We start from the raw sequence: 71827 nt of genomic DNA on the forward strand, positions 1-71827 counted from the left end.
TAGTGGATCAATTGGGCCCGCATGGCAGCGAGAAAAGACTTGTCGCAAATTTTTGATTAACAATCGTGGCTATCGTCAGCAATAACGTCACCTTGACAGGAGAAAAATTCGGCTTAACAGCTGCACTAAAAGGCGACATGAAAAAGTATTCGAGAGCTTTTGATCAAATACAAAGTTTTTGAACAAATGCTCGGGGGCTACTTTGGAAAAATGAAGAGTTCAATAAAGACAAGATAGAAATGGTGTGAGCCTATGAACAAATACAAATATTTGTTCATAGCCTCGGGGGCTACTCCCATCGGGAGCGCTGTTCGCGCACCCGAGAAAATATAAAGCTTCGGGAGAGAAAAGAAAATATAGCGGCATATAGCGTGGAGCCTACAACCAAGCACAAGTCCTTGGCTGTAGCCTCGGGGGCTACTCCCATCGGGAACGCTGTTCGCGTACCCGATGAAATTATAAAAAAGAAAGAAAGTCGGAATGAGAAGAAGAAACATAGAAAAGCAAGAAAGTATATTTCGAGTTATAAAAAACTCTGCATATACTCCCATCGGGAGAGCAATATAAGTCATCCGTGACTCGATAAAATGTGCCATTCCATCAGCCGAATAAGCACTCGACAATATATTCTCATAACGCCGAAGTTGCGATCAATTTCTGAATGCCGCAAAACTTTGCGAAGGTAAGACCCCAGATCCATTCTGTGAGGCGTGGCGCCGTCTCTCGACGTCGGTTTGCTACTTTTATCCGTATCAACGGATACGAAGAAAAATCCTAACGGACGCGTTAGGTACCCGATAAATATGACCGGGACTCGACGGAATGGTAAGACCTTAAGCGGCACTCGTCGAAGTTTACACCGAGTATCCCGAAATCATGTCCAGGGACGTGATTTTGAAGTAGGTTTTTGCGGATTGCCACTAGAGCAGTTAACTAGTACCTGATCCGTCAGATGAACTAGCCCCAACTACCATTATCCCTGTACAATATAGAAATTTATATGAAGAAATATAGAAAAGTTTAAGTTGTCAAATAAAAATAAACAGTGGAGATTTTCCCTGACACTACGATTCAAGCAAAATCTCGGGGGCTACTGACATAGGCATCCCTAATGGGCCTGCCGAAGATAGTACCCGTGGTTTATTGAAGACCCACTACTCGAAGAATAAGGAGATTCGGAAGCCCAAGATGTTATTAAGGAAAGTTAGAGTTGTAATAGAAAGTCTTATTTGTAATCTTACGGGATGAGTTTGAAACCTTCCCGGACTTTGTAACTTGTACAAGCACGAATCCCTCGGCTCCGCCTCCTATATAAAGGGGAGTCGAGGGACGCAGAGATCATCGAATCATTGTCTACAAACCCTAGTTTTCATAATCGTCGAGTACTTTTCGGCTGAAACCTTCGAGATCTACTTGCCCTCTACTTCCAACTAAACCCTAGCCTACAATCCATAGGCATTGACAAGTTAATACCTTGTCACTTGGTGAAGAAGCGCGCTCCATGTAGCTCGTCCAAGAGCTCATCCACGACGGGGATGGAGAACTTGTCCTTGGACGTCATGGCATTGAGGGCGTGGTAGTTGATGCAAAAGCGCCATGTGCCGTCGGCCTTGCGCACAAGGAGCACCGGGGCGGAGAACGGCGATGTCAAAATCCGGATGATGCCCTGCGCGAGCATGACCACCACCTAGCGCTCGAGCTCGTCCTTCTGCAGCTGGGGGTACCGGTACGGGCGCACGGAGACAGGCGCAGTGGCCGGCAGCAGGTGGATGCGGTGGTCACAGGGCCGCGCGGATGGGAGGCCCTGTGGCTTGTCGAAGATGTCACTGTGTTGCTGCAGGAGGTCGACCAGGAGAGGATGCGCCTTGTCAAGTGCGGCCGCCATCAACTGAAGCTGCGGGGTCACGGCGCCGGAGCCGCCGATGCCCGTCTACTGAATGCGATGGCCACCCTCGCGCCAAAAGATGAGGGACAACACGTCGAGGTCCCAAAGGATGGGGCCTAGTGTGGACAGGAAGTCGAAGCTGAGGATGAAGTCGTAGCAGCCCAGGTCGATGCCGACGCAGTCGATGGAGAAGGGCTCGTCGCCGATGAGGATGGGAACCTGCCGTGCCACGCCCTGGTAAGCAAGGCGGTCCCCGTTGGCGATGGTGATGGTGCCGCTGAACTTCTCCGCGCCCGCCGGCTGGAGGGCGAGGCGGCACATGGCATCCCTGGACAGGAAGTTGTGCGTCGAGCCCGTGTTCACGAGCGTGGTGAGATGCTCCCCGTGGATCGTCACCGGAAGCAGCATCGTCTTCCCCGTCTTGATGCCCGCCATGGCATGAAGGGAGACGACGAAGGCGGTCGCATCGACCGGCCCGGAGGTCATGACGCCGGCCTCGGAGAGTGTGGTGGCGTCGAGCTCCACGGTGAGGGCCTCCACCTCTGCGTCATCGACGGTTTCCAAGTAGAACAGGCTAGCGCACGTATGACCCGGCGCGTACGGCTCGTCGTAGTTGAAGGACAGGCGGCACCGCTCGAGCTGCTCGGCTGACGTCAAGCGCCGAAAGGTATGTGTCGGCGCAGGGGCGGCTGCAGCAGCGGCCGGCAGGGCGGGGTGGCGGTCGCCGGTGCGGGGCGGGTCGGGAGGCGTGCGCCGCGGCCTAGGAACACCTGCTGCATGGCGTTGGCGTGCTGCTCGTACGTGCGCGTGTAGTACATGGCCGTCTGCAGGTCCTGGGGGTCGCACATCTCGACGTCGACGCGGATGTGGTCGGGGAGGCCGCCGACGAAGAGCTCGGCGCGCTGGAGAGCCGTGACGCTAGGCGCATGGCAGGCCAACCTCTGGAAGTGGTCAGCGAAGTCCTGCACTGAGGTGGTGAAGGGGAGGCGACCGAGCTCGGCCAGGCGGCTCCCACGTATGGCGTGTGGGGGGGGGGGCGAACCGGAGGAGGCACATGTCACGAAAGTGCTCCCACGGAGGCATCCCACCCTCGTCCTGCTCGAGGGCGTAGTACCACGTCTGTGCGGCGCCACAGAGGTGGTAAGAGGCGATCCACGTGCGGTCGGATGCCATGGTCCGCTGCGCCCTGAAAAATTGGTCGCACTGATTGAGCCAGTTCAGAGGGTCGACGATGCCGTCGTAGGTGGCGAACTCCAGCTTGGTGAAGCGAGGCGGCTGCTGCACGTGCGGCGAGGCCGTGTAGGCGCCCTCGTGGCGACCCATCGTGGCGGGAGGAGAGTACCGCGGCACCATGGAGCTCCCGGCGTCTGGGTAAGTATACCCGCCGAACCCCCCGAAGGTGGTGGCGGGCGACTGCAGCACCGTCGGCTGTGGCGGCGCCGTCGTGTAGGTCGGCGTGTCGATCCACGTCGGCAGCGGGGATGGCGACGATGGGAAACTGATCTGGGTGATCGGGAGTCCCTGGAGCGCGACGGTGGACGGTGGTGGTGGCGCGAAGGGCGCAGCCGGCGGGGGTGGTGGCGGCGGTGGCGCGTAGAGAGCCTGGAGGAAGGTCCGGAGGTTCGAGACTGCCAGGGTGAGGTCGCGGATCGCTGATGACATCTCCGCCGGAGAGAGGACGGGGGTCGCATCGGCCGTCATGGCCACGGTGCCCGAGGCGGTCGGACCCGAGGTGGCCGGCGGCGGCTGGGGCAGCGGCGGCGGCTGCTGCGAGGTGGCAGTGGCCGCGCCGGTGGAGTCGGCGGCGGTGGTGGGGAGGCCTGAAGAACTCATCGAACCAAAGCAATCTGATACCAAATTGGTAGAAACTACGGTTCTACCAGGTCTTGGGCGTAGATTATAGGGATGGAAGTGAGGGTGGTGAGGCTGAAGACGCGGACGCCGGCCACCGGGCGCCGTCCGCTGCGAGAGGGAGGAGGTGGCGGCTAGGGCAGGGTGCGGCTAGGGCTTGGGGCTCCCGTCTCCTGAGGGAGACGACAACAGTATATGTTTATTGTCTGATTATAATCGAAGGGGTACATGTGTTTATATAGGAGGACAGCTCCTCTAAACCCTAGATAATTTGGGTTAAGCCCCTAATTTGGCCCACTATAGGGCCTCTTTCGTGCATACTGGAGCCCGACCATAACATGTAATATTTCAAAACGGTGGGTGCACCGTCACACTTTGATAGATAGTACCCTCCTCCTTTCTCCGGGCTTGGAACCGGCTATGCAACATAAGTATAACACTTATCATAACATAGGCGGAGTTACCTACCTACCCTAGCTACCAAAGAGGAAAATAATGAAGAGTCTGGATACAAGTCCATACATGTCATTACAAAACGTAACAAAGCATTACAAACTAAATAAAATATGTTTTTATATTTTTATCGTTTTCTCATTTTTGTTGGAAATTTATTTTTCAATTTTTTTCATTTTTCATTTTCCTTTTTTTTTTAAATTTTCCACCCAGAAAAGATGCACCCATGGATCGGTGACCAAATTATAGTTTCACGAGCTGTTGGAATCAAGTAGTACCTACAAAAGAATAAGCTCACAAAATAAGCGTAGTCATGTATATCAAGAAATTTAAGCTATGATCAAATCATATGCAAATATAATAACCAGGTTATAGACTACATTAAAAAAAAGGTAAAAGGCGAAAAGTACACTCGACAAACAGTGCAAATTAAACATAACTGAGATTTATCCATTTGTAAAAAAGATACCATGAAGGATAGAAGTATGCCGTCTTTCAATCTAGTATACAGTGGACAGTGTTTCCCTATCAACCCACCTCTCTACTGTGTGCGTTCAGAATTTCAATTGGGCATACAAAAGCTGAAAACAGGGTGCTACGTGTGCAGACATCCAGCATGAGCAAAGAATTTTAGTTTAGCACTCATCAAGTAGTCTCTGTTTATTGGAGCACCTAGTTGTGTGTACAAGTAGAACAAGTTTAGGTGCAAATGTTATGAACTCCTGAGAGGATAATTAAGAGAAGCTGAACAACAGTGTGGCGTTTGGTTAGTTCAAGGGTGTGGAATAGAGAGGCAACAAGTTGAGTAACAATCTGAAGCTACTAAAGTTTACTCCTTCAACCGCTGCTATCTAAATGGGCATGTACTCAAGATATTTTGGGATATATACAGTTTCTGAAGCACATCAGTGTGGTATGTAATAGCCGGTGTTTCCCCCCTGTGCATTGCTAGTTTAAGAGCGAAAGACCAACTGCGTAGAAACGTTGTCGAGTTCTCTGTTTAACCTAAATAGTGTCATCAAATGCAATCGGAACGGGCTAGATGAGAAAAATGTTACGTGTAGTCGAGCATAGCATTGGATGCACCATCAGACAAGATCAGAGCAGATAACTAAGACAACATAAATAAATAAACAAATAATTATAGGCTAGTTTTCATACCTGGTGTTTTCTCACTTCTAGGCCACATGTATACATCCACGTCTTCACCGTGAAGTTTCCGGTGCTGCTCTTGAATCCCCGGCACCCACAGCTTAGATATGTCCTGCATATCCACATCCAGCCACAACTGCTGCAAACTGCCTAACCCCTCAACGCACCGTAAGTTTGGACAACGAGTTACACGGAGATTCCCCACCTGAGGAAGGTTCGAGACCCTCTCTAGGTCGCCGCATCCCTGGTTTAGAAGCGTCTCAGAGAGGAACGGGAGGTCCTCCACCACCTTCAAGGAGCTTGCTTCTCTTAATTGGAGCTCTTTCAAGCTGGTGGCCTCCTGTCCAAGCTGTCGTGGGAGAGATCCCAGCTTGGGGCAGCCACGAAGTTCCAATCTCGTCAAGCGTTGCAGTAGCTGCATCCTCCGAGACGGGGCTTCCCCCTTTTGTATCTCCGCAGATCCATCCTCTCCCCCTTCCGCTGCCTCTGCATCTCCCTCTTCAACAAAGGACCACTCCTCCCAATTGGGCATATTCCACAAGAGCAATGTTTCGAGCTTGGGGAAAGCAACAACCACATCCGTGGATCTGCAATTATCCCCCCTCCAGCCCACGAATTCGGGTCCAATCTTGGTAACTGTTGCTGCTCCATTAATTTTCAGATATTTCAGGTTGGGCAGCTGCCCGATTGGTGGAAGATGCACACATGAATTGCAGTCTATGAGTACCAAGTGTATAACTGAAGCTAGGTGGGTGGTACCAAGCCATGTGGGATACCTCCAGCCAAAGAATCTAGTGATAAATAGATCTTCCAGGTTCTGTGGAGGGATTAGCTGCTCAAAGATCTTCTCAATGTTGCTAACATCTTCCTCTGAATATTGTTCATCTGTACGTTCGGTGCAGAGCAGGCTCAAAACTTTGAGATGTTTTTTCTCTGTCAGCAATGAATCTGTACTGTAAGGAGTAGCCTTTTCCAATTTAATCATGTCAAGCCGTCTTAGCTGTGAGAGATGTTCCAACTCTTCCAACTTCCATCCATCTTGTGTTTTACCATTATCACCTCCAGCGCCAAGAGGAAATCCTTCCAAATCGTTGAGGAATTCCAATCTCCCTATACCTTTTGGAACCTGATTTATGGGTGTACCAGCCAGACCAAGGCGCCTTAAATTGCACAATTGAATGATTGCCAAAGGAAGGCTATGCAAAGCTTTACACCTTTGCAAGTTCAATATCTGAAGGTTTAGGAGCGAGCTCATCGACTCTGGGAGACACGATATTTGTGTATCATCGAGATCAAGCAATCGTAGATGGATCAAATTTTGAATGCAACCAGGAATGGTTTGTATGGATGAATTAGTCAGATCCAAAACACGAAGGTGCAAAAACTTCTTGAAAACTGAAGTGTCAATTCCTTGGGAGACCTTATACGTGCTTCTGAAAGTTCTCACTTTAAGATGCTCCTTGTCCATGGTAGGGAGCAATACCATATCCTTCTTGGCGACAATTGAAATGCGTCGTAGTCTGGACATATTGTAACCTCCTAATGAATCAGGGTCTCCAATAAAACACTCTTCTTTTGATAAATAACAAGCAAGTTGCCTTAAGAGGTCATGCATTTTGCAGAAGCTATGGTCAAAAGATAAAGCAATTGGCTGGAGTAGATTCCGATGGATTAGCTCATAGTAGTACTCTTCTGCTGTTTCTTCTAGTAGTTGGCCTAGTTGTTCCTCTACAAACCCCTCAGCAACCCATAACCTGACAATATCATGAAGGTAAATGACAAAATCTTCAGGATACATGGCACAATAAAGGAAACATTGCTTCAGATAATGTGGTAACTCATTATAGCTTATATACAAAGCTCCTTCTATATCATCAGGAAGTTTCCTCTCTGGGCCATTCATTTTGCTAAAGATCTTGTTCCACTCATTCTCTGTTTGATCTTTGCCTGCCAAAACACTGGCTATAACTTTGATTGCAAGAGGAAGGCAACCACATTTATGAACAATATCACTCCCTATGCCTTTTAGATTTTGCACTTCTTTCTCTGCACCAATGTTCATGCTCCTCCAAAGTAGCTCCCACCCTACCTCTACTGACATGAGATCAACTCGATGAGTATGTTCTGTACCGATTTCCATTGCAACTGTATCATCTCGTGTTGTAATCAAAATGACCACTGCAGTTGCTGCGTGTAACACACTTCTTAGTAGATTAGTCCATACACTGGACTGCCACACATCATCTAGAACAAGAAAGAAACTCTTGTCTTCAATTTCTTTTGCCAGTTTGCTTTTGAGCTCTGCTACTGTTTCACCCTGCTCTTGATGCACTCCAATATTTCGGAGAACCTCTTTTAGTATGGCAACTTCATTGTAAGTTTGAGAAACACAAATCCATGCGTGTTTGTTGAAGTTCCCTTTTATTTTGTGATCATTATATATTTTTTGAGCTAGTGTTGTCTTACCAATCCCTCCTATTCCAGCAATGGAGAGCTTGTATGCCTTATTTTCCTTATGTGTAAGCACCAAGTCCACCAATTTTCGGCTAGAATATATTATCTCCTTCCCCACAAGATTGGGCTCAATGAGGGGTGATGTTTTTCTCCAATCTGGCACAGAAACTTCTCCAGTTGGTGCTGTGTTCTTAAGTGTTAAAAAAATGTCATCCTTGGAAATCCTCTCTATTCTTTTGTTGAGACTCTTAATATGAACAGCAATCTCTCGACGAGTCTGGATATTAGCAATGCAAAACAAGGGTGAACAGCCACAACATACAGTAGATTTTCTCGAGGGTGAAGAAGGATGATCTGCTACTAGCTTGTTTCCTTTAAACCTTGCCAAATCGATTATGTTGTCAGCATCATACATGGCATCTCTCAACTCACCAAGCCAATTGTTAACTGCTGATTCTTTTATGCTTCTCTGCTCAGCGTCACTAATAAAACATTGTATTTGCTTCATTCTTCTTTGCAGATCTGTAAGCTCTTGTTTGACTCCTAGTATCAGTACTGCCTCCTCAGTAGCAATATCTTGAATCTTTTGGATGCATGACCCAATAAAAGAAAACAATATGGTTGCCATTGGATGAAGCTAGCCGAGCTTCTAGGAGGTGAACCGGCAGTACTAAGGAACTTAACAGAGAGAGAGAGAGTTATCCACCAAATAGGATGTTGTCAATCCATGGTGCTCATGAACCTGAATTAAAAGCAGTGTGCTGTTAGTTTACAACAGTTGATTACACTGTCTGCTGGTGTGCCCTTCTGCAAGATATACATAAGAGACTAAATTGGTGTACCATAGCTAAAGAAAAAAAAGGGTAACCTACTATGTAATCTCAAACCACAGGCTGCATAATTATTGGGAGCAGAAAATGATACTAGAAATAAGCCTGCAAAGGTTAGAAACAAAATGGGAAACTGAAGTACATCTTCACTAGTCACCCGAAGGTGAATGGCTACAACTAGAAAGGTTCAGCTTTGGCAGAGAAGAAGATGAAGAAGTTCCGCTGAATTGGAGCCAAGAAAAGTAGAGATATTACCGAACACGGCCAAGAGAAGTGGATACAATACCTGAATACCGCAGGTATGTTGATTAGAGTACGGCAGGAGAGCGGACCATATTCATACAAATTGTTCCATCCCGATGGGATCTCTTTGTTAAGCAGTCACAAGTAGATAGAATGGGAACACAGACCCCAAAGGTTGAGCTGCATTAATATCGACAGTGCGTGCACATTAGTTATAAAGTACTAAGAAAGTTAAGACAAGAAACATGATGAAATATGTACTCTATTATACTTAAGATTACCGCCTATGAAGGAGAATCGATGCAGAAGCGGGGTGCTACAGAACACTGGAAATTGATGGATGCAGAATCAGAGGAGTCCGTACTGAAGCAACATGTTCTTGCATCTCACCAACCGTGTGCGGGCACCTTGCGAGAAATATGTATACTAGATGGTACGGTCTACAAAGTCACCCTGTTCTGTTGTAGCCACTGACTTCCAAGCTGCGATGCTGCTTGTTGGCACCTATGTGAACTGTCTAGGAGTACATCAGGGCCTGCATGCAGGTCAAACATCTTTGCTAATCATCTATACAAGTTGTACAGCTTAAAATACAAAGGACAGCTCTCATGAGAGCAACAAGCCAGCAACTCCCCTCCGTGGTGTCTTAGAAAAATACAATTGACAGCAATTATTCAGGCATGGGAAAAGAAAGGTTGTTTTATTAAAGATGATTAATCACCAGTATTGACATAGTTATGGCCCTATTTGTTCTTCAAATAAGGATGATGACAAGTGCTAAGACAAAAGAAAACGAGTGAGATGAGACATAGCACTCATGTATCGTGGATAAATATAGCGACCCCTCTTTCCATTCAACCCCTCTGTAGTGCTACACTGCTATGTAATGGTACCCTTGCTTTTTTGTGTAAGCTGCTCATCTTTGAAACAGTCGTGTCTCTGGAAGCGAAAGAATGAATCAACCTGGCAACTAGTCGATCTTATCTAACCCGGGCAAGAAGCAACGACAAACCTGCTGTGAAGTCCCCAGCAATTTTCCCCATCTGAATCCGCTACAGCTTGGCTCCCAAGGGGAAAGCAGATCCCCGGTGAAGGAAGATTCCGTTCTGCCTGGCCTAGGGGCGCGGTTTTGGGACTGTTGGCACAGCACGTAAATATTTACCAACCAAAAGACCGCCAAATTGTTTTTGCGAGATTGAAACGGCCAACTACCTTGAGCGGTTGAACAGAGAGAAATGGTTTAGTTAATATAGAAACGGTGAAGCCCGGCTTGGTCAACCTGTCTCGGCTACCACTGATCAACCTGGTCGCTCAGCCAGGCTCAGCCACTCGCTGCGCTGCAAGTTGTTCTCGCAGCTAGCTACTTGCTCAAGCCGTGTGGAATTTGATTTTTCGATAGCTGTCATGTGGAATAAAATGTCTCTTCGTCTCTGATCCCTTTCAGACCCATAGCTAGTAGTGCTATGAGTCTGAACCTATTCAGCCGGTTGTAAATAACAAATCAATTTGGAAGATGAAGATTCCCTTGAAAACCAAGGTTTTTGCTTGGTACCTTCGGCGGGGTGTGATTCTTACTAAGGATAACCTTGTAAAGCGGAATTGGCATGGTTGTACGAAGTGTGTTTTCTGTCACGAAGAGGAGACAATAAAACACCTTTTTTTCAATTGCCAGTTTGCGAGATCTATATGGTCCATCATTCAGATAGGCTCTAGTCTATACCCACCAAAAAGCATTGCAAATATTTTTGGCAATTGGCTTAATGGAGTGGATTCTAGGTTTAAAGTTCTTATCAGAGTGGGAGCGATTGCCATTATATGGTCGCTTTGGCTATGTAGAAATGATAAGGTTTTTGATAACAAAAATTCGTCTCTTATGCAGGTCATCTATAGGTCTACAGCTTTGCTCCGTTTATGGTCATCGCTTCAGCGCCTGGAGGACCGCGACCTCTTTACGGAGGTGTCTACACGGTTGAAGGAAACGGCCAAGGATTTTACTACCCAACATGGGTGGCTGCATAATCGAAGAATATTACCTCCAAACATCTAGGATTTTGTTTTAGTTCCAGATTAAATCTTTTTTGTATTTTTTGTTTTATCACTGTGTGCGAACTTGAACGGCTGTGTGCATCCCAGTTATGCAGAGGCCGGGTGTATTGCTTAAACTTGAGTAATAAAGCGCCCTTTATCGAAAAAAGCTAGTAGTGCTATAGCACTTTCAGTATACTTAATTATCCTACATGAGGAGAGCGAACAAACTAAATTAAGCAAACAACTAAACTGAATGGGAAATCATCATTCAGCACCAGTGAGAGCTAAAAATTCCTGGGAAACAATCTATTTGGACAATATTTTCATATAAATATCATGACCAAAGGAACAATAACATATACTACTGAAAACAATAATACAAGCCTCAAGCAATTGGATCCATAACTAGATAAATGAAGGTGCTGCTGAAACTGAAACTGTTGGAGTGTATTTGCAGCTTGGTACACTTCTAAGGTAGGACATACTTACTACTCCCTCCTCCTTTCTCCGGGCTAGGGACCGGCTATACCCATAAATGACTTGTCCTGATATAGGCGGAGTTACCTACCCTACCAAACAAAAAGTACAAGTTCATACAAATTTAGGTTTGAAAACATTACAAATGAAGTACATAAAAACTTTATTTTTTCATTTTCATTTTTTCATTTTTTTTGTATTTATCTTATTTTCATTTTTTGGATTTTTCTTTTCCATTTTTTTTGGATTTTCAACTTCCTCCTTTTTTCTGACACAAGATAAATCTGACAGTATTTTTGCGCCAATAGATCAATCACCAGGTTGCAATTTCCAAGCCCTAGCAGTTAACTACCTACAAAATAAACCAGCATACAAGATAAGCATAATCTTTTTAAACATAAGGCTCGAGCAGAGCCCAGCTTTAAATTAATAAAGCCCCAACGGCAGAATTCATACATCATCCACAGATACGAACAAGACACGACAAGACAAGATGGAGGGATGCTCCACACAACCACAAGCACAGGTTACAGGACCTGGACATCACAAGATACAAGGTGAACGACCTAGCTCAACGGATGGCGAGGCGACGCCCCAACGCCAAAGCTCGCCACCAAGATAGACCGGACGCCACCCGACTCCGCTCGGCCCCGGAGGGGAGCACAAGACACTAGACACTATCTCTGATAGAAGCATGAAGAGCTCGGATCCTGCCAATCACCAGCTCCACCGCTTGTCGGTCTCCTCTCCTAGCCAGAAGCTTCCAAGTCTGCAAGTAAACAGTCATTTTGTACAGGCCGTTAGCCGGGTTAGAAGGGAAACTACCCTCAATGGTGAATTTGTTTCTAACGTTCCAAAGAGACCACAGAAGGGCCGCGCACGACAACCAAAGAACTCTCCGAGTCTGGCCAACGTGGACGCGCATGTACCGAAAAATGTCGGCAAAGCACGTGGGGTTCCAAGAGCAACCAAGAAGGTCTCTGACCGCACTCCACATGAAGCGCGCCAGCGGACATCTAAAGAAGATGTGGTTGTTATCCTCCACCTCCAAGCAAAGGGCGCAAGTACCATTGGATGGACCCTTACGATTCCGGATATTGTCGTTGGAGGGGAGTCGGCGTTTCGATAATTGCCAGAGGAAGATGCGGACTTTGAGTGGCACCTTGATCTCCCACACTATCCCATAGTGTTTGTGGGGAATGCCTTGGCATAAGCTCTTATACGGCGATCGCACGGAGAACTTCCCATTTGGCTCCAAGGACCACGAAATCCGGTCTCGTGGAACCGACAGTGGATGGTCTCCACCAGCCGGCGACGTTGGCCAGCTCCACTCGCTCCCCAAAGCCCAGCTCACGGCGGAACGTGAGCCTGCACTGGTTACCCAGGAAGAGCGTGGCCACCGTGGCAAGGGGTTCCGACGCAATGGCAAAGAGACCCGGGAACAGGTCCTTGAGGGGCCCCTTCTCATTCCACCAGTCCACCCAGAATCTAGTAGCGCGTCCATTGTGGATAGCATGCCGGGCCCCCATGCCGAAGACATGTTTGATCTTTTGGATAGCGTTCCAAAATTGAGATCCAGGCCGGTGCTTATCTGCAAGGAGGTCCCTCTCCCCTAGATACTTAGCCCTAAGGATCTGCGCCCAGAGGCCTTGCTCCCCAGCGTACAACCTCCAAATCCATTTGGCCATGAGGCAAATGTTCATAAGTCTCGTGTCCACAATACCTAGCCCCCCCAGGCATTTAGGCTTACACATTGCCGACCATCTGACCCAATGGTATTTACGTTTAGCCCCGTTCGCTTCCCAGTAGAAACGGGACCTGGCCTTGTCAAACAGGCCATGAACCCTCCCCCAAGAGGCAAACCGCCATCGCGTGCAGTAGCAAGCTAGATAGGCAAGCATTGATAAGCGTCAGCCTTGCCGCCGAGGACATCGGCTTTCCCATCCGGGGATCCGCGCGCTTGGCCACTTTGTTAGTCAACGGACCCCAATCCGAGGCTAGAAGGGCACGGTCACTCACCGGTAAACCTAGGTAAGTAAAAGGGAAGGTGCCTCTTTTGCAGTTAAGCATATTGGCAATCCTGGTCCCCTCGGTCTCATCCCCGCCTAAAACCATCACCTCACTCTTGTGGAAATTAATCCTGAGGCCCGACATATTCTCGAAGCAGAGAAGTATGTATTTGAGGTTGGCGATGGCCAGATCATCTGGCTGAAGCATGATGATGGTGTCATCCGCATACTGCAAGTGCGACACCCCCCCAGGTATCAAATGTGGGATCAACCCAGAAATGTGGCCCGCCTCTCTAGCCTTGTCCAGGATGGAAGCCAGAGCTTCCACCACAAAGTCAAAGAGGAGGGGGGACAGAGGATCCCCCTGACGCACCCCGCGCCCATTACGGAAGAAGTTCCCTACTTCCCCGTTGACAGTGATCGCTGTCTGGCCCCCCGAGACCAGACCAATCGCTCTGTGAACCCACCCGGACTCAAAGCCTTTGCGGAGAAGAACCTCCCGCAAGAAGGCCCAGTTCACCCTATCGTAAGCCTTCTCAAAGTCCAATTTTAAGAAAACTCCCCGAAGTTTCTTGGACTTGGTCTCATGAATGATCTCCTGCAGAGCCAGGATCCCTTCATGGATATGACGACCCCGAATAAAAGCCGATTGGGTCAGGCTAATCGTCCTATGTGCAATTGGAGATAACCTAATCGCGTACGCTTTGGCCACAAACTTGAAAATAACGTTGATAAGCGCTATCGGCCTGAACTGCCTAATATCGTTCGCCCCAGGAACCTTGGGAATGAGGGATAAGACCCCCATATTGAGCCTGGCAATGTCAACCCTCCCCAGAGCAAAACCGTTGGCGATCGCCAAAATAAGCGGTTTAGCCAGTTGCCAGAACTCTTTGAAGAAGAACACCGGGAACTCGTCCGGCCCCGGGGCGGTATCCGTCTTCATGCTAGCCAAAACCGTGTCCATCTCCTCCCCAGAGAAGGTGAGCATCAAGCTGTCATTATCGACCTCCGACACCCGCCGAATGGAATGCCAGATGGAGGGAGAAAGAGTCAGGAAACTTGGCGCCGCCTGCGCCCCCATCAGACCTCTGTAGAAGTCATAGATGTGAGCCTGCAGCTCCCTCTCATCAGTAATGATCCCCGAGTCACTGACGAGGCTCGAAATCGCACACTTTCTTCGCCGACCATTGGCGAAAGCGTGGAAGAAGGCCGTGTTCGCATCCCCTGGATGAGCCAATTGGCCCGACTACGCTGCCTCCAGTACTCTTCCTCTACCCTGGATAGGTGGAGGAGTTGGCCCTCAAGGTGATAACGCAGCGCCCAGCCGTCGTCATCCAAGCCCGCACGGTCCGCGATCCCATCAAGATCCCGGATTTGCGCCAAGATGTCAGCTTTGAGGTCCTGTTCCTCCTTCCCAAGGTTGGCCCCCCAACCTCTGAGAAACTGCCTAAGGCCAGCGGCAATACGATGCCAAGTCTCGATCGGGTCCTGAAACCACGCCGCCTCACGCGCCAGGTCCTGCCAACGATGGGAAACCAGCGCATGGAAATCTGGTTTTTCTAGCCATCCCTTTTGGAAGAAAAACCGAGAACTCCTCTTGCCTAACTCCTCCCCGGAGCTAAGGTCAAGAGGGGAGTGGTCCAAACCAATGATGGTGCCTGCCACCAGGGAGCTTAAGGGGAAGAGCCCCTCCCACTCCGGGGTAACTAACACCCTATCAAGGACGCAACGCACGGGGGAGAGCTGTCTGTTGGTCCACGTGTATCTCGCCCCCGTCCGACGAATCTCCCGAAGCGCAAGCGAAGCAATGCAATCATTGAACCTCTGGACCCGCGGCCGATCAATGTTGTCATTGTTCTTATCCTCTCGATCCCCGATCAGGTTGAAATCCCCCCCACCACCAGTGGAAAGGGGCAGGCATTAACCGCCGCCGAGAGCTCCCCCAAGAAGTCAGCGGATCTCCGGTGATCCGCAGGACCATACACCACGAAGATCGACCACCGGGAAGAGGTGTCCAGCTGCAGAACATCTGCCCGGATGAAGAAGGCACCCCCATGCCACTCCAAGACCTCAAAAGCGTCCTCATTCACCCCAAGAAGCATGCCTCCCGAGCTCCCCTGCGCGGGGGTGGATTTCCAAGCAAATCGACCATGCGGATCCAAGCTAAGCAGCTCCGCGGGGGTGAATGAGGCCTTGATGGTTTCCTGCAGGCCAACAAAGTCAAGCCTCTCTCGGGAGATGAAATCCTTAATCTGCGTTCGTCGTCCCGGCCGACCGAACCCACGGATGTTGTAGAAGCCTGCGCGCATCACGCACAGGCACCTTTCCTCCGCCCCCGGCGGGAAGCCAACACGGCCTTAGCGCGCCTCAAGTTGGGCTGGGGCGCAGCCAACACAGGGATATCCACTAGCGTGGACTCCGACTCCCGATCCGTCGCTGTCGTAGTCCCAACTACGACATACGGCGTCGGGGCAGGGGACACTGAGCGTGCCGCCTCCACCTCCTTGCGGAAAACTGCAAGGGCCAGCGCAGCCTGCGCCTCCTCCTTAGCCCTAATCAGGGCGAGGGCTTCCTGGGGCGAGTGTGTCTCTCAAGAAAACGCAAGACCCGAATCGTGTGTAACCCGAAGAAGGTGAGAATCAGAAACCCTAGGAAGAATGGCAAAGTCATCGAGCTTACCTGACGGGTCGAGGTTCCTGGAAGCCGTCCTCTCCTGCGCCCTCTACAAGACCGGGGTCGTCGTACCCGGCCCAGTGAGGCGCGCACTCTTGCGCGCCGGCTCCGCCGGGACCGTCCTCGTGCGCCTCCTCCTCGGAACGCCTGCCCCTGGGCCGTCTGACTGAGCCACCGTCGCCTCATCCAGCTCCGACGCCTCCCTCATCATCTCGTCACTGTCAAGAACACCAATCGAGACGAGAGACTCCGCGCCACCCAGGTCCTTGGGCGAGCCCGATGGCGTGAAGTCCTCCGAGTCCGCGGTGATGAGAGTAGAGGAGGCGACAAGAGGCGAGGCCGGCTACACCGACCCAGGTCCCGACCCGACCGGCGCCTCCACCTCCACCCTGCACGCGCGGGCCTGCTCCAGCACCACCAAGGGGGCCGGCCAGGGGGAGCGAAGGTTGCTCCGCGTCGGTCCGGGCCCGCCTCCGGCCGCACCTCCATCGAGGGCTGCACGACGGACCGCCCAGCCTCGGGGACTCCCGGCTGAGCACGAGTGCGGCCCTTGTCACCCGGGAGGTGGCGTGGCCCTGGGAGCCCCTCGGGACCCCCTCGTCGGGCGGACTGCCACCCTCGCGCGCGCGTGCACGGTCCTCCCTCTCCTCCGACTCCCTGCGCGAGGGAGACAGGTCATCCATGTCGTCATCGTCCTCATCGTCCTCATCCTCATCCCGAGGGTGAGAAGGCTGCGGTGGCGAGCGTGGAGGGGCCGAACCGGACGGGCCGGCGAGAGACTCAACATGAATGCCGATGCTGAATCCCTGCTTCTTGTGGAACACCTGCACCACACCCTTGAGCTTGTCCGGGTTGCGACAAGCAATGCGCATCCGGACGGGCTGGCGGCAGCGGAGAGCACCCTCATCCACCTCCATCGGCCAGCCCAGCATCCTCATCCCCGCCAACAGACGGTTGGCCCTGCGCATCCGCTTGGGGACCCCGGTGAGCTTGACCCACACCTCCTGGAGGACCTCCACTGGGGCCGGGTCAGCGTCCGCAAGACGGATGTCCGCCCCCGTCCCACTGAGCGGCAAGAAGAGGCGGCCGCTGCGGGTACAGAACTGCAGCGACTCGCGGGATGGAAACAGCACCGCAAACTCATTGCGGCCCACCTCCTGGACTTGCCAGTCCCAGTCGGCCTCCACCAGGTGCTGCAGCTCCCGGCTGAGGTCAAGCGCCGTGAACGACACCTGGCGAAAGGAGATGACCGCCCCATTGGTCACCTCCTCATCCTCATCCTCATCGAAGTCGAGGTAGAAGAAACTCTCCCCGGGCACCGCTTGACCGAGGATGCGCAGCTCCGGCTGCTTACCCTTGGACAAGCAAGCGTTCGAGTTGTGCCCCTCCACCCCACAGAGGAGACACACCGGCGGGTAGGTGCAGCTCGCCTGGAAGTGCCCCATTCTGCCGCACTTGAAGCACTCCATGTTGGAGGTAGGGGTTACCTCCCCCTCCGTGGCAGACGCGAGGCTCGGCCCCGAGCTCGCCGCAGGACGACCCTGCGCCACGGGTTGCTTGCCCGCCGCGGTCTCCGAAGCCCGGCTCCTGCCGAGCTCCAGGATGGAAGGGGGTACGGGCGGCGCCGCCACCTCGAGAGCCCGCCGGGCCTCCCTCTTCTTCTCCCTCGCCACCCACCAGGCGGGAGGGGCGTTGTTCTCACCCGCGCCGGCCCTGGAGCCCCCCTGTCCCTGCCGATGCTGACCCTGCTCCGCAAGGGCCCGGTCCCGGAGCGCCGCCTCTTGCTGCAGCGGCTGCTGCAGCTGAGCACGACCCGCCCCCGACGCCCCCTGCGGCCGACCCGCCGCCGCCGCCTGGGAGCGGTCCTCCAAGCGACGCTTGCTGCCGGCCTGGCTCCGTTGGCCGCCGGCCCCTGCGCCCCCGCCCCCACCTGAACCGCCTCCCGCCGGCCGCTCCATGGTGACCTGCGCAAACGAGCGTGCAAGGGGAGGAGGAGGTGTCGCGCGCCAAACCCTGCGTGCCGAACGGTGGTGGCGGCGCATGTCTTGGTCCGAGGCTGGAAACCCTTGCGCAAGATCCGTGCAGGACTTGCGGATCCACAGCCAGGTAAGCTGTGCCGGCTCCCCCGCAGCTGGGCCACGCGAGGCCGGTGTGTGGGCCTGGGCCGAAACGACCGCCGCGGCCCACGGCTCCGCAGCCTTTTGGCACTCATGGGCCTCAGAGGATTGGGACAGGGAGCAGGCCGGCCCAACGTCCGTCAGGCCCAGCCCACCAAGCAGCGGTGGGAAGGGGTCAGTCTCCTCCGACTCGACGCTCCTCTCCGCCGCCGGCATCCCCCGCTTCGACGACGGGCACCGGGCGGACCCCCAGGTCTGTGCCGGGAACATACAACGCCGACGACTCTCAGCGCGAGAGAAGCCCGACGAAAGGCCGCTCCGATCCCGCGCGGAGCCAGCCCCTCCTCCACCACCGGAGGGGAACCTCGACGGCCGACCGCCCGGAGCGAACGCCGACCGCCGGGACGACCGGAGGGAGCCACCCCGCTCCTCCGCCGCCAGAAGAAAAAGGCCAAGAGAAGGGGAGGGGGAAGGCTTACCTGAGCCCGAGCCCGGCGAGGAGGGAAGGTCGTCGCTGGCCTCGCTCACCGCCTCCTCATCCTCCTCCGCCAGCGTGAGCACCCAGAACCGACCGCCCAGTCCACGCCCAACCGGAGACGGCCGGGAGCAGAGGAGCGACGGTGAGGAGCTCGGCTTCGGGGGGGAGCGGACGCCGCCGCCTCCCACGTCGCAGGAGCGCCTATCACTTACCATCCTAATCAGATAAGCATAATCACTTAAAAAGAAAATAGAAGAACCAGATTCAAGAATACACAGAAGGTCAAGATCCAGTAATAGTTTGCCAAATGCTTAACAAAACTAGGGTGTGTGCATCTGTCAAACGACATACGGCCATGAAGATTACGATCATGCATGTTTTGTCATCGATTTTAGTATATCTTGCGCTGCCACTAATATATATAGCAGTTTTTTTCTTCAAATTAAACCACTTTAGTAATTAAAAAGGACAGTTGTACAATACATTCCCTTCAACACATTTCAAATAGATTAAAACTAGTATCATCGCTGTCTATTTACAGAAGCACACAATCTCGATACCCATTCAAATGGGCACACTCAGTTTCAAAAGAAAATAAAGAAGAAATTATCTACTGGAGCTGTTTTAGGAAATGTACAGTCACAATAGATTGAAACATTTTAAGTGCATAAGGTTAACACTATCTAGACAAGGCTGCTACCAAGCATAGGCGGATCCAAGAAAATTTTGAATTATGGACAGACAAGCTTAGTGTGCTAAATTTTTACCAGATACATATGAAATTGGGGCGAAAATAGGCTTGCTAGTCGGCCGAAAGCCTGGGCGGCTGCCCGGGCAAAAGGGATGCTAGATCCGCCTATGCTACCAAGACCTTATTATAAGTGTAAGGGTTTACGCAGTTCGTTGTGCATTGCTAATAGGAGTATAATAAGCTAGTAAAACAGGCAGCTTCTAAAAAATCTTGTCGGTCCAAATTATCTTATTTAGAACACTTATGACTGTAAATTATACAAGGTGAAATATGGATGGCCCCTGACTTGGCATCAATCGACTAAAAGTAGAGGAAATAACAATAGTACAATACCCAATGGAATATACACAAGACTCAGATCAACTCAAATTTGCTTACAGGATGAGGGCGTCAAAATTGTACGTGCCGAACAAACGAACAAGATGAAATGTGCTCTTTTGTCCAAAATGTCAAGCGGCCAGGGTTCTTCCTTTTACGGAAAGAAAAGAGCACAGCCTGCCAATGGACGCAAAACTCGTGTCGTGGATGGATGGATCGGGAGAGCGCCCACCGAACGAACGACATGCAGCCAGGCGGAGGCCGGCGTCGCATGCTTGCAGTGCGGAGGCGCGTGTACGGTATACTTAAAACTCATGTCATATGAGACTCGGTATACGCGGAGGCGCATGTACAGTATACTTAAAACTCGTGTCGTATGAGACTCGGTATACGCGCAAAGCCTGCCCCGGTCTCGTGGAGTCGTTCCCTCAATCCATCCACGGCACGGCACGCACCAAAAGATGTCGATGCGAACAAAACATAAGATAAAGCCGAACGAGCGCCATAACCGGCCTGCACAAGCGGAGGAGGCAGAAAAGAGATAACTAGCCTGAGCAGGTGCGGACGAGTGTGCCAGTGCATAGGGCCACAACCTTGCTAGGGACATGATCGACCGACTAACTACTATGACCATGCTACCGGTACCAAGAAAAATAATGCAAGCAGAATACCCTGCTAATGAATGGTCAGATCTGATTCAATACTACTCCACCAAATAAAAGCACAGCACGGTGTGAACCTAACAAGATAATCTGTAAAACAGAAAATGCCTAGTTCATATCCATACCTCATGCCTTCTCAGTCCGTATGCAGTTAGGCAATACTACCAGTCGTAGACATCAAGGTCTTCACCGTGAAGTTCTTTGTGCTGCTGTTGAAGCCCTGGTATCCACAGCGAGGATAGCTCTTCCATACCCTCGTCCAGCCACAGATGTTGCAGATTACCCGACCCCTCAACACATCTCAAGCTTGGGCAAAGATCTATACGCAGCCTCCCCACCTGAGGAAGGTTCGACACCCTCTCCAGCCCGCCGCACCCCTCGATTACAAGCACCTCGGAGAGGAACGGGAGATCCTCCACCACCTTCAAGCAGCTTGCTCCTCTTAATTGGAGCTCTTTCAAGCTGGTGGCCGCCTGTCCTAGCTGTCGTGGGAGAGATCCCAGCTTGGGGCTGCCCTCAAGTTCCAACTTCTTCAAGCGTGGCAGCAGGTGCATCCCTGGAGACGGGGCTTCCCCCTTTTGTATCTCAGCAGATCCATCCTCTCCCCCTTCCGCTGCCTCTGCATCTCCCTCTTCAACAAAGGACCACTCCTCCCAATTGGGCATATTCCGTAAGAGCAACGTTTCGAGCTTGGGGAAAGCAACAACCACATCCGTGGATCTGTGATTATCCCCCCTGCAGCCCACAAATTCGGGTTCAATCTTGGTAACTGCTGCTGCTCCATCAATTCTCAGATATCTCAGATTAGCCAGCTGCCCGAGTGGTGGAAGATGCACACATGAATTGCAATCTATGAGTTTTAAGTATAAAACTGAAGACAGGTGGGTGGTACCAAGCCATGTGGGATACCTTCGGCCAAAGAAACTATGGATAAATAGATCTTCCAGGTTCTGTGGAGGAATTAGCTGCTCAAAGATCTTCTCAATGTTGCTAACATCTTCCTCTAAATATGGTTCATCTCTACATTCGGTGCAGACCAGATTCAAAACTTTGAGATGCCTTTTGTCTATCAGCAATGAATCTGTACTGTAAGGAGTAGCCCTTTCCAATTTAATCATATCAAGCTGCCTTAGCTGTGAGAGATGTACCAACTCTTCCAACTTCCATCCATCTTGTGTTTTACCATTATCACTTCCACCACCAATAGGAAATCCTTGCAAATCATTGAGAAATTCCATTCTGCCTATTCCTTTTGGCACCTGATTTATTGGTGTACCAGCCAGACCAAGACGCCTTAAATTGGACAACTGAGTGATCGCCAAAGGAAGGCTATGCAGAGCATCACAACATTGCAAGTTCAATATCTGAAGATTTATGAGGTAACCGATGGACTCCGGAAGACAAGATATGAGAGTGCCATCGAGATCAAGTAGTCGTAGATGGATCAAACTTCCAATGCAATCTGGAATGGTTTGTATGGACGAACCAGTCAGATCCAAAACTCGAATGCACGGAAGTATCTTGAAAATTGTATTTCCAACATTTGGTCTCTTAGCAGATGTAAGAAGTAGTGTCCGTACTCTAATCATCTCTTTGTCCATATTGGACAACACTATAAAATCCTTGTCAGTGACAACTGAAACACGTCTTAGTTTGCACAAAGTTTTAGCCCCCAATGAGTGTGGGTCTCCGCAAAAACTTTCTTCTCCAGATATATGTTGAGCAAGTTGTCTTAGAAGGTCATGCATCTTGAACCTACTACGGTCAGCACGTTCAGGGTCTGGTTGCGCGAGATTCCTATATATCAACTCATAGTAGTACTCTTCTGCTATGTCTTCTAGTAGCTGGCCTTGCTGCTCCTCTATAAAACCTTCTGTGACCCAAAGCCTGATAAGATCATCACGTTCAATGTAGCAATCTTCTGGATATAAGGCTAAATAGAGAAAGCATTGCTTCAGATGACTTGGTAAGTCATCATAGCTCAAATACAAAGCACCTCTGAGCTCAGTAGGAAGGTTTCCCACAGACCAAGCATTTCTATCAATAAATTTTCTCCACTCATTCTCTGTTTTCTCTTTATTTGCAAGAACACTGGCAGTAACCTTGATTGCAAGGGGAAGTCCACCACATTTGCGAACAATATCATAACCCATATCCTGAAGTTTTTCCACATCTTTTTCTTCATCAATGTTCATACTCTTCCAAAGCATCTCCCATCCTACATCTGCTGACATCAGATCAACTCGCTGCACATCCTCCATCCCAATTGCATGTGCAATTGTATCGTGTCTAGTGGTAACTAGAATTACTCCGGTTGCAGCAGCATGTAATGGAATTCTCAGCAGATTGGTCCACACCTCAGGCTGCCAAACATCATCTAGCACAAGGAAGAAACTTTTTTCTGTAACTGCAGCTGCAAGCTTGCTGCTGAGCTCTCCAACGGTTTCGCCTTGCTCTTCATGCACCCCAAAATTCCGAAGAACTTCTTTCAAAATAGCAACTTCCGAGTACTTCTGAGAAACACAAATCCATGCTTGGTTACTAAATACTCCTTTTATCTTTTGGTCATTATATATCCTCTGTGCTAGAGTTGTCTTCCCAATCCCTCCTGTTCCAACAATACCAACCTTGTATGCCTTCTTCTCTTTGTTTGCAAGAACCAGCCCAGCCAATCTTTTGCAAGCATGTAAAGTTTCCTTTCCCACAAGATTAGGCTCCACAAGGTTGATACTTTTCTTCACAGTCGAAACTTCTGCTTTAGGCTGCAATTTCTGAAGCTTTAAAAATTCACTCAACTTTGATATCTTCTCAAGTTCAGCATTAAAGTCTCTGATTTGAACAGCAATCTTGCGACGGTTCAAAACATTAGGAATGCAAGTAAAAAACGAAATGCCACAACATTTAGTTGACTCTGTTGATGATGAAGGGTGTTCTGCTAGTAGCTTCCCCCCTTCAGATCTTGCCATGTCGATAATATCATCAGCATAATACATAGCATCTCTAAGCTCACCCAGCCAATTTTTGACTGCTGATTCTTTTGTACTCCTTTCCTCAGCATCATTAAGTACGCATTGTATCTGGGTCATTTTTCGCTGTAGTTCTTTCAGTTCTTCTTTTACCCCTAGAATCTGAACTGCCTCTTCTGTGATCATTTCTTGCAATTTTTTTGCACATGATCCAACAAGAGAATCCAGTATGGCTGCCATCAGAAAAACTTGACGAGGTTGATCCACGTGAAATACAAAGTGGCTCCTCTAAAAGTGGGGCAAACTTGCAGGCTGGTAATGAATGTAGATCATGAGTTAAGATTGGTTAAAAATCTAGAAAGTATTCACTAAATCTGTATGAATGTTAGAGAAATTCTGACTCAAATAGTCTACTGGGGCGAGAAGCTCCAGTTATAGCTTTAGTGTGCTACGTGGGCTTTGGAATTTAGCACACCAAGGTATGCTGGTGGAATTCCAGAATAGTGGGACCAAAAAATGAATTTCCATTTCTGTACTGGAGAGTAAAGTAGGTATGAAGGTTTGTAAATCATGCATAATGCATTTACAGGTGGCTGACGAAGCTAATGCGCTAATACTCGCTTTGCTACTTCTTTGGCTTTAATAAAATTGAGTCCCTAGGCCTTCCGTGTTAAATTTAGGATGAATGCCTAGTGATTACTCATCTTAGTATGCTCGGTGCCTAGTGTCTAGATCACCAATGTAACTGAACACAAGACAGTAGGGGTCGTGGTAACGCAAGTCATGATATTAAAAATAATGTCATGGAAACCAACATGCATGATCTTTAGAATAGTACGATTCTTACCTCAGAAAGGAATCTTTCAGAACGAAATAAACATTGGATAACAAGAGTCAATAGCAATCATCTGGCAGAAGCAGGTTGCTCCATTGATCAACCCATCTCCACTTCACATGTAGATCAACCCATCAGCACTGAAAGATCCCATGAATCGGAGCCCAGGAGGATGAAAAGTAACTGGTTGAATAGGCCGGTGCACAGAAAAGGTAATGGGAGGTTATCAGCCACTCAATAAAAGAAAGCCTCACTACGGGAGAGTGGAAAAGGAGAAGTTGAATTAAGTGTTTCCCTTAAGACAAAGCTAGTTCAGCGGATGCTAGGAGATATCCAACTGAATAGAGCTGTAAGAACTGAAGAAAATACCTGAATAATGGTATGTTGATTAGAGTGCTGCAGGCGAGCGGGATATATTCATACAGATTGTTCCATCCCAGTAGGATCTCTTTGCTAAGCAGCCAAACAAACAGATAGGATTATGACACCGATCACGAAAGCTCAGCTGCATTTGCATCATCAACGGGTGCAAATTAGGTATGAATTAAGAAACGTTAAGACAGGAAAGATGATGAAATATGTACTCTCTATTGATCAAGGGGCACACTTGATATTACCTGTTACGAAGGTTACTGAATGCAGAAGCGGAGTGTTACAGAACGATGGAAACTGATGGATGCAGGATCCAGAGGAATGGTTGGAAGTTAAAGAGTTGGAAGTTAAAGAGCAGTCCCTACTGAAGCAACGTGTTCTTGCATCTCATCAACAGTTTGGGGCCACCTTGCGCAAAATATGTAGTGTAACACGGTCTACAAAGTCACCCTGTTCTGATGTGGCCACTAGCCTGCAAGCTGCAAGGCTGCTTAGTACTATTACTACAATTCACGAAAGAGATAGGACTTGCTAGTCAACCAGCCCGGCATACGCGAATGGTAAAGCTTGGCTTGGTAGTCGCAGCCACCGTGGTCCTTCTCCACACTGTCGCTTCTTAATTTATGTCCACCTAAGACGTAACCAGTCTTTGATAGTACTGTACTGCCGATCAACCGAGCCAAACGGAGGAGACCGGGTCGCTCAGCCAGGCTCATCCACTCGCTGCACTGCAAGTTGTTATCGCATTTAGAGCACGGTGTTTGATTTTTCCGCAGCAACGATAGCTGTCGTGTGGAATAAAATGGCTCTTCGTCTCGGATCCTTTTCAGGAGCTTGGACCGGGTTACAACATGTCGCTGCCTATTTTTCAGATAATAACGCCATAGTAGTAGCGTCTCTTTCAGAGTTTCAGTATCGTTCTGAATATTTCACTACCCCCATATTGATGAGCCGCTCATCAGCGTGCTGCAGAATCACAGCGGCAGGCATGTGCCCACGCAAGTGCAGCGAGCTAGCCAGGCAGGAATAGAGCAGCCGCAGAACTTCGTCTTAACTTAAGCTCTCTTGCACAGAGGCATGTAGACCAAGTAAAAGGAAGAGATAAGCCTGCTATGCACGAATGGTGGAGCCTGACTTGGTTGTAGCCGCCGTCCAGTCGTTCCTTTTGTGCAACCCATGGTTGCTACTGACCGCCCGAGGTAGCTGTCTTCTGGAATAAAATGGTACTATTCCCTCCTACTGTGCTAGGAATGCATGTCTCTGCAACTCTTCAACAAGCCCGGGAGAGATTGCCATGGCGCAATTTGTGAACCGCTCCCCCCATCAAACGGAGGCCAGTCTCTTCCACTCGTTGCACAGAAAATTGTTCTCGCAGCTGGCTTACTAGCTCGAGCAGAGCACTGTGTTTGATTTTTCCCTAGCAGCGATAGCTGTCGCGTGGAATAAAATGTCTCTTCGTCTCGATCTAGGAGCTTGGGCTGGAGCTGCATGTCCCTGCTATTCTTCATATAATGCGCAAATTTGGTGCACATGAGCACCAGTGCTCTCGGTTTTTAAAATATTTTAAAAACTGTATTTTTACTTTCCAAAAAATCATCACATTTATTCCATTAATGCATACACATGTTCTGAATATTCATGCAAAGTTTCGGTAAAAATTACATTGTATTTTGAGCTACAGGAAAAAAATAAATTTGTGGCTACGTATAGGGGTATATATTTGTTAGAAATTTGCCTTTTTTGTATAGCTTAAAATATAATATATTTTTCACCAAATTTTTTACCGTAGCTTCAGAATGTTTGTATGTATGTGGGTATTTAATTTTATATTTTTTGAAATCCAAAAAATATGATTTTTCGAAATCAGGAGCACTGGTGCTCATGTGCCAAATACACTTTTCGCATACTATCTCTTTCAGTATCGGTCTGCATATTTCCCCCCTACATGAGCAGAGACACCGAACTAAATTAAGCAAAACTGAACGGCACAACTGAGCACGGCAGGCGACGCCCCTGGCGGCACGGTAAATTAATTTGGTCATTCAGCACCGGTGAAAGCTAAATATTCCCCGGAAACACTACTTAACAAACTAATGGGCTTCCTAAGTACTTCCAATATCCTTTGCTCTGAACCAACTGAATTGCAATGGAACACCAGTCTATCTTTAGAAACTAGTGTATGAACGCATCAATTTGTTGGTGTGCGAACTGCCAATACATCTCCATGCATGAGGACTGGTATACACAGACAATATTTTCATATAAATATTATGAGCAAAGGAATAATAGCATATGAGTTTCAACAAGCAAACAATAACACAAGCCTCAGGCAATTGGATGGATAACTAGATAACTGAAGGTGCTTCTGAACTGAAACTATTCCAGTGTCTTGGCTGCTTGGTACACTTCTAGGACATGCTTGATACTCCCTCCTCCTTTCTCCGGGCTTGGGACCGGCTATACCCATAAGTATTACACTTGTCATGATATAGGCGGAGTTACCTACCCTACCAAATAAAAATTACAAGTCCATACAAATTTAGGTTTAAAAACATTACAAATTACATAAAACTGTATTTTTTCCTTTTTCATTTTTTCAATTTTTTTTGGAATTTTCTTCTTTTCTTTTTTTGGATTTTTCTTTTCCATTTTTTTTTTGGATTTTCTCCTTCCTCCTTTTCTCTGACACGAGATAAATCTGATAGTATTTGTGCGCCCATAGATCAATCACAAGGTTGCAATTTCCAAGCCCTTGCAGTTAACTACCTACAAAATAAACCAGCATACAAGATAAGCATAATCACTCAAAATTAACATAGAAGAACCAGATTCAAGACTACATAAAAGGTAAGATCCAATTATATATTTGCCAAATACTTAACAAAACTGGGGTGTCTGTATCTGTCAAACGACATATGGCCATGAAGATTACATACATGCAGGTTGTCATCGACTGTAGTAGATCTTGCGTTGTAATTTATATAGTAGCACAATATTTTCCCAGTAAAAAGACTTCAGTAATTAAAAAAAGACAGTGTTGTACAATCCATTCCCTTCGACACATTTCAAAGAGATTGAAACTAGTATCACCGATATCTGTTTATAGAAGCACACAATCCATTCTCATTCAAGGGGACACACGGAATGTCAAAAGAAAGGAAAGCAGAAAGTATCTACTGGAGCTCTTTCGGGAAATATACAATCACAATAGATTTAAACATTTTAGGTGCATGAGGTTAACACTATCTAGACAAGGATGCTACCAAGACATTATAAGAGTTGTACTGCAAGACACTGAGCAGTAGCAGGGCTTATGCAGTTCGTTGTGCATTGCTAATAGGAGTATAAACAGAAAATCTTGTTGGTTCAAATTATCTCATGTAGAACACTTAAGATTATTAGTTATTCAAGGTGAAATGTGGCCTATGACTTGAAATCAACCGACTGAAACTAGAGCAAATAACAATGGTACAGTATCCAATGGAATGTACACAAGTCGCAGATCGATTCAACGTAAGAGGGTCATCGAGTCCTAGCTAGCAATCCAATCAGTATACACTCAGAGAAAATAGAGTACGCGTAAGAGGGTCCAAATTATCTCATGTAGAACACTGATGATTACAAGTTATAAAAGGAGAAATACAGCCCCTGCCTTGAAATCAACTGACCAAAACTAGAGGCAATAACAATAGTACAGTACCCAAAGGAATATAGACAAGTCCCAGATCAGTTATACCTAAGTGGGTCATCAAGTCCTAGCAATACAACCATTATGCACTCAGAGAAAAAAAATAGAATATGCGCAGCAGCATGTGGCCAAACAGAGCATGACAGGAAAAATCAATCAAAGGCAGCTACTCAGACCAGGTAACAGAGACAGAAAAGAAATACTGTAGTTAGTTTTGCTTACAGGATAAGGGTATCGGCGTGAGATTTTGGTCAGAAATGTTTGTACCAAACAAACGAATAAGATTAAATGTGTGTTTTTTTTTGCCTTGATTGAAGTTACACCCTTCAATCAATGCAGCGGCCCAGGGTTCTTCCTTTTACAAAAAAAAGAGAGCACAACCTGTAGTGGACGCAGACACTGGACTAGACTGATCCCTTTGTGCGTGCTGAGAAGAGCAGGCACGGGATGTCAGGGACACACGACGATACAAAGACGTCAAGCAATATGCACGTGAGGGAGGGAGCAGCATCCGATCGGGAGGCAAGTTTGTTCCGGAAGTTTGTTTCGGGGAGTGCCGACATGCTGACAACAGTGACGGCACGCAACAAGAGACGCCGATGCAAAGAAAACATGAGCACCACAGCCTACACAAGCGTTGGAGGCATGCATGACAGGAGCGGACGAGGCGCAGAGGGAGACAACCTTGCTACGAACATGATCGACCGTTTAACTACTATGACCGTGTTACCAGTACCAAGAAAATTAATGCAAGAAGATGATGTCTATAATACCCTGCTAATGAAAGGTCAGATCTGATTCAATACTACTCTAGCAAATAAAAGCAAACTGTACAGTAAAATCCTCAGAAAAAGCAGAGCACATTTGCAAACCTAAAAAGATAATCTGTAAAACAGAAAATGCCTAGTTCATGTCCATACCTCATGCCTTCTCAATCCATATGCAATTGAGCATCACTACCAGACGTAGACATCCATGTCTTCACCATGAAGTTGTTTGTGCTCCTGTTGAAGCCCTGGTATCCACAGCGAGGATAGATCTTTCATATCCTCGCCTAGCCACAGCTGTTGCAAACTACCCAACCCCTCAACCCGCCTCAAGCCTGGGCAACAATTTACACGCAGCCTCCCCACCTGAGGAAGGTTCGACACCCTCTCCAGTCCGCCACATCCGTCGATTACAAGCAGCTCGGAGAGGAACGGGAAATCCTCCACCACCTTCAAGGAGCTTTCTCTAAAACCAAGCAGTTCCAAGCTTGTGGCCTCCTGTCCTAGCTGTCGTGGGAGAGATCCCAGCTTGGGGCAGCCACGAAGCTCCAACACCTTCAAGCGTGGCAGAAGGTGCATCCCTGGAGACTGGGCTTCCCCCTTTTGTATCTCAGCAGATCCATCCTCTCCCCCTTCCGCTGCCTCTTCATCTCCCTCTTCAACAAAGGACCACTCCTCCCAGTTGAGCATATCCCAGAAGACCAACGTTTCGAGCTTGGGGAAAGCAACAACCGCATCCGTGGATCTGCGATTATCCTCCCCGCAGCCCACGAATTCGGGTCCAATCTTGGTAACTGCTGCTGCTCCATCAATTTTCAGATATTTCAGGTTGGGCAGCTGCCCGAGTGGTGGAAGATGCACACATGAATTGCAATCTAGGAGTTGCAAGTGCATAACTGAAGCTAGGTGGGTGGTACCAAGCCATGTGGGATACCTCCGGCCAAAGAATCTGCTAATATATAGATTTTCCAGGTTCTGTGGAGGGATTAGCTGCTCAAAGATCTTCTCAATCTTGCTAACATCTTCCTCTGAATATGGTTCATCTGTACGTTCTGTGCAGAACAGATTCAAAACTTTGAGATGTTTTTTCTCTGTCAGCAATGAATCTGTATTGTAAGGAGTAGCCCTTTCCAATTTAATCATGTGAAGCTGCCTTAGATGTGAGAGATGTTCCAACTCTTCCAACTTCCATCCATCTTGTGTTTTATCATTGTCACCTCCACCACCAAGAGGAAATCCTTCCAAATCGTTGAGGAATTCTAATCTGCCTATACCTTTTGGAACCTGATTTATGGGTGTATTATACAGACCAAGGCGCCTTAAATTGCACAATTGAATGATTGCCAAAGGAAGGCTATGAAGAGCTTTGCACCTTTCCAAGTTCAATATCTGAAGATTTATGAGGGAAACGATGGACTCCGGAAGACAAGATATGAGAGTGCCACCGAGATCAAGTAGTCGTAGATGGATCAAACTTCCAATGCAATCTGGAATGGTTTGTATGGACGAACCAGTCAGATCCAAAACTCGAATGCACGGAAGTATCTTGAAAATTGTATTTCCAACATTTGGTCTCTTAGCAAATGTAAGAAGTAGTGTCCTTACTCTAATCATCTCTTTGTCCATATTGGGAAACACTATAAAATCCTTTTCAGTGACAATTGAAACACGCCTTAGTTTGGACAAAGTTTTAGCCCCCAATGATTGTGGGTCTCCGCAAAAACTTTCTTCTCGAGATATATGTTGAGCAAGCTGTCTTAGAAGATCATGCATCTTGAACCTACTATGGTCAGCACGTGAAGGGTCTGGTTGCAAGAGATTCCTATATATCAACTCATAGCAGTACTCTTCTGCTATCTCTTCTAGTAGTTGGCCTTGCTGCTCCTCTATAAAACCTTCTGCGACCCAAAGCCTGATAAGATCATTACGTTCAATGTACCAATCTTCTGGATATAAGGCTAAATAGAGAAAGCATTGCTTCAGATGACTTGGTAAGTCATCATAGCTCAAATACAAAGCACCTCTGAGCTCGGTAGGAAGATTTCCAACAGACCAAGCACTTCTATCAATAAATTTTCTCCACTCATTCTCTGTTTTCTCTTTAGTTGCTAGAACACTGGCAGTAACCTTGATTGCAAGGGGAAGTCCACCACATTTGCAAACAATATCATAACCCATGTCCTGAAGTTTTTCCACATCTTTTTCTTCATTAACGTTCATACTCTTCCAAAGCATCTCCCATCCTACATCTGCTGACATCAGATCAACTCGATGCAGGTTCTCCATCCCAATTGCATGTGCAACTGTATCGTGTCGAGTGGTAACTAGAATCACTCCGGTTGCAGCAGCATGTAATGGAATTCTCAGCAAATTGGTCCACACCTCAGGCTGCCAAACATCATCTAGCACAAGGAAGAAACTTTTATCTGTAACCGCGGCTGCAAGCTTGCTGCTGAGCTCTCCAACGGTTTCGCCTTGCTCTTGATGCACCCCAAAATTCCGAAGAACTTCTTTCAAAATAGCAACTTCAGAGTACTTCTGAGAAACACAAATCCATGCTTGGTTACTAAAGAGTCCTTTTATCTTTTGGTCATTATATATCTTCTGAGCTAGAGTTGTCTTCCCAATCCCTCCTGTTCCAACAATACCAACCTTGTATGCCTTCTTTTCTTTGTTTGCAAGAACCAGCCCAACCAATCTTTTGCAAGCATGTAAAGTTTCCTTTCCCACAAGATTAGGCTCCACAAGGTTGATACTTTTCTTCACAGTCGAAACTTCTGCTTTAGGCTGCAAATTCTGAAGCTTTAAAAATTCACTCATCTTTGATATCTTCTCAAGTTCAGCATTAAAATTTCTGATTTGAACAGCAATCTTGTGACGCTTCAAAACATTAGGAATGCAAGTGAAAAACGAAATGCCGCCACATTTAATTGACTCTCTTGATGATGAAGGACGGTCTGCTAGTAGCTTCCCCCCTTCAGATCTTGCCATGTCGATAATATCATCAGCATAATACATAGCATCTCTCAGCTCACCAAGCCAATTGTTGACTGCTGATTCTTTTGTACTCCTTTCCTCAGCATCATTAAGAACACACTGTATCTGGGTCATTTTTCGCTGTAGTTCTTTGAGTTCTTCTTTTACCCCTAGAATCAGAACTGCCTCTTCTGTAATAATTTCTTGCAATTTTATTGCACATGATCCAACAAGAGAATCCAGTATGGCTGCCATCAGACAAACTTGACGAGGTTGATCAACGAGACAAGGTTGATCCACAGGAAATACAAAGCGACTCCTCTGGAAGTTGGGCAAACTTGCAGGCTGGTAATGAATGCAGATCATGTGTTAAGATTGGTTAAAAACTAGACAGTTTTCACTATATCTGTATGAATGTTAGAGAAATTCTGGCTCAAATAGTCTGCTGGCGCGAGAAGCTTCAGTTATAGCTTTAGTGCGCTATGTGCGCTTTGGCAAGCACAACAAGGTATGCTGGTGGAATTCCAGAATAGTGGGACCAACAAATTAATTCCCCTTTATGTACTGGAGATTAAAGTAGGTATGAAGGTTTGTAAATCATACATAATGCATTTCCAAGTGGATGACATAGCTAATGCGCTAATACTCGCTTTAGTAATCTGGCTTTAATCAAATTGAGTCCTAGGCCTTCTGTGTTAAATTTTAGCACGGCGGGGTATTGAAATATCAACAAATTTATGATGAATGCCTAGTGATTACTCCTCGTAGTATGCTCCGTGCCTAGTGACTAGATCAGCAATGTAACTGAACACAAGACACTAGGGGCCGTGATAATACAAGTCATGATATTAGTAATAACGTCGTGGAAACCAACATGCAAGATCTTTAGAATAGCATGATTCTTACCTCAGAAACGAACCTTTCAGACCAAAATAAACATTGGATGACAAGAGTCAATAGCAATCATCTCGCAGAAGCAGGTTGCTCCATTGATCAACCCATCGCCACTTAGATCCTGATTAACCCGTCGCCACTTCAAGATCACGATGGACCTAGCCAGGGGGGTGAAAAGTAACTAGCTGGTGCACAGAATAGGTAACAGCCAGTCAACAAAAGAAAGCCTCACTGCAGGAGAGTATAAATGGAGAAGCTGAAGTGAGTGTTTCCCTTAAAACAAGTCTAGATCAGCGAATGCTACAAGATTTCCAACCAAACAGAGCTATAAGCACTAGAGAATATACATGAATAAGTGTATGTTGATTAGAGTGGTGCAGGAGAGCGGGATATATTCATACATATTGTTCCATCCCGATAGGATATCTTTGCCTATCAGTCTAACAAACATATAGGATTATCACACCGATCACGAAAGTTCAACAGCATTTGTATCATCAACGGGTGCAAATTAGGTATGAACTAATAAAGTTTAAGACAAGAATGAGGATGAAATATGTACTCTCTATTGATGAAGGGACACACTTGAGCATACCAGTTACTAAGGAGAACGGATACAGAAGCCGGGTGTTACACAGCGTTGGAAACCAATGGATGCAGATCCAGAGGAATGGTTGGAATTCAAATAGCAGTCCCTACTGAAGCAACATGTTCTTGCATCTCATCAACAGTTCAGGGGCACCTTGCGCAACATAATAGTATTGTGATGTGGCCACCCTGTTCCAAGGATTTGGGTACCGGTTTGAAAAAAATCTCAGAGGGGGCTGAGATAACCGGTCAAATACCAGACGAAATTCTCAAACAAAATTTAAATTTCAAACTGAAAAATGTCTAAATATTTTTGAAAATAAGGTTTTGAGGAGAAGAAAGTGAAAGATTTGGACAATGAGTTGGGGCATGGGGTTATAGTGGAAAGGAAACACGTACGATTTCGGTTGGCTAACCAATCAGCCTAAATTCAAACCAAATTTAAATAGACCGAGATTTTTTGACCGATAAATTCATTTACCAGAGGGGGCTGAGAATTCCGGTTACCGGCTGATAACCGCGCTATTCCAACCGGTAACCAAATCCCTGGCCTGTTACGATGTGGCCACTAACTTGCAAGGTATGCTTCTTGGTACTGAATGCCAACTGCTAAGCTGCTAGGCTGCTTAGTAGCACCGAGTATTCATCAGGACCTGCTTACAGGTCTAATATCTTTATTATGCTAATTAGCTGGCGATGTGATCTGGTTACCTACCTCCTCGAGATTCCATGAGAACACGCCGGACTTGCCGTCCATGTTATTAGTTTAGTCTTGGCTTATCACGTATGCAAGTTGTACATTTTATAAAGTATTCAGGACTTTGTTAATTGATGGACCTGGAATTTTCCCACGAGGGCAGCAGACCATCAACTCCTCTCTGTAGCGCGCTAGACAAAAAAAAAATGTAGTTGGCCAGCAATATTCAGGCATGACAAGAAAAACGGCCATGGCAAAACATAATAATATTCAGGCATGTCCAAAGAAGGTTGTCTTATATGATGTCTTGGTGATCTGTATTTACCCACTCATAAGTCACAATAGTGATGATGATGAGTGAGAAAACAAAAGAAAATCGAGTCAGCTGAGATATCACACTCACGGATCATAGATAAATGTAGCGATGACTCCTTCCATTCCCACCCTTCCGTAGTATGTAATGGCGCCCTTGTGTATGCAAGCTGCCCATTTTGAAAGCAGCCGAGCCAACTAATCAACGTTGTAACTAATCGATCTTATCTAACCCGGGAAAAAGACCTTCTGAAGTCGATGCTACGGTAAAAAGAGGCGACGACGAACCTGCTATGAAGACCCCAGCTATTTTCCCTGAGCAGAGCATGGTTCGCTCCCCAGGCAAAAGGAGGGCCATCCTTCTCGCATCGGAAGAGCCCAGCGGAGGGAGATTCCCTTCCGCCTCCCAGCCGAGCGGCGAGGTCAGGCATCTTCCGGCTGGGCACCACGACGGCGACGAGAGGGGACGGGAGAAAGACAGGGGCGATTTGCCTGGCCTCGGGGAGGGCTTGGGGCCTTTTGCCACAGCACCTAAAAACAGCCCAGATCTTTTGCGAGATTTAAAACGGCCCAGTTACGTTGAGCGGTTGGCGATTAGTCAGCCAATTACTCGTCAGTGTCGTCACGACGAATAGCTTGGGGGATAGTATCTTGCACATTGCATGCATCGACGAACTAATAAACTGTGCCTAAAAAAAATAAACTGTGCCTAAAAAAAAATAAACGGTAACTTTGTTTTCACCTTCTCTTACTAGATGAAAGGGGCAGAGCTCTTGTGAATTATTTTCAAGACAAAAAATTGGTTATAAATTTCAGACTTCCAGTTCCAGTAGCTGTTTAAAGTCTGAACTCTAAAATATTTGACTGCAGAACTGCGTTTAGTCCTGATGGTTCTAACCTGGAAGAGGGCGGCCTCACCAACAAAACAACGGCGCAACATCCTCGAACGCCTTGGTTAACTCCTCGGGGGTGTGTTCCCGTATATGCAATGCAACTGTTGTCAGCTATGTCCTACAGTTCAGGCACTTGCAAATCGCACGACAAGTGTTGAAAGGGCGAAAGACCAAATATATGCATCGAGAAGAAACTTTTGCTCTCTTGTTGCCGCTGAGTCGCTGCTGCTTCCCTCCCACTAGTTCGCCGCCCAGCTCGCCTAGGTCACAACACGATCTCTCATCCCTCTCTCTCGGGGGATCCTACTGCAGTCGATGGTACGGTAAAAAGAGGCGACGACGAACCTACTATGAAGACCCCAGCAATTTTCCCCCATCCTGACACCTGCCCTGAGCAGAGCATGGTTCGCTCCCAAGGCAAAAGCAGGGCCATCCTTCTCGCATCGGAAGAGCCCAGCGGAGGGAGATTCCCTTCCGCCTCCCAGGCGAGCGGCCAGGTCAGGCATCTTCCGGCTGGGCACCACGACGGCTACGAGAGGGGACGGGAGACAGGGGATCCGCCTGGCCTCGGGGAGGGCTTGGGGCCTTTTGCAAACACCAAACAGTACCAACCGAAAAACAGCCCAGAAGTTTTTCCGATATTTATAAAACGGCCCAGTTACATTGAGCGGTTGAACAGATAGAAAACGGGTACCCTCAAAAAAAAAAAAGATAGAAAACGGGTTCGCCACTTCCATTTTTTTTTGAGAAACACAGTACAAACGCAGGCGCTCATATACACGCGCATACACTCACCCCTATGAACGCACACACGCACACCCTACCCCTATGAGCACCTTCAGAAGACTGAGCTGGCGGATTGGATCTTGAAATTGACGAAGTCACCACAGCGCCTCATCGTCGACGGGAACGTCGCCTCCCACTGAATGAATATTCCGCCTTTATGAGACACACAGATGTCAAACCTGGGGTTTGAACTCTGGTGGGCTGGGGGTACACCACCCTTCTAACCATCCAACCTCAGGTTGGTTCTCGTTCGCCACTTCCACTTAAACAGCACGCCGGCAACAAATGTAGATCAAACTTCTTTTCCCCCTGTCTTAGCACAACTAGGATAAGGCTTTGTAAATAGTTTTCTTTTTGTTTGCGTGTACATTGCCTGGGATGTGTGGGTTCACAAATGAAATTTCCATCTTGCCGAAAAGTACAACTTAAACAGCGACATGGAAGTCGCTGGTTTGACTGCCCAACGGACCGAAGGAATTGGCCGTGCTTGCTGTTCATCTCAAGTCTCAGTCGTGAAGTGTACCGAATGGTACTGTAGAATGATAGAGAGTGAGAGATATATGCGGAATATGATGTATGTTGTATTGAGCCTCTCGGTCGAGTATATATAGACATATAGTGGTATAGTTTTGGAGGCTAAGATAGCTCTCCTGTAGATATGGTAGATAGAGATTACAAATTATAGACTACCTAATATACCTATACCAAATATATCTCTAACACTCCCCCGCAGTCGTAGCGGTAGTGACGTGAACAACAGTAGCGTCGCGGACGGTCAGACTGGAGAGAAACCGAAGGTATGAACCAACGGGCTGACACTCCCCCGCAGTCGTAGCGGGAGCGTCGTGGACGATGTCGCGTCGCGGATGCTTGGACTGTAGAGGAAGCCGAGGTGCTCGTGCGAGGTGGTAGCCCTTGTGCCGATGTCGAGGTAGCCGAGAGCGTGGGTGCTGCAACCTTGATCGAGGGAGCCGCGCGAGGGATTGCCGTGGTCGATGTCGTGGCCGGGTGCCGGTGTCGATGTAGCCGCAGGCGAGGTGGTGTGCGAGGAGAGTGACGGAGACGCGCCGAGGCAGTCGTGGAGATGGTCGATGCCGAAGTCGATGCGGTCCGGGCCGTCGAGGACGAAGTGCAACCATGGTTTTGCCGTAACCAGGTGCACGTCGGGGACGAAGGCATACTCTGGTTTTGCCAGAACCGAGTACGCATAGAAGAACTCGGCGGTGACGCGTCGAAGCAGTCGTAGAGGCGATGCCGATGAAGACGTCGTCGAAGCCGATGAAGACGAGGCGCCGGTCCAAGCTTGTCAGGCCCGGGGACGCGTCGGGGACGAAGGCACGTATCGGTGTTGCAAGTACCGGGCGTGCGGGGGTAGGGAACATTACAAAGTGCGCGCCATGTCGGAGTAGACTAGTAGAGGAGGTCTCGACGACGGGTGTCGGAGTAGAGGAGCAGGTGGTGTAGTCGGGGATGAGGCGAGTCTCGGCGACGGGTGTCGGAGTAGTGAAGCAGGTGACGTAGTCGGGGAAGAGGCGAGGACGCTGGCGGAAAAGCTGTAGTGTACGAAGACGTAGAAGGCGGCTAACCCAGCGGTGACCAGGGCTGGTCATGCTGGACGCCTAGACGGGCGTTGCGGTGATCGGCGAGCCCAGCGCGACCTGAAGTGGTTGGCGAGCCCAGCGGCGACCTAAGGTGGAGGTGCGGCGGCGGTACACGAAGTAGGCGAGGAAGACCCGGCGGCGTGACGAAGACCATGCACGGACGGAGGCGACCCGCGCCGAAGGGGCGGCGCTGTGGTGGCCTCGAACGTCGATGCGCGGGGGACGGCGAAGGTGACCGCGTGCGGCGACGCCACGGCCTGAGGGGCCGGCGTAGCTGCAGGGCGCGAGTCGGTGCAGCGGCGGGACGCCACCAGCGACATACGCGCCTCAGAAGGCGCGTCGTTGGCTAGCAGCGTGGACCAAAGGCGGCGGCGCTGCGACCCGAAGGGGCGACGCAGCGGCAACCCGATGCTCAATCGGTGGTATGCGCGTGCTCGAGGACGTGCTTGGCGGAGACATGTGCGGGGTCGGTTGATTAGACCGACGGCGGCGCTACACGTGCCATGGCGTGGACTACGCGCCGCAGATCGGAGTCGTTGGCGACGTTGTCGTTGATGTCCTGGGCGATGGCGGCGAAGACGAACCGGTGATGGAGACCGTGCAGACGAAGGCGGCCGGCTGCGATGCAAACGGCGTCCCATGTGCATCGCGCGCAGTCGTGCCCCACGGTAGATGGAGGCGGTGCTAGGCCCGGTCAACCGGCTCTACGACCGGCCCGGTCGGCCCAGGTACCGGTCGAACCGGCTGCTGGACCGGACCAGCCGGCCACAGTCCCGGTCAAACCGGCTGCTGGGTCGGACCAGCCGGCCACAGTCCCAGTCGTCCAGGGGGCTCCGCTCATCCGCCCGGTCGGGCGCCCGGTCAGACCGGCTGCTGGACCGGACCAGCCGGCCACAGTCCCGGTCAAACTGGCTGCTGGGCCAGACCGGCCGAGGCGGAGACGACGCGGGCTAGCCGGCCGCGGCAGCCTACCAAGGCAGGCGCTACAGCCAGCCAGCGAGTCGACCGCGGTGGCCAGCGTAGGGCGGATGATGGAGGAGAGCCGGTGCAGAGTCAACGCCGAGGTTGGAGTAGAGGCGCGTGATGACGGCGGCGGTGGGCGACTCAATCCTATCTATGATCGGTAAAATCAAAAAGGAAACGCCGGTCGAGCGACCGGCGAAGCAAAAAGAAAACCAATCTATAAATTGGAAAAAAAAACTCGAGGGCAGCGGATCAACAGATCGGCGAACGAACCCTCATACGGGTTGCGCGGCCCCCGGAGTAGGCCATGGAGATTGACCTCCCCAGGGGCGGCGCGGGCGGAAGCGCGTGCGGTGGCTAGGTAGAAGGATAGAGGGGGATATGCGGAATATGATGGATGTATTATTGAGCCTCATGAGCGAGTATATATAGACGTACAGGGATCATCTTGGTGTGCAAGACAAGACACAAGATCTATCTCTATCCTAAACTACCTAAATCGTACGTATACTCTAACACTCCCCCGCAGTCGTAGCGAGAGCATCGTGAACAACATGAACGATCAGATGGGAGATATGGTAGGTAGAGATTACAAATCCTAGACTACCTAATATACCTATACCAAATATATCTCTAACAGGTACTATTGTGGCCTACGCTACAATAAAACATTGAAGGAATGATATTACACTCCACGATGACAATCTATTATAACGGGATATTACTGGCTGTGGTATAATGACACAACTTCCCGTGCCATCCCATGGCATGGATTGGCCGCAACTGTTCTCATTTCTCAACACACCACTTAAAGCATCTCTACTCGCATTTCTAAAGGCCTCCAAACAGGTAATGGGAGCGTCGGCGCTAAAAATCGCACCTAGCTATGTTCTACAAATTATTTTTTGGTGTCGGCACGTATTGACCATTCATCCGACAACGCCATCAGGACGAACTCAATCCGGAGGGACACTAGCGAGGCATCGAAGGGAGCTCAAAACGTGGGCGGGCCGACCGGGCAGCCAATGGGTCGCTGCAAACATGTCGCTTCGTTTTCGCCAGGCGCTGGGCTGGGTTTTCCCTGTCCAACTATCCGCGTGGAACAAAACGGACAGCGTCAGTCCGTTTGCATATGGGGTGCCCCTACGGCACCAACGCCTAAAGGGAGTCTCTAGTCTTCTTCTTCCCCATCATTGTTACCATCGAGACTCCTTCGTCCCCCCGCCGTTGTCGCTGGCATGTGGCCGGGGGCGCTACCTCCCCGCCTCCCGCCCGTTCCTGCTCGAACCACAACCTCCGCCGGTCATCTTCCACCCAAGGCACCCCTCTAAACCGCCCTCTAGCCGGCGTATCCTTCCAAAATCCCAAAGATCTCGTCGCTGATGAGTTCCGTTAACTAGCACCCGCATCCCCATTCCGAAGTTTTCTTCCTCACCTTTGCCGGCGACGCCGTGGAGAGCCGGGTCGTTCCCGTCTCTAGCGAGGTCCATTCCTCGTCTAGCCAGTGACGCCGGGGCCATCCGTGTCATCCCCATCAGCGGCGAGGCCTGTCTCGCCGTTGTCCTAGTCTCCGACATGTATTCCATGTCGTCTCCGGTGATAACCGTCCATGTGACAGGCCTCAGCTCACCAACCTCCGCGCGCAACCATTTGTGAGTTAACGGACGTAACGTGTCAAACAGGGATTGCTTGCATCTGACCACAGGAGATGTCCTAAGAGCATCTCCACCGGCGGCCCCGATAGCGTTTCGGTGGCCGAGAACGAAAATGGGATCGCACCGGTGCGCCCCAAACGGCGCCGGCTAGTTTTCGAACTCAATAGAATCGCCGACAACCCCATGTCGGCCCCTTCAATTTGAGAATATGATTGGGGTTTCGTGGGTCTAAGCCCTCACGGTCTCACTTTATATATGCATGATCAGGTTACAATACGTATACAATACGACTCATACAACACGTACGACTAGGGGCTAAATACAACTCTAACATACCCCCTCAATCTTAACCACTATACAAGGTTTAGATTGGACTTAAATCTATCTAGCATGAGTCGTGTCGCTGGTTTAGCAAACACATCAGCCACCTGATCGTTAGTGGAAATAAATCTGACATCCAGTTCACCTGCAGCTACTCGTTCCCGCTCAAAATGGAAATCGATTTCAATGTGCTTTGTTCGAGCGTGGAAGACTGGATTCTTGGTCAGATATGTTGCCCCAAGATTATCACACCATAATATAGGTGTCCGCTGCTTAGTCACACCAAGTTCCTTGACTAGTGAGTCTACCCATTTGGCTTCAGCAGCGCCATTAGCCAAAGCTTTATACTCAGCTTCGGTGCTCGATCTAGAGACTGTCGGCTGTTTCTTCGAACTCCAAGAGATGAGATTTGGACCGACAAACACAGCAAACCCGCTGGTTGAGCGCCTATCATCAACATCACCTGCCCAGTCTGCATCTGTAAATATACTAATGCCAGTCAGTGGAGACTTGTGTATTTGCAAGCCAGTCTGTATTGTCCCTTTAATATACCGTAGTATACGCTTCACTGCCTCCCAATGCACATCAGTGGGATGCGAAAAGAACTGACACACCTTGTTAACTGCAAAGGAGATGTCGGGACTGATACGTCCAAAACGTATCTACTTTCCCGAACACTTTTGCTATTGTTTTGCCTCTAATTTGTGTATTTTGGATACAACTAACACGGACTAACGCTATTTTCAGCAGAATTGTTCTGGTGTCTTGTTTTTGTGCAGAAATCCAACTTTCAGGAAAAACCTCGGAATTTATGCGGAAGGTCCTATTTTCCCAGAATACTTACGGAGCCAGAAGGGCAAGCCAGGTGGGGGCCCGAGGGCCCCACACACTAGGCCGGCGCGGCCCAGGAGGGGCCCGCGCGGCCCTAGTGTGTGGCGGCCTCGGTCGGCCCCCGACGCCCTCCTTCGGACTACTTATTTCCTTCGACCTAAAAACGCACGGGAGGAAGTTGAAGTCGCCAGAAACCCTCCAGAACGCCGCCACATCGTGCAACTCCGTCTCGGGAGCCAGAAGTCTCCGTTCTGGCACTCCGCCGGGACGGGGAATTGGAGGAGATCATCGCCACCATCACCACCGACACCTCTCCATCGACCAGCCATGTTTCCCCCATCCATGTGTGAGTAATTCCCCCGCTGTAGGCTGAAGGGGATGGTAGGGATTGGATGAGATTGGTCATGTAATAGTATAAGATTGTTAGGGCATAGTGCCTAGTGTCCGTAATTGGTACTTTGATGATATTGTTGCAACTTGTTATGCTTAATGCTTGTTACTAGGGCCCGAGTGCCATGATCTCAGATCTGAACATGTTATTATTTCATCATGATATTCATTGTTTATGGTCTTATCTGCAAGTTGTATACACATGTCGCTGTCCGGAACCAATGGCCCCGAAATGACAGAAATCGGGACAACCGGAGGGGATGGTAGTGATGTGAGGATCACATGTGTTCACGGAGTGTTAATGCTTTGCTCCGGTACTCTATTAAAAGGAGTACCTTAATATCCAAGAGATTCCCTTGAGGCCCGGCTGCCACCGGCTGGTAGGACAAAAGATGTTGTGCAAGTTTCTCATTGCGAGCACGTACGACTATAATTGGAACACATGCCTATTGATTGCTTTGTACTTGGACACCGTTTTATTATTATCTCGCAAATGCCCCGCTTGATTGTTACATGAGTTTCTCTCATCCATGTAACGCCCGTTATCCGTCCCCGTGCCTACAGTATTTTAATCCTGCTGTTTACTATAATCACTACTGCTGTCTCTCGTTACTTCTGCTCTGTTATTTCACTATTGCTACTGCTATAAAACTATTACTACTGATAAACTCTTGCGAGCAAGTCTGTTTCCAGGTGCAGCTGAATTGACAACTCCGCTGTTAAGGCTTTCAAGTATTCTTTGTCTCCCCTTGTGTCGAATCAATAAATTGGGTTTCACTACCTGCGAAGATTGCTGCGATCCCCTATACTTGTGGGTTATCAAGACTGTTTTCTGGCGCCGTTGCCGGGGAGCATAGCTTTATTTGGAAGTTCACTTGGATTGATATTGTTCGCTGCAAATTCTCCATCATGGGTAAAACTCGCGATCCTAAAGTCGCCATATTACCATCCACTACAAGAAAAGGTACAACTATGAGTACCTCTGCTACTCTTGATTCACCATCTGTGATAAGTCGACTTGTTTCACCGCCACAAGCTTCACTTGCTGGTACTTCGCTGAATCTGAAAACTCTCATAATATTGATAATGTTTCGCTGTGCTTGATGATAGTGGTTCACTGGGATCCTTTCTAGATGCTACAATTGCTAGGTCTAGACAAATTGAAAATACCGAAACTCCTAATGCTACTACACCCGTTAATTCACCTGAACTTGATTATTCTAGTGATGATCCTGATGAAGATTATGTGGAGCTTAATGATGATTTTATTAATAGATGCAATGCTACTGCTGATGCAAGTAAAATTAAAAAGTTTCTCACACAATATACTATTAGACATAAGTTATCTCCTGATCCTAAATTTGCCACATCTCCTATATGCATTAAGGATAAAGATTATGATTTTTCTCTTGATCTATCTCATATAGCTATTGTAGAGAAAGCACCCTTTTGTGGTACTGAAAAAGAAAGTGCCTGTAGAACACATGATTGAACTTTCTTCTATGAGTAGCTTGTTTTCTCGATGATGTCAAGATGCGTACTTATTTTGTCGCTAAATTTTTTCCTTTCTCATTAAAGGATGATGCTAAAACTTGGTATAATAATTTGCCTCCTGGTTCTATTAAAAGTCCAACTGATTTGCATGATGTTTTCTTTCGAAAATACTTTCCTGCTAGTGCTCAACATGTTGCTTTACAGAAAATTTATAGATTTGACCAGGGAGATGAAGAGAAATTGCCTGAGGCTTGGGCAAGATTTTGTTCTCTTACCAGAGCTCGACTCGGACATGATTTAGAAAAGAATGATCTACTTGATATATTTTATAGTGGACTAACCATTGAGTCTAGGGCATATTTGGATAGTTGTGCTGGTTGTGTTTTCAGGAAAAGAACTCCAGACGAAGTCTGAAGAATTATTGGCTAAAATAGGCCGGAATCATGATGATTGGACTACGCCCGAACCAATTCCAACGCCAATATTGAAGAAGAGGGGTTTAATTAAATTGAATGATGAAGATATGAGGGAAGCCAAGAAGTCTCTCAAGGAGAAAGGTATTAAATCTGAAGATGTGAAGAATCTACCTCCCATAGAAGATATATGTGAGATAATTCCCCCTTCATCCATGATTGAGGTAAACTCCCTTCAGCGCTTTACTAGGGAAGATATTCCGTATTCAAAACCTCCTGTGCAATGCTTAGATGAGTTTGATAATTATATTTTTAAGCAAGAAAATTTTAATATGAGAGTAGAGAATCATCTAATGGAAAATTCTCAAGCTATTAGCAATTTGCATGATATTGTGGAGAGAACCTCCAATGATGTTAAGATGCTTGTTAAACATTTTCAAATGGTTCAAACTCAAATTGATCAGCTTACTAAAGTGCAAAATGACTTATTAAAAAATAATTCTAAAGAGAAACATGCTTATGAAGTAACAACTAGAGGTGGTGTCTCTACCCAGGATCCTCTATATCCCGAAGGGGATCCCAAAAGAATTGAACAAGATTCTCAACGCATTGAACCTAGTGCTCCTTCTAAGAAAAAGAAGAAGAAACATAAAAATGTTGTAGAATCCTCTGAACCTGTTAATGATCATAATAGTATTTCTATTTCCGATGCTGAAACTGAAAGTGGTAATGAACATGATAATAATAATGGTAATGATAAGAATGATGTTTCTGATGAAGAAGAAGTTGAAGATGAACCTGAAAAGCAAGATAAAAATAAAAAGTATACTAAAGAAGATTTTATTGCTAAGAAACATGGTAATGAAAGGGAACCTTGGGTGCAAAAGCAAATGCCTTTTCCTGCTAAGAAACTAAAATCAAAGGAAGAAGAACACTATAATAAATTTTGTGATTGGTTGAAACCTTTATTCTTGCAAATCCCTTTGACTGATGCTATTAAATTGCCTCCTTATTCAAAGTATATGAAAGATATTGTTACTAACAAAAGGAAAATCCCCAATGAGGAAATTTCCACTATGCTTGCTAATTACTCTTTCAATGACAAAGTTCCAAAGAAGTTGGGCGACCTAGGTATACCTACTATTCCTTGTTCTATTAAGAATAATTATGTTAAAACTGATCTATGTGACTTGGGAGCCGGTGTTAGTGTTATGCCTTTTTCTCTTTATAAGAGACTTTACTTAGATAAGTTGATACCTACTGATATATCTTTGCAAATAGCTGATAAATCTACTGCTATTCCTGTTGGTATATGTGAGGATGTTCCTGTTCAAGTTACTAATAACTGCTTGATATTAACTGATTTTGTTGTGTTGGAAATGCCTGAAGATGATAATATGTCTATTATTCTTGGGAGACCTTTTCTTAACACCGCGGGCTGTTATTGATTGCAATAAAGGAAAGGTTACTTTCAGTGTTGATGATAGGGAGCACACCGTCTATTTCCCCAAGAGGATTGATAAAGTATGTGGAGTTAATACTATTTCTAATGTGAGAACTATCAAAGTTGGAACTATCGATTGTCCTATATATGAGCCTAAAGAAGGATATCAAAATATTATGATTGGATCCATATCAATACAATTCAAGGTAACATGATTGATTTGAGGTTTATTTCTTCTTATGCTATGTAAAATTTATTTGGTGGCAAGACTTGATCAACCTTGTTAACAAATACTTTTTATATGCATAGAGGAGGTAAAACAACATCTCTTTCTCCCTCCACTTGATCTACTTGCTGTAGCACTTTTATTTTGCAAAGTTCTTTAGTTAATTAGAGATTTCAAAAAAATTCCTGGCCAGTAATAATAAACTTAATACCCAGAAATGTGCATTTTTCAAAGTTTTCAAAAATTCACAAAAATTATACCGTTGGTCCTATTTTTCGAAAATGCACCTGGGAGCACCTGGGATGACCAGTGGGGCACCCCAGGGTGGCACCCCACAGGCCGGCGCGGCCAGCAAGGGGGGCGCGCCACCCTGGTGTGTGGGTCCCCCTTTGCCCCACTTCATCATCTCTTCCTCCCACTCTCTTCTCTCTCAAGAAAAAACTCGCACCAGGTTCCTCTCACTCGCGTTTTTGCTCAAGAGCTCCAGATTTCTCGATCTATTTGCTCAGCCCAGATTTCTGTCTGAAATTTGGCACATTTGCTCTCCGGTATGTGACTCCTCCGATTATCCAAGTAGAATTTTGTTTGGTGGAGTATATCTTGAATATTTTGCTGCTGTAGGTAACATGTTTAGTGAGCTTGCATGCTTGTTCTAAGTGGTAGAAACTAGTTTTGATGCATGATTAGTACTCTAGCAAGTTCCTATGGTAGTTTCCCTCAATTATATGTCACCAAATCAAACTTTATATTGTTTGTTGAAAAATTTCAGAAAATGGAAGGGAGTAGGCACCAACTCAACCAACAAGAATTGGAGGTGCAACCGGTCATGAGAGTTCACCGAGAAGAAGGAGTATACCCCGCTTACTACCCGTGCGTGGATTTTATGAGTAGTGCAGGAATCTTGCAAGATGTTCGAAGTTTAATTTCTCGTGCAGGGTTGGATGATTTTGTTGATGGTGAACCATGCCAATATGCAAAACTGACTATGTCTGTAGTGCAGGATTTTAAATTCAATTGGCCGCGATCTAACCCCATGGTTCAGTACAAAATTTATAGTAAAATTGTCAACTTGCCATTCAATGATTTTTGTGCAGCAATCAGAGTGCCGCAATGGGGATCATGCGAAAAGATAAGGGGATCGCCGCAAGAGTTCTTGGAAGAAGCTTCTCAGAGGATGGTGGTAAAATCAGTAGCATTCAACTTCCAACTATTCGTTACTTTGCTTATTTCATCACCAAGTGTGTTCTTGCTAGAAAGAATGGAAGTAAGTTATCTATCCAGGATCTAGCCTTTCTAGCTGCTGCATTACAAAGTGATAGGACTTACAACTTGGGTGCTTTGATAGCCAACAGACTTGCTACTAACCGTGAGAAGGGAGGAATTTGTGGAGGTCTCATCGCCTCTCATTTATTAGCTATGCATGGTGTAGAACCTCACCATCTTCATATTCAACTTCCCATAGATAAACTTGACATAGTCTCCATGATTAAGCATGAATTTGTTTCTGATTCGTCCAATTTGAGCAACATGTCTTATAGAATAACATTTTACAAGAAAGCTTGGAGAATAACTAAGAAAACTGAAAAATTAGTAGGATTGCCTGCACCTGCTCTGTTTAACCTTGATTCCAGGGAGGATTGGTCTGTCACGGAAAGTGCACTTAATGCATACATAGAGGGAGGAGGCTATCGTGCAAGAGACAACACGGAGGAGGACAAGGAACACCTCGACTCGTCATCCGATGCAGCAAGTTCTTCGCATCAACAAGTTGGGCATGAGGAGCCTCCACGCTCTTCTTCTGCATCGGGACCTTATTATGACTATGCCATGTATGATCCACCGGCATGGAACCCAGACCCTCGTTGGGGTTGATCTCCACTTAGGCCAAAAGCCTAAGCTTGGGGGGAGGTATACCGGCATTACTCATTCTTTGCATATTATGGTTGCTGGGTATTTGTACATACTTGTTTAGTTTCTTTGAGTGGTTTTCTAATGAGAGGGAGATGATATTTGGGGAAGTGCTGCCTGAAAACAGATTCTGGATTGTTACTAAAAAAATTCGTGCGCACAGCCAGAATGTTATTTTGAGCTGACAATTTTTGTGCATGTTCCCCAGGTTGTTATCTAACTTTCATTAGTTGAACACTTTTCGAGCTGAGCAGCTTAAGAATTTCTTTAAAATCGATTACTGTACTGCTGTTAAGTTTTGGCAGATTTCTGCCATCTTGCTTTTCTGTGTTTCTTTTAGTTTTCATTTTCTTATTCTTACTTTGTTTCTTTCCTAAAACACAAAAAGACCAAAAATATTTCTGTTGTTTCTCTTCACCACTTGTTTATTTTAGTTTCTTGCTTTTATCTTGCTTTATTTTCTATCGTTGGTTTGCTATAAGAAAATCCGAAAAGATTTTGCTTTGTTTGCTTGTTTCCTTTTGTTCTTGCTTCCAAATTCGAAAACACCAAAAATATTTGCTGTTCTTCTTTGGTTTTGTAAAGTTCATTATGAGTTCAATGGTCTTCGGTGGCTGGAGCGTGGTTTTCATTTCATATTATCCAAGCTACACAAGTGAAAGGCAATAATGACGATATTCGATGATCTGATTGTGGTGAGAGGCTGGTATGAACTCTATTTGTTTTCATTTTTGTACATATACTCATCCATGTGAGCATGCTTAGTTGGTTCATGTGAGGTATATGTCATTTAAGAAAGTCTAGTATTTCATGATCTCTCATGTTTAGCTCCAATTTATTAATATGAGTAGCATGTCATGGATGTTTGCTTGCATTGTTTTATTCATAAATAGGTACGATATTGTGGTATCCTCCTCTGAATAATTCGTTTGAATTAACTTGGCACATGCTCACGCATGCATATGACTGAACAAAAGTCAATTAAGCCTCGATGATTTTACATTGCTTCAGAATTCTTGTATCACTTTTATGCCTCAGTTAATTTATTTTGTCACAAGCATGATTATGACGATTCATCGCTCTCTTGATTGTCGCTTCCCAGTCTATTGCTAGCCTTCACTTGTACTGAGCGGGAACGCTGCTCGTGCTTCCAGACACATGAAAACCAAGTTATTCCAAAGTGTCCACCATAAATACCTATGCATGGCATTTCAAACCATTCCAAGTAAATTCTCATGCGCTACCTTTAAACTTTAAAATGCTTCTCAATTTGTGTTAATGTTTCATAGCTCATGAGGAAGTATGTGGTGTTTAACTTTCAACCTTGTCATTTACTCTTGACGGACTTTCATATGGACTAGTGGCACATCCGCTTATCCGATTAATCAAACTTTACTAATAATTCTCTTCACATGTTTTGCTCTGATTCATCAGTAAGCAACTTAATTTCGCAAATAGATACTCCTCCATGGTATGTGATTGATGGAAGGCACCCGAGGATTCGGTTAGCCATGGCTTGTGTAAGCAAAGGTTGGGGGGAGTGTCACCCATAATAAAACTAAAATATGTGTGTAAACAAAAGAGAAGAGGGATGATCTACCTTGCTCGGTAGAGATAACGTCCTTCATGGGAGCCGCTCTTGAAAGTCCGGTTGGCGAGGTAGTTGGTGTACCCATTACCATTCGTTGACAACAACAAACACCTCTCAAAACAATTTTACTCCTGTTTTAAAAATGAAAAGCTCTAGCGCATGTTAATCCCTGCTTCCCTCTGCGAAGGGTCAATCCTTTACTTTTATGTTGTGTCTCCATCCTTTCTTTGAGAACTTTCTTGAGAGCACAACTGTTATTCTTAGTGTAATATGCTTGTCTCAAAATATGATTGATTGTGGTATAACTTTGATGCTTTTATCTTTGACAATCACTATTTCTAGTCTTTCTATGAACTTCAGAGGTGCCTGAGCATTTATGTTTTGCTGATCAAATATGGGCAAGCAAGATACCACTCTATCATACTCTTTTATGAACATTGCAATCCTGCTTATATACATGATTGATGATGCTTATTATTAATTGTTGGTACCTTTCCATGATTGATATAGCTATTAGATGATCTTATTTGCATGTATCTTATTATGAACTGCCTAAGTGTTAGCCATAGCATGAGAATATTTACATCATATGAACAAATGTGTTCGTGAAAGTTCTTTTATCGCTCAGTTGTTAACTGAATTGCTTGAGGATAAGCAATAAGCTAAGCTTGGGGGGAGTTGATACGTCCAAAACGTATCTACTTTCCCGAACACTTTTGCTATTGTTTTGCCTCTAATTTGTGTATTTTGGATACAACTAACACGGACTAACACTGTTTTCAGCAGAATTGTTCTGGTGTCTTGTTTTTGTGCAGAAATCCAACTTTTAGGAAAAACCACGGAATTTATGCGGAAGGTCGTATTTTCCCAGAATACTTACGGAGCCAGAAGGGCAAGCCAGGTGGGGGCCCGAGGGCCCCACACACTAGGCTGGCGCGGCCCAGGAGGGGCCCGCGCGGCCCTAGTGTGTGGCGGCCTCGGTCGGCCCCCGACGCCCTCCTTCGGACTACTTATTGCCTTCGACCTCAAAACGCACGGGAGGAAGTCGAAGTCGCCAGAAACCCTCCAGAGCGCCGCCACATCGCGAAACTCCGTCTCGCGAGCCAGAAGTCTCCGTTCTGGCACTCCGCCGGGACGGGGAATTGGAGGAGATCATCGCCACCATCACCACCGACACCTCTCCATCGACCAGCCATGTTTCCCCCATCCATGTATGAGTAATTCTCCCGCTGTAGGCTAAAGGGGATGGTAGGGATTGGATGAGATTGGTCATGTAATAGTATAAGATTGTTAGGGCATAGTGCCTAGTGTCCGTAATTGGTACTTTGATGATATTGTTGCAACTCGTTATGCTTAATGCTTGTCACTAGGGCCCGAGTGCCATGATCTCAGATCTGAACATGTTATTATTTCATCATGATATTCATTGTTTATGGTCTTACCTGCAAGTTGTATACACATGTCGCTGTCCGGAACCAATGGCCCCGAAGTGACGAAATCGGGACAACCGGAGGGGATGGTAGTGATGTGAGGATCACATGTGTTCACAGAGTGTTAATGCTTTGCTCCGGTACTCTATTAAAAGGAGTACCTTAATATCCGATAGATTCCCTTGAGGCCCGGCTGCCACCGGCTGGTAGGACAAAAGATGTTGTGCAAGTTTCTCATTGCGAGCACGTACGACTATAATTGGAACACATGCCTATTGATTGCTTTGTACTTGGACACCGTTTTATTATTATCCGCAAATGCCCCGCTTGATTGTTACATGAGTTTCTCTCATCCATGCAACGCCCGTTATCTCGTCCCCGTGCCTACAGAATTTTAATCCTGCTGTTTACTATAATCACTACTCGTTGTCTCTGTTACTCTGCTGCTCGTTATTTCACTACTGCTACTGCTATAAAACTGTTACTACTGATAAACTCTTGCGAGCAAGTCTGTTTCCAAGTGCAGCTGAATTGACAACTCCGTTGTTAAGGCTTTCAAGTATTCTTTGTCTCCCCTTGTGTCGAATCAATAAATTGGGTTTCACTACCCACGAAGACTGCTGCGATCCCCTATACTTGTGGGTTATCAGGGACGTGTAAGTGTCAGGTATTGTAATGCACCAACAACACTTCGATATCTGAAAGAATCGTCCGCACCAAGAGGTGTTCCTTCATCCCGCGGCAATTTCTCTGATGGAACAAGCGGTGTAGGAGTAGCATTACAATTCTCCATATTGACTCGATGCAGGAGATCAAGAGCATACTTACGCTGAGTCAATGACATACCCCCTGAATTGTAAGATGCCTCCAATCCAAGGAAATATTCAAGCGCACCCAAATCCTTAATGGGGAAGCTGGTTGACAGAGAGCGAACCAAAACATCAATAGCACCTGCCGAGGATCCAGCAATGACTATATCATCCACATACACAAGCATAAAGATGTGAACTCCACGACACCGGAAAATGAACAACGAAGTGTCTGACTTAGATGGGATAAAGCCCAAGTGATATAGGAGGTGACTCAAACGAGCATACCACGCGCGAGGCGACTGTTTCAGACCATAGATAGATCGTTGGAGCTTGCACACATGGGAGGGAAACCGAGCATCCTCAAAACCTGGCGGCTGCTGCCTATACACATCTTCATTCAGAAATCCATGAAGGAATGCATTGCTGACATCAACTTGCCAGAGAGTCCAGCCACGCGAAACAGCAAGCGAGAGAACCAGACGGACAGTAGCAGGCTTCACAACCGGACTAAAAGTATCACCATAGTCAATGCCTTGCTGCTGAGTGAATCCTCGGGAAACTAACCGAGCTTTGTGTTTATCAACGGTGCCATCGGGACGATGTTTAGTCTTGAATATCCATTTGCTGCCAATGACATTAACTCCAGGTGGTCGAGGTACCAAAACCCAGGTCTGATTCTGACAGAGTGCAGCAAACTCATCACTCATGGCAGCATGCCATGCTGGTTCTTGCAGAGCATCCCGGTGTGAGTGCGGTGCGGCGAAGAAAGCACGTCGACGTGGATCATATCGGACCGTGCCATCGGTATACACCTTTTCCTTCCGAGTGTGGTCTTGGTTGCCCGTGACCATTCGATGCTCGGGCGCAGCAGGTGCAGGTGAGGTGGGGGGAGCCGGTGGTGTCGCGATTGGTACAGAACCAGCGTCTGGCGACACGGGCAGCCCCGGAGACACAGTGACTGATGGCGCAAGTGCCTCCGCTGACGGGCCGGGGGCAGCCCAGGCATAGGCGTGCATGCGCCATGCACGTCGATCGGGCGGGCTGGCTCGACGTCAGGCGCGTGAACAGGTGGCGCGACGACAGGTCCTTCTCCTGCGGTTTCCTGTGAGGACAACATAGCACTAGGAAGAGGGTCAGTAGACAAATAGGTCAGGTCATATTTGTGCATATGCTCACTCGTAACCGGTTCATCTGCAGGAAAAGAAAGGGACTCTGCAAGATCAGACACTTGAACCGTTACGCCAGGAGTAGAGAAGGGAAATACTGTTTCATCGAATACGACATCACGAGATATATATATACGTCCCGTGGATCGGTCTAGACATTTGTACCCCTTATGCATTGGACTATAACCAAGGAAGACGCAAGTTTTGGAGCGAAACTCAAGTTTATGTGTATTGTACTTGCGAAGGCTAGGCCAACAGGCGCATCCGAAAATGCGAAGGAAAGAATAGTTGGGCTGAACTCCAAGAAGGCGAAACAGGTGTGTTTCTTTGTTGATGACCGGTGACGGCATGCGATTGATCAAATAGCACGTCGTAAGGAACGCCTCATCCCAAAAATGAAGTGGGAGAGAGGAATGGGCAAGAAGGGCAAGCCCTGTTTCTACCAGATGCCGGTGCTTGCGCTCGGCAATCCTATTCTGCTGGGAAGTATGGGGACATGACACACGGTGAGACACCCCCGTGCGCTGAAAATAGCGAGACAAGCGCTGATACTCGCCACCTCCATCAGACTGAACTGCTTTAATCTTAGCGTTCAGGAGGCGCTCGACATGAGCCTGGAAAGCATAAAAGACCTGCTCAACATCAGACTTATGTTTTAGAAGATAGATCCAGCAGAAACGAGAATAGTCATCCACAAAACTAACATATTACGTGTACCCACCGGAGGAGGTACGTGTTGGGCCCCAAACATCAGTATGAACCAACTCAAGGGGAGCAACCGAAACACGAGATGACACATGATATGGTAATCGATGACTTTTGGTGCGTTGACACGCATCACAAACCAAAGATGTATTGTCTGACTGAGAACACGAAAGATTATTTGTTCTAACAATAGATTGAACTACATTATTCGATAGATGACCAAAACGCTGATGCCATTGCACGGGGGAGACCTTGCTACTTGAACATGCGCCACACAAGGAGGAAGACGCTCTGCAGAGGTACGGGATAGAGTCTGTCTTGACTTCTACCGAGAAGAAGGACCCTCCTCGTGGCCTTGTCCTTGACACAGAAAAAATGTCGGTGAAATTCAACAAAGACATAGTTATCAGAAACAAGGCGATAGACGGAAAGAAGGTACTTGCGAATATTTGGAACATGGAGAACATCTTGCAAACGAAGAGATGAACGGGTAATATAGAGTGACCAATATGGGCAATAGGCAAACCTGTTCCATTTTCTACGTGCACCTGATCCTTGCCAGTGTAGCGTTCGGCGAGCTGAAGGCGTTCAAGCTCACTTGTGAAGTGATCCAAGGCTCCCGTGTCCATGATCCGTGGGTTGTTCTCGTTGGAGCTGGTCGAGGCAGAGTTGCCGGAGCGCTGGAAGTCATGGTTGAAGCGATTGCAGCAATCGTATGCATCATGACCCCAGATACCGCAGAGTTGGCACTGGGGGCGGTTGCGGCGCCCGTTGCGCCCGTTCCCACCACCGCTTCTGCCGTTGTTGCGGTTGCCGTTGCCACGGCCACGGCCACCACCACCATCGTTGCGAGGGTTTCCATAACCCACGCCGTTGCCGTAGCCTCCATTGCCATGGCCTTGACCATCGCCGCCGTTACCGTAGCCACTACGGTTACCTCCTCCTTGGTAGTTACCGCCCCCTCCTTGGTACTGATCGGGGACACGAGGACGTGCGCCATTGCCCGAACCCGGGCGAGCTGCAGCGTTGGCTGAGGAAGACCAGCCCTCGGCCTGGGCTTAGTGCGCCTGCATGGCCTGAACTGGAGGACGCTTACGTAGAAGTCGGCATAGGTGATGGGCTCCGTGCGGAAGTTGAGGGTGGCCGCGGCGGCGCTATAGGAGGACCCGAGCCCGATGACGATGTAGTCGATGAGATCCTCGTCCGGAACGACCGTCCCGGCGGTGGCCATAGCATCGCTCAGCGCCTTCATCTTGTGCATGTAGGCAGTGGCGGTCATGTCATCCTTACAGAGAGACTGAAGTTGTCGACGCAGGTGGCGAATATTCGCCCGGCTCTGCGCGCCGAACATGGCGTGGACGGAGTCCCACACCTCTGCAGCCGTCTTGCAGCCGATGAGCTGCGCGGCGATGTCCTCCCCCATGGATCCGAGGAGGAGTCCCATGACCCGCTGATCTTGAGTCCACCAATGATGGTACTCCGGGTTGGTGACGGCGATGGCCTTGTCGCCGGTACCCTGCTGCACGGTCTTTGCAGGGACGACCATGGCCTTGTCGAGGTGCTGATGGAGGTTCGCGCTTGCCAGATTGGGCAGCGCAAGGCCTCTCCACAGGCTGAAGTTGTTGACGTCGAGTCGGACCAGTATCGAGGTGCTGATTAGGCCGGTCGAGACGGAGGAAGAGGAAGACGAAACCAAGGCGCCCGAGGTCCCAGAGAGCTGGAGGGATCCAGACATCGCGGCGGCTAGGGCGAGCTAGCGACGGCGGAAGAGAGATCTCGCGGCGGCGGGCTAGGGTTTGCGCGGCGGGCTAGGGTTAGCTAGCTGCGGCTCTGATACCAAATTTGAGAATATGATTGGGGTTTCGTGGGGTCTAAGCCCTCACGGTCTCACTTTATATATGCATGATCAGGTAACAATACGAATCATACAATACGTACGACTAGGGGCTAAATACAACTCTAACACCTTCGCTAAGGGCGCGAATCGGGCGCGCCGGCGCCTTGCGGAACGACGGTTTTCGTGGGTGGGGGCGCCTTGTCAGTGAGAGGACGAGGAGGTTCGCATCGAAAACAACGCGGGGAGGTTGGTCATCAGCGTTAATGGCCTCTCGCGCGGAAACCCAAACGGCGAGGGCGGCGACTGGCCACGCGGCGTCCACCTACCTTACCCACGCGCCTTCAATCTGCGTCCGCCGCCTCCCTTAAAACCCCACCGGCGCGCATTTCTCGCTTTTCCACGCCATCGAACCCTCGCCACCGCCGTCCAGCCACCACGCGAACCTCCCACGCACCCCGCCGACGATGGCGAACAACGGCCAGGCCGGCGGCAGCGGCGGCGTGCTCCGCTCGTTGCAGCTTAGCCTCGACGAGGCCGATGTACTGTACTGTACTGGAACCGCATCCCCGTGCCAGTAGAATACAAGTTGCCGCACGGCTGGCACGTCTGCAACAGCGGCTTCGCCGTGCCGCCGCCGGCACCGCCAGGAGCATAGACGCGGGCCCTCGCCAGGGATTGGCGGAGCGAGATGACGCCAGAGGAGAGGAGCCTGCCGGGCAATGCTCTCGACAGCCCGGCCTGGGCACGACGTTTCGAAGACGAGCGCGTCGTCGAGCTCGCACGGACGGACAACCGCTCGGGCGGCCGCTTCAACGTCGGCCGCTGTGCCTGGTGGTACGGCCGCGACATCAATGACACGCTCCGCCAGTACGGCTTTCGTCCGCGCGTCCGCGGGCAACGGGAGCCGGTGTGCTTCCTGCAGGCGGTGGGCATGGCGCCGGCGCCGACTCTGCAGAGGGCGACGGAAAGGACCGCGGCGTCCGGAAGCTCGCGCACCGGCTCATGTAGTTATCTCTGATATTGACAAACTCATGGATTCTTCCAGCAGGGCAGATGGGTGAAGTGTTTACTTTGCATGAAGAAGCCGAGGATAGCCTCCTCGATGCTATCTCTATTTTGGAGCTAAATGGCGACTTGGCGCACACCAATATTTCCAATGCTCGCACTGCATTTACACGCCTCTTCCCCCATTTCTTTCCTAAGGAGACGCATCCGGAGATTTTCTCTGAGCTTGTTCATCATTTCTTGGGTAAGGAAGATCTTGCCTTGGCCTATCGTCGGGATATCCTGAAGATTGGCGTTGAGTGAACCGTCGCCTTGGTTACTGCCAGCGAACAAAACGTTGACTAGGCAAAGGTTGGCAGTCCCAAGGGGATGAACAAGGAGAAGTGGAAAGCTTTGATGAAGGACGTCAAGCCCCACTCGAAGAAAATCCTCGCCTTCCTAAACCCGAAGTCTGCTGGTCCTTCCGATGCTTCACCTACCTTGTCTCGCTCTACGAGAACACCTGCCGACGTTTTCTTAGATGATTCTTCGTGTGCTGATTCAGTCCAACAAGAGCTAGCAGAACTTCGACAACAACTTCAATCTATGAAGAAGCAGACTTTAATTGTTATGGATTGGTCTTGGAAATCTTTGGATCGTGAACAGGCTGCGCTTCGACAAGTACAAGAGGCTCTGGAGTTAAAGGAATCTGCTGCTGCCGATGTTTCTCGGGCTATTAAGCGCAAGAATTATATGCTTGATCTAATGACTGATGCAAGTCAAGATATGGCGGGTATATTGTGTTGTAGATTTCCTCTTCTTTCTATATTTTTCATGTCTCTTATCAGGCCGTGACGCTTCTTCTGTACTGCTTGAAGGTTCTTTTCTTGACACAGTCGCCGAAGAACAACGTGTGAGCTTTCGATTCGAGGTTCTCCTTGAGCTCGCCAAAAGGAATAATATTGACTTCTGGGTGGACGAGGATCGTACCCGTCGAATTGTTCAGTTCCAGGATCGCGTTGCTCAAGTTCGGAAGTTCCAAGATTTCTTCAGCAGTACTCTGACCATGGTGTATAACGCCATGTTTCCTCGAAACCCGCAGCCTGCGAATCTTACTGAACTTATGGATAAGTTCAGGGATGTGGAGAGTATCCACGACTTTGTAAAGGCCCAGATGGTGGCTGGTGTAAAGTTTGCTCTGATTTGGCTGAAGGTCTGTCACTCAAAATTGGACTTCAACAATCTCTTCGACCTTTTTACCACAAAACGTCGAAGAGGAGGGTGAACGTTGACAAACACAATGAAGTTGCGTCACCTGTGGCCGAGAAATTGATCGACGAGCTTCTTCGGTATGACGCCGCTTTTTTCACGGATCTTCGGTATGATGACTCGATGCAGAATATCCGTGCTGCCAAGGAGAACATAGCCATAGATAGATTGATATGAAAGCTATTCTTTTTTCCTTTCTTGAGATGTGTAGCCTGATTCGAATATATTTGTAACTCGTATATATTGTAATTATTGTGAGACTTAAGTACAGTCAAGGAAAATTTGCATGTTCTTGTTTTCCTTTTCAAGCCCCCGAGTGTCCTCGTTGGCGTATCTATGTTTGTTAGTCGCGAGGTTTTTTGTTAACCAAGGCGAATAATTCTGAGCTATGTTTTGAGAGTCGAATATATTTTGTGAATTCTTCGGGCATGAGCCCCCGAGCCTTGAGAGAAAAATATATACCATCACTATTTTTATTATATTGCAGCATCGCAAGCCCGTCTCATTAAAAACCTTCCAGCCCCACTCGGTGCCCTGAAAGGAAAAGAGTGCGTCTGAAAACTTGCGAGCTCTTCATTACAATGTATGCTTACATAGTCGACTATATTGTTCTCTAAGCGTAGAATCGCCGAAGCTGCGCCACGTTCCATGGGTTTGGCTAATCCTTCCCTGTCTTCTTGTCCTTTAATCTGTAAGCTCCCCCTGGAATTACTTCGGTGACGATGTATGGCCCCACCTATGGAGACTCGATTTTTTCATGGATATCTTGTGTGAGCCGAAGTACTAGGTCACCAACTTGGAAAGACCTGGGTCGCAAATGTCAACTGTGATAATTTTTGAGGTTCTGCTGGTACGTGGTTACTCTTGACAATACTTCATCCCTTGCTTCGTCGAGTGCGTCGACATCATCTTCCATCGCCTTTCTCGAAGTTCCTTCGTCATATTCTGCGACTCTTGGAGAATTATGCTCTATTTCTATCGGGAGTACCGCCTCAGCTCCATAGACCAAAAAGAACGGAGTTTCCTGAGTTGCTGTATTGAGTGTTGTTCGTATTCTCCATAACACGCTAGGTAACTCAACAATCCAAGTGTGCCGCGCTTTTTCTAGTGGTGTTAGCAGTCGCTTGTTGATGCGATTGCAGATAATACCCTTTTCTTTCTCGACTTGGCCATTGGTTTGCGGGTGCGCCACCGATGCAAAATGTACTTTAATGCCTACTTCTGCGCAGTACTCCTTGAATTCTCGTGAGGTAAAGTTGTTGCCATTGTCCGTAACTATGCTGTTAGGGATGCCAAATCGAAAAACTATCCCCTTGACGAAGTTTACCGCTGATGTTGCGTCTGCCGAAGTTACTGGTACTGCCTTTATCCACTTGGTAAATTTGTCGACAGCTACGAGTAAATACACGTGTCCTCCTGGCCAGGACTTGTCTAATTTCCCCACCATATCAAGCGCCCATTGCACGAAAGGCCACGCCAATGGTATTGGCATCGGCTATGCTGCCGGTGAGTGAGGTTTAGTGGCAAATCTCTGAGACGCATTGCACGTGCGTACTATATCTTTTGCATCTTCTACTATTTTCAGCCAATAAAATCCTACCCGAAAAGCTTTGGCTGCTATTGCTCGACTGGTTGTGTGGTGGCCGCATACTCCCTCATGTATATATAACTCGCCCTTCTTCGGGTGTGACGCACCTCTACAATACTCTTGAGATGCTCCGTTTGTATAATTCTCCCTTCACCACGGTGAACGTCTTGGATCGTCGGAAAACTCGACGTGCTTCTACCGGATCTTCGGGTATCTCTTTCCTTGTGATGTATGCCACGTAAACCTGCATCCAGGGAACTTTTATCTTCATAACTTCTTATGGCTCCTCTTCATCTTCCGATGTATTTGTTTCTTGAGCTGCTGGAGCCCCAAAGGCTTCCTTGGCCTTTTCTTTTTTTCTTTGGCTGATTTGGTGCTTTCTTCGTCTTGGTTGATCTTTCACTTATCTCCTCCCAGAAAACGCCAGGATGTATCGGCAAGCATTGCGAGCTGATGTTTGCCAAAACATCGGCATCATCGTTGCTAAGCCTGCTGATGTGATTGACTTCACAGCCATCAAAGAGTTTTTCGAGTTCATTGTACACCTCCTTGTATGCTATCATGCTGTCATTGATTGCATTGCACTTGTTCATCACTTGCTGAGCCACCAACTGTGAGTCGCCGAAGATTTTTAACCGAGTTGCGCCACACGTCTTTGCCATCTTCATCCTGTGTATGAGAGCTTCATATTCTGCCTTATTATTGGACGCGTTGGGGAATGTCATCCGCAATATATATTTCATTTTGTCGCCTTGGGGTGATACAAGTATCACTCCTGCTCTAGCTCCTTCCAATCTCTTGGACTCATCAAAGTTCATATGCCAGGTACTCGACAAATCTGGGGTCCCGTATTTTGCAGTTCCATCCACTCTGCGACAAAGTCCGGTAGAATCTGCGACTTGCTCACCTTTCTTTTTGCGTACGTGATGTCCCGAGGGGAAAGCTCAATTCCCCAAAGGGAGACATGCCCTGTGGCTTCTGGATTGTTTAGGATGTGCGAGAGAGGTGCCTCATTGACTACTATTATCGGATGTGCCGAAAAATAGTGTCATAGCTTTCTTGCTGTTGTGAATACTCCATACGCGAGTTTCTGATAATGCGGGTAACGTTGCTTGGATGGTGATAGTACCTCGCTGATGAAGTATACTGGCCGCTGAACTCCATGGATCTTCCCTTCTTCTTCTCGTTCTACCACGAGGACTGTGCTGACCACCTGAGGTGTGGCCGCGATGTATAGCAGGAGGGGTTCTTTTTCTTTCAGAGCCACCAATACTGGAGGTGTCGAGATTGCGCGCTTGAGATGCTCAAAAGCTTTGTCTGCTTCTTCATTCCACTCGAACTTTTCTCCTTGCTTGATGAGCGCGTAGAAGGGCAGCGCTTTTTCTCCTAACCTAGCGATGAACCTGCTCAAAGCTGCGACACGGCCTGTCAGTTGCTGTATCTCCTTGAGCTTGGTTGGTTTCCTCATTGTCACGATAGCCTGCATTTTCTCGGGGTTTGCTTCGATTCCTTTGGCTGACACCAAGTATCCGAGAAGTTCTCCCGCAGGAACACTGATGTCTACGGGTGCTTCTATTCTTGTAGACAGTGTTGGGCCTCCAAGAGCAGAGGTTTGTAGAACAGCAACAAGTTTCCCTTAAGTGGATCACCCAAGGTTTATCGATCTCAGGGAGGAAGAGGTCAAAGATATCCCTCTCAAGCAACCCTGCAACCACAAAGCAAGAAGTCTCTTGTGTCCCCAACACACCTAATAGGTGCACTAGTTCGGCGAAGAGATAGTGAAATACAGGTGGTATGAATAAATGTAAGTAGTAGCAACGGCACCAGAAAAGTGCTTGCTGGCGTGTAGTTGATGGTGGTAATATTGCGGACAGTTGAGATGCAGTAAAACAGTAAACAAGCAGCGATAGCAGTATTTAGGAACAAGGCCTAGGGATCATACTTTCACTAGTGGACACTCTCAACATTGATCACATAACAGAATAAATAAATAGATGCTAGACTCTACACTCTCTTGTTGGATGATGAACACCACTAACTGTGTAGGATTACACGAACCCTCAATGCCGGAGTTAACAAGCTCCACAATATTCAATGTTCATATTTAAATAACCTTAGAGTGCATGACAGATCAACATAACTAAACCAAGTACTAACATAGCATGCACATCGTCACCTTCACGCTACGAAAGGAGGCATAGATCACATCAATACCATCATAGCAATAGTTGACTTCATAATCTACAAGAGATCACAATCATAGCCTACGCCAAGTACTACACGATGCACACACTCGTCACCATTACACCGTGCAGGAGGAATAAACTACTTTAATAACATCACTAGAGTAGCACACAGATAAATTGTGATACAAAACACATTGCAATCATAAAGAGATATAAATATGCACTTCACTATGCCATTCATAACAGTGAATAAGTATTCTGTGAAATATAGCCTAAGAGACCCACACGGTGCACACACTGTCACCTTTACACACGTGGGACAAGGAGTCTCCGGAGATCACATAAGTAAAACCCACTTGACTAGCATAATGACATCTAGATTACAAGCATCATCATATGAATCTCAATCATGTAAGGCAGCTCATGAGATTATTGTATTGAAGTACATAGGAGAGAGATTAACGACATAGCTACCGGTACAGCCCCGAGCCTCGATGGAGAACTACTCCCTCCTCATGGGAGACAACAGCGTTGATGAAGATGGCGGTGGTGTCAATGGAGGAGCCTTCCGGGGGCACTTCCCCGTCCCGGCGGCGTGCCGGAACAGAGACTCATGTCCCCCAGATCTTGGCTTCGCGATGGCGGCGGCTCTGGAAGGTTTCTCGTACCGTGGCTTTTTCGTCTCGAGGTTTTAGGTCAGGGACCTTTAAATAGGCGAAGAGGCGGAGTCGGAAGGTCGACGAGGCGGTGACACAATAGGGCGGCGCGGCCCACACCCTGGCCGCGCCAACCTGGTGTGTGGTGGGCCTGTGGCCCCCCTCTGGCGGCTCTCGGGTGTTCTGGAAGCTTCGTCCAATTCTAAGACTCTGGGCGTTGATTTCGTCCAATTCCGAGAATATTTCCTTACCAGGATTTCTGAAACCAAAAACAGCAGAAAACGACAAGCGGCTCTTCGGCATCTCGTTAATAGGTTAGTGCCGGAAAATGCATAAATACGACATATAATGTGTATAAAAGATGTAGATATCATCAATAATGTGGCATGGAAGATAAGAAATTATCGATACGTCGGAGACGTATCAGCATCCCCAAGCTTAGTTCCTGCTCTTCCCGAGCAGGTAAACGATAACAAAGATAATTTCTGGAGTGACATGCCATCATAACCTTGATCATACTATTGTAAGCATATGTAATGAATGCAGCGATCAAAACAATGGTAATGACATGAGTAAACAAATGAATCATAAAGCAAAGACTTTTCATGAATAGTACTTTCAAGACAAGCATCAATAAGTCTTGCATAAGAGTTAACTCATAAAGCAATAAATCAAAGTAAAGGTATTGAAGCAACACAAAGGAAGATTAAGTTTCAGCGGTTGCTTTCAACTTATAACATGTGTATCTCATGGATAGTTGTCAATGCAAAGTAATATAACAAGTGCAATATCCAAGTATGTAGGAATCAATGCACAGTTAACACAAGTGTTTGCTTCTTGAGATGGGAGAGAAATAGGTGAACTGACTCAACATAAAAGTAAATGAATGGCCCTTCGCAGAGGGAAGCAGGGATTAAATCATGTGCTAGAGCTTTTTAAGTTTTGAAATCATAAAGAGAGCATAAAAGTAAAATTTTGAGAGGTGTTTGTTGTTGTCAACGAATGGTAGTGGGCACTCTAACTACCTTATCAAACAGACTTTCAAAGAGCGGCTCCCATGAAGGACGTTATCTCTACCAGCAAGGTAGATCATCCCTCTTCTCTTTTGTTTACACATGTATTTTAGTTTTATTTATGGTTGACACTCCTCCCAACCTTTTGCTTACACAAGCCATGATTAACCGAATCATCGGGTGCCTTCCAACATTCACATACCATGGAGGAGTGTCTATTTGCAAAATTAAGTTGCTTACTGATGAATCAGAGCAAAACATGTGAAGAGAATTATTAATGAAGGTTGATTAATTGGGGGCTGGGAACCCCGCGCCAGCTCTTTTTGCAAATTTTTTGGATAAGCGGATGAAGCCACTAGTCCATTGGTGAAAGCTGCCCAACAAGATTGAAAGATAAAACACCACATACTTTCTCATGAGCTATAAAACATTGACACAAATAAGGAGTAATAAAGTTTTGAATTGTTTAAAGGTAGCACATGAAGTAATTTACTTTGGAATGGTGGAGAAATACCATGTGGTAGATAGGTATGGTGGACACAAATGGCATGGTTATTGGCTCAAGGATTTGGATGCATGAGAAGTATTCCCTCTCGATACAAGGTTTAGGCTAGCAAGGTTATTTGAAACAAACACAAGGATGAACCGGTGCAGCAAAACTCACATAAAAGACATATTGTAAACATTATAAGACTTTACACCGTCTTCCTTGTTGTTCAAACTCTTTACTAGAAATTATCTAGACCTTAGAGAGACCAATTATGCAAACCAAATTTTAGCAAGCTCTATGTATTTCTTCATTAATGGGTGCAAAGTATATGATGCAAGAGCTTAAACATGAGCACAACAATTGCCAAGTATCAAATTATCCAAGACATTTTACCATTTACCACATGTAGCATTTCTCGTTTCCAACCATATAACAATTAACGAAGCAGTTTCAACCTTCGCCATGAACATTATGAGCTAAGAACACATGTGTTCATATGAACCAGCGGAGCGTGTCTCTCTCCCACACAAGCATGATGAATCATATTTTATTCAAACAAAAACAAAAACAAACAGACGCTCCAAGTAAAGTACATAAGATGTGACCGAATAAAAATATAGTTTCAAGAGAAGTGACTCGATAAGTTGTCGATGAAGAAGGGGATGCCTTGGGCATCCCCAAGCTTAGATGCTTGAGTCTTCTTGAAATATGCAGGGATGAACCACGGGGGCATCCCCAAGCTTAGACTTTTCACTCTTCTTGATCATAGTATATCATCCTCCTCTCTTGACCCTTGAAAACTTCCTCCACACCAAACTCAAAGCAAACTCATTAGAGGGTTAGTGCATAATCAAAAACTCACATGTTCAGAGGTGACACAATCATTCTTAACACTTCGGACATTGCTCAAAGCTACTGGAAGTTAATGGAACAAAGAAATCCATCCAACATAGCAACAGAAGCAATGCGAAATAAAAGGCAGAATCTGTCAAAACAGAACAGTCCGTAAAGACGAATTTTAAAGAGGCACCATACTTGCTCAAATGAAAATGCTCAAATTGAATGAAAGTTGCGTACATATCGGAGGATCACTCACGTAAATTGGCATAATTTTCTGAGTTACCTACAGAGAATTAGGCCCAGATTCGTGACAGCAAGAAATCTGTTTCTGCGCGATAATCCAAATCTAGTATGAACCTTACTATCAAAGACTTTACTTGGCACAACAATGCAATAAAACTAAGATAAGGAGAGGTTGCTACAGTAGTAACAACTTCCAAGACTCAAATACAAAATAAAAGTACTGTAGCAAAATAAACACATGGGTTATCTCCCAAGAAGTTCTTTCTTTATAGCCATTAAGATGGGCTCAGCAGACTTTAATGATGCACTCGCAAGAAATAAGAGTTGAAGCAAAAGAGAGCATCAAGAGGCAAATTCAAAACAAATTTAAGTCTAACATGCTTCCTATGCATAGGAATCTTGTAAATAAACAAGTTCATGAAGAGCAAAGTAACAAGCATAGGAAGATAGAACAAGTGTAACTTCAAAAATTTCAGCACATAGAGAGGTGTTTTAGTAACATGAAAAATTTTTACAACCATATTTTCCTCTCTCATAATAACTTTCAGTAGCATCATGAGCAAACTCAACAATATAACTATCACATAGAGCACTCTTATCATGAGTCTCATGCATAAAATTATTACTACTCCCAACATAAGCATAGTTATTCTTATTAATTGTAGTAGGAGCAAATTCAACAAAGTAGCTATCATTATTATTCTCATCATCAAATATAGAAGGCATATTGTAATCATAATCAAATTTATCCTCCATAACAGGCGGTAACAAAAGACTACTATCATTATAATCATCATATATGGGAGGCAAAGTATCATCAAAGAAAATTTTCTCCTCAATGCTTGGGTGACTAAAAAGATCATGAAAACCAGCTTCCCCAAGCTTAGAACTTTCTATATCATTATCAACAATGGTGTTCAAAGCGTTCATACTAATATTACTACCAGCATGCAAATAAGATTCCATAGGTTTTTTAATTTTCGCATCAAACCATCCATGTCTTAAATCAGGAAATAGAATAAGAAGCTCATTGTTGTCCATTATGCCAAACTAGTGTAAACAAGAAACAAAAAGATGCAATTGCAGGATCTAAAGGAAATAGCTTCGAACACTCACACAATGGCGCCAGAAAAGTACTTTACCTGGGACCGGAGTATGAGAGCCTTTTACCTTTCCTCCCCGGCAACGGCGCCAGAAAAGTGGCTAGTTGCCGGGGTTGCCGGTGTGTGAGTGCCGTTTACCTTTCCTCCCCGGCAACGGTGCCAGAAAAGTGCTTGATGTCTACGGGTGCTTTTATTCTTGTACACAGTGTTGGGCCTCCAAGAGCAGAGGTTTGTAGAACAGCAGCAAGTTTCCCTTAAGTGGATCACCCAAGGTTTATCGATCTCAGGAAGGAAGAGGTCAAAGATATCCCTCTCAAGCAACCCTGCAACCACAAAGCAAGAAGTCTCTTGTGTCCCCAACACACCTAATAGGTGCACTAGTTCGGCGAAGAGATAGTGAAATACAGGTGGTATGAATAAATGTAAGTAGTAGCAACGGCACCGGAAAAGTGCTTGCCGGCGTGTAGTTGATGGTGGTAATATTGCGGACGAGTTGAGATGCGAGTAAAACGAGTAAACAAGCAGCGATAGCGATATTTAGGAACAAGGCCTAGGGATCATACTTTCACTAGTGGACACTCTCAACATTGATCACATAACAGAATAAATAAATAGATGCTAGACTCTACACTCTCTTGTTGGATGATGAACACCACTAACTGTGTAGGATTACACGAACCCTCAATGCCGGAGTTAACAAGCTCCACAATATTCAATGTTCATATTTAAATAACCTTAGAGTGCATGACAGATCAACATAACTAAACCAAGTACTAACATAGCATGCACACTGTCACCTTCACGCTACGAAAGGAGGCATAGATCACATCAATACCATCATAGCAATAGTTGACTTCATAATCTACAAGAGATCACAATCATAGCCTACGCCAAGTACTACACGATGCACACACTTGTCACCATTACACCGTGCGGGAGGAATAAACTACTTTAATAACATCACTAGAGTAGCACACGAGATAAATTGTGATACAAAACACATTGCAATCATAAAGAGATATAAATATGCACTTCACTATGCCATTCATAACGAGTGAATAAGTATTCCGTGAAATATAGCCTAAGAGACCCACACGGTGCACACACTCGTCACCTTTACACACGTGGGACAAGGAGTCTCCGGAGATCACATAAGTAAAACCCACTTGACTAGCATAATGACATCTAGATTACAAGCATCATCATATGAATCTCAGTCATGTAAGGCAGCTCATGAGATTATTGTATTGAAGTACATAGGAGAGAGATTAACCACATAGCTACCGGTACAGCCCCGAGCCTCGATGGAGAACTACTCCCTCATCATGGGAGACATCAGCGTTGATGAAGATGGCGGTGGTGTCGATGGAGGAGCCTTCCGGGGGCACTTCCCCGTCCCGGCGGCGTGCCGGAACAGAGACTCCTGTCCCCCAAATCTTGGCTTCGCGATGGCGGCGGCTCTGGAAGGTTTCTCGTACCGTGGCTTTTTCGTCTCGAGGTTTTAGGTCAGGGACCTTTAAATAGGCGAAGAGGCGGAGTCGGAAGGTCGACGAGGCGGTGACACAATAGGGCGGCGCGGCCCACACCCTGGCCGCGCCAGCCTGGTGTGTGGTGGGCCTGTGGCCCCCCTCTGGCGGCTCTCGGGTGTTCTGGAAGCTTCGTCCAATTCTAAGACTTTGGGCGTTGATTTCGTCCAATTCCGAGAATATTTCCTTACCAGGATTTCTGAAACCAAAAACAGTAGAAAACAGCAACTGGCTCTTCGGCATCTCGTTAATAGGTTAGTGCTAGAAAATGCATAAATACGACATATAATGTGTATAAAACATGTAGATATCATCAATAATGTGGCATGGAACATAAGAAATTATCGATACGTCGGAGACGTATCAAACACCAAAGGAGCATTTCGTCGGGTTCAGCTTGAGGCGAAATTTGTCGAGGTTGTTGAAGGTTTCTCTAAGATCGTCGATCAAAGATGATCCTTGCTTTGTTTTTATGACGACGTCGTCAATGTATACTTGGACGTTCTTGCCAATTTGTGTTGCGAGACACTTATGCATCATCCTCTGATAAGTAGCTCCCGCGTTTTTCAACCTGAAGGGCATTGTTCTATAGCAAAACACGCCATAAGGGGTTATAAAAGCTGTTTTGACTTCATCTTCTTGTTTTAAGAGGATCGGGTTGTAACCAGAATACGCGTCCAGGAAGGAAACACGTTCGCATCCCGCTGTGGAGTCGATGATTTGATCGATCCTCGGGAGGGGAAAGTGATCCTTTGGACAATGTTTATTGAGACACATGAAGTCGACGCACATGCGAAGGATATCCGTGTTTTTCTTTGGGACCAAAACTGGGTTAGCGACTTATGTGTCCTCTGTATGTAGTTCCTTGATGAAATTTGCTTCTCGAAGTCGATTAATCTCTAATAGCATAGCTTTGCGGTTTTGCTCGGAGAAACACCGCAAAGGTTGTCGGATTGGCCTGGCTCTTGGATCTAGATTAAGGGGGTGCTCGGTGAGTTCCCTGGGTACTCCTGGCATGTCAGCTGGACACCATGCGAAGATTTCCCAGCGCTCACGGAGGAACTCGATGAGGGCGCTTTCCTATGCGCTATCCATATTTGTTGCGATAGCTGTCGTCTTCTTAGGATCTGTCGGGTGAATATGCACTTCCGTTGAATTCTTGGAGGTGTCGAAGGTTTGCTCCTTGAGTGGCCTTCCTCCGTCGGGTAGCATGTCGTAGTTGGTGGTGAGCTTAGAAGCTTCATACTCAGCCTGCATCCCGAAGGTTTTGGAAAGCTTATGAAAGTCCTTGTCACATTTATCTGCTAGAGCAAAACTTACCTTCACTATGATTGGGCCGTTAGGACTAGGAATCCTCCATAACAGGTATGTGTAATGTGGTACAACCATGAATCTGGCATACGCAGGTCGTCCTAATATAGCGTGATACTGCGATGGAAAGTTGATAACCACAAACTCCAACTTCTCCCTCCTAAAATTCTCTCGGGTTCCGAACTGTACATCGAGTAAGATCTTTCCCAGGGGATAGTTCGGCTTCTCTGGTGTGATAACATGAAAGCGCGTATCTGTTGGTGTCAGATTTGCTAGAGAGATATTCATCTTCCTCAAGGTGTCTGTGTACATGAGGTTCAGACTACTTCCTCCATCTATGGATATATGCGAGACCTCAAATCCTGCGATCACTGCTGGTAAAATCATAGCTGATTGTCCTGGTCCTGGAACTTGAGATGGGTGATCCGCTTGAGTGAATCCTATGTCCTGTGCTGACTGATACGTCTCCGACGTATCGATAATTTCTTATGTTCTATGCCATATTATTGATGATACCTACATGTTTTATGCACACTTTATGTCATATTCGTGCATTTTCTGGAACTAACCTATTAACAAGATGCCGAAGTGCCGGTTCTCGTTTTCTGCTGTTTTTGGTTTCAGAAATCCTAGTAACAAAATATTCTCGGAATTGGACGAAACGAAGACCCAGGGGCCTATTTTGCCACGAACCTTCCAGAAGACCGAAGAGCATACGAAGTGGGGCCACGAGGTGGCCAAACCACATGGCGGCGCGGGCAAGGGGGGGCCCGCGCCGCCCTGTGGTGTGGGCCCCTCGTTAGCCCCCGACTCGCCCTTCCGCCTACTTAAAGCCTCCGTCGCGAAACCCCCGATGCGAAAAACCACGATACGGAAAACCTTGCGAGACGCCGCCGCCGCCGATCCCATCTCGGGGGATTCGGAGATCTCCTCCGGCACCCTGCCGGAGAGGGGATTCATCTCCCGGAGGACTCTACACCGCCATGGTCGCCTCCGGAGTGATGAGTGAGTAGTTCACCCTGGACTATGGGTCCATAGCAGTAGCTAGATGGTTGTCTTCTCCTCATTGTGCTTCATTGTTGGATCTTGTGAGCTGCCTAACATGATCAAGATCATCTATCTGTAATACTCTATGTTGTGTTTGTCGGGATCCGATGGATAGAGAATACCATGTTATGTTAATTATCAAGTTATTACATATGTGTTGTTTATGATCTTGCATGCTCTCCGTTACTAGTAGAGGCTCTGGCCAAGTTTTTGCTTTTAACTCCAAGAGGGAGTATTTATGCTCGATAGTGGGTTCATGCCGGCATTGACACCTGGGACGGTGACATAAAGTTCTAAGGTTGTGTTGTGCTTGTTGCCACTAGGGATAAAACATTGGCGCTATGTCCGAGGATGTAGTTGTTGATTACATTACGCACCATACTTAATGCAATTGTCCGTTGCTTTGCAACTTAATACTGGAAGGGGTTCGGACGATAACCTCGAAGGTGGACTTTTTAGGCATAGATGCGGTTGGATGGCGGTCTATGTACTTTGTCGTAATGCCCAATTAAATCTCACTATACTTATCATGCCATGTATGTGCATTGTTATGCCCTCTCTATTTGTCAATTGCCCGACTGTAATTTGTTCACCCAACATGCTTTTATCTTATGGGAGAGACACCACTAGTGAACTGTGGACCCCGGTCCATTCTTTTAATACTGAAATACAAATCTGCTGCAATACTTGTTTTCTTGTTTTCTCTGCAAACAATCATCTTCCACACAATACGGTTAATCCTTTGTTACAGCAAGCCGGTGAGATTGACAACCTCACTGTTTCGTTGGGGCAAAGTACTTTGGTTGTGTTGTGCAGGTTCCACGTTGGCGCCGGAATCCCTGGTGTTGCGCCGCACTACATCCCGCCGCCATCAACCTTCAACGTGCTTCTTGGCTCCTCCTGGTTCGATAAACCTAGGTTTCTTTCTGAGGGAAAACTTGCTGCTGTGCGCATCATACCTTCCTCTTGGGGTTGCCCAACGAACGTGAGAAATACACGCCATCAAGCATATTTTCTGGCGCCGTTGCCGGGGAGATCAAGACACGCTGCAAGGGGAGTCTCCACTTCCCAACCTCTTTACTTTGTTTTTGTCTTGCTTTATTTTATTTACTACTTTGTTTGCTGCATTATATCAAAAACACAAAAAAATTAGTTACTTGTTTTACTTTACTTAATATCATGCATGTTTTTATTTCACTAGTTAAGCATAATGGAAAACAACAAAAATATGAGATATCTTTATGAACTTTATCTTGAATTAGGACATGATGTGTTTGAAGAGAGAATTAAAAAACCCATGGAACTTTATATGCATGCTAATGGGAATGTTATTACTATGGATGCTTTGAACACCATTGTTGCTAATGCTATGGAAAATTCTAAGCTTGGGGAAGCTGGCTCGATGAGCATGATCTTTTTAGTCCCCCAAGCATTGAGGAGAAAATTTTCTTTTACGATTACAATATGCCTCCTATATATGATGATAGCCACTTTGTTGAATTTGCTCCCACTACAACTAATAAAATTGATTATGCTTACGTGGAGAGTAATAATTTTATGCATGAGACTCATGATAAGAATGCTTTATGTGATAGTTACATTGTTGAGTTTGCTCATGATGCTACTGAAAATTATTATGAGAGAGGAAAATATGGTTGTAGAAATTTTCATGTTACTAAAACATCTCTCTATGTGCTGAAATTTTTGAAGCTACACTTGTTTTATCTTCCTATGCTTGTTACTTTGCTCTTCATGAACTTGTTTATTTACAAGATTCCTATGCATAGGAAGCATTTTAGACTTAAATGTGTTTTGAATTTGCCTCTTGATGCTCTCTTTTGCTTCAAATACTATTTCTTGCGGGTGCATCATTAAAATTGTTGAGCCCATCTTAATGGCTATAAAGAAAGAACTTCTTGGGAGATAACCCATGTGTTATTTTGCTACAGTATTTTACTTTATATTTGAGTCTTGGAAGTTGTTTACTACTGTAGCAACCTCTCCTTATCTTAGTTTTGAGTTTTTTTGTGCCAAGTAAAGTCTTTGATAGTAAAGTAAGTACTAGATTTGGATTACTGCGCAGTTCCAGATTTCTTTGCTGTCACGAATCTGGGTCTACCTCGCTGTAGGTAGCTCAGAAAATTAAGCCAATTTACGTGCATGATCCTCATATAGGTACGCAACTTTCATTCAATTTGAGAATTTTCATTTGAGCAAGTCTGGTGGCCTAATAAAATCCATCTTTACGGACTGTTCTGTTTTGACAGATTCTGCCTTTTATTTCGCATTGCCTCTTTTGCTATGTTGGATGAATTTCTTTGATCCATTAATGTCCAGTAGCTTTATGCAATGTCCAGAAGTGTTAAGAATGATTGTGTCACCTCTGAACATGTGAATTTTTATTGTGCACTAACCCTCTAATGAGTTGTTTCGAGTTTGGTGTGGAGGAAGTTTTCAAGGATCAAGAGAGGAGTATGATGCAATATGATCAAGGAGAGTGAAAGCTCTAAGCTTGGGGATGCCCCGGTGGTTCACCCCTGCATATTCTAAGAAGACTCAAGCGTCTAAGCTTGGGGATGCCCAAGGCATCCCCTTCTTCATCGACAACATTATCGAGTTCCTCCCCTGA

General features: G+C 47.0%; 3 protein-coding genes across 5 annotated transcripts; all 3 read right to left on the reverse strand.

The window, feature by feature from the left end:
• Nucleotides 1–4368: 4368 nt before the first annotated feature.
• On the reverse strand, nucleotides 4369–10137 carry LOC124703116 (putative disease resistance protein RGA4). Of its 2 annotated transcripts, XM_047235326.1 has the most exons (6): nucleotides 10081–10137; nucleotides 9881–10003; nucleotides 9150–9403; nucleotides 8912–9048; nucleotides 5351–8537; nucleotides 4369–4467 (listed from the first exon to the last, which is right to left on the reverse strand). In XM_047235326.1, exons 5-6 carry the CDS (start codon nucleotides 8421–8423, stop codon nucleotides 4457–4459), a joined length of 3084 nt encoding a protein of 1027 aa, XP_047091282.1. In that variant the 5' UTR covers nucleotides 8424–8537; nucleotides 8912–9048; nucleotides 9150–9403; nucleotides 9881–10003; nucleotides 10081–10137; the 3' UTR covers nucleotides 4369–4456. The 2 variants fall into 2 exon arrangements, with proteins under 2 accessions (XP_047091282.1, XP_047091283.1); XM_047235327.1 differs by lacking the exons at nucleotides 9881–10003; nucleotides 10081–10137 and having other exon boundaries at nucleotides 9140–9165.
• Nucleotides 10138–11617: 1480 nt separating this feature from the next.
• On the reverse strand, nucleotides 11618–25059 carry LOC124703117 (putative disease resistance protein RGA4). Its single transcript, XM_047235328.1, has 5 exons — nucleotides 24800–25059; nucleotides 24552–24687; nucleotides 24195–24435; nucleotides 20507–23659; nucleotides 11618–11725 (listed from the first exon to the last, which is right to left on the reverse strand). Exon 4 carries the CDS (start codon nucleotides 23585–23587, stop codon nucleotides 20543–20545), a length of 3045 nt encoding a protein of 1014 aa, XP_047091284.1. The 5' UTR covers nucleotides 23588–23659; nucleotides 24195–24435; nucleotides 24552–24687; nucleotides 24800–25059; the 3' UTR covers nucleotides 11618–11725; nucleotides 20507–20542.
• A 1724-nt stretch (nucleotides 25060–26783) lies between these two features.
• LOC124703118 (putative disease resistance protein RGA4) lies at nucleotides 26784–33584 on the reverse strand. 2 transcript variants are annotated; one of them, XM_047235329.1, is made up of 4 exons: nucleotides 33475–33584; nucleotides 32892–33110; nucleotides 29163–32330; nucleotides 26784–27320 (listed from the first exon to the last, which is right to left on the reverse strand). In XM_047235329.1, the coding sequence occupies exon 3, from the start codon at nucleotides 32238–32240 to the stop codon at nucleotides 29199–29201; it is 3042 nt and encodes a 1013-aa protein (XP_047091285.1). In that variant the 5' UTR covers nucleotides 32241–32330; nucleotides 32892–33110; nucleotides 33475–33584; the 3' UTR covers nucleotides 26784–27320; nucleotides 29163–29198. The 2 variants fall into 2 exon arrangements, with proteins under 2 accessions (XP_047091285.1, XP_047091287.1); XM_047235331.1 differs by having other exon boundaries at nucleotides 32892–33064; nucleotides 33475–33559.
• Nucleotides 33585–71827: the final 38243 nt, after the last annotated feature.

The sequence above is a fragment of the Lolium rigidum genome, chromosome 3 (genome assembly GCF_022539505.1).
Source record: "Lolium rigidum isolate FL_2022 chromosome 3, APGP_CSIRO_Lrig_0.1, whole genome shotgun sequence".
In the NCBI taxonomy this organism is placed as follows: domain Eukaryota; kingdom Viridiplantae; phylum Streptophyta; class Magnoliopsida; order Poales; family Poaceae; genus Lolium; species Lolium rigidum.

Bases quoted from the DNA above. Each gene is read 5' to 3' on its own strand.
- LOC124703118 (XM_047235329.1), bottom strand. From the start codon at position 32,240: ATGGCAGCCATACTGGATTCTCTTGTTGGATCATGTGCAATAAAATTG.
- LOC124703116 (XM_047235326.1), bottom strand. From the start codon at position 8,423: ATGGCAACCATATTGTTTTCTTTTATTGGGTCATGCATCCAAAAGATT.
- LOC124703117 (XM_047235328.1), bottom strand. From the start codon at position 23,587: ATGGCAGCCATACTGGATTCTCTTGTTGGATCATGTGCAAAAAAATTG.